The sequence below is a fragment of the Gordionus sp. m RMFG-2023 genome, chromosome 1 (genome assembly GCF_954871325.1).
Source record: "Gordionus sp. m RMFG-2023 chromosome 1, tfGorSpeb1-WG-v2, whole genome shotgun sequence".
Taxonomy (NCBI): Eukaryota; Metazoa; Nematomorpha; class Gordioida; order Chordodea; family Parachordodidae; genus Gordionus; species Gordionus sp. m RMFG-2023.
Window position 1 is genome coordinate 24,241,874 of NC_088775.1, and position 72,089 is coordinate 24,313,962.

At 26.9% G+C, this 72,089-nt stretch overlaps 3 protein-coding genes across 7 annotated transcripts; all 3 read right to left on the reverse strand.

The window, feature by feature from the left end:
* Positions 1–6,708: 6,708 nt before the first annotated feature.
* On the reverse strand, positions 6,709–41,693 carry LOC135931498 (nuclear pore complex protein Nup50-like). Of its 5 annotated transcripts, XR_010573056.1 has the most exons (8): positions 41,616–41,693; positions 41,172–41,426; positions 40,488–41,090; positions 37,043–37,408; positions 36,239–36,357; positions 17,544–17,691; positions 8,288–8,473; positions 6,714–6,991 (listed from the first exon to the last, which is right to left on the reverse strand). XR_010573056.1 is itself a non-coding variant. In XM_065468658.1 (7 exons), the coding sequence occupies exons 1-7, from the start codon at positions 41,686–41,688 to the stop codon at positions 8,403–8,405; spliced, it is 1,635 nt and encodes a 544-aa protein (XP_065324730.1). In that variant the 5' UTR covers positions 41,689–41,693; the 3' UTR covers positions 8,267–8,402. The 5 variants fall into 5 exon arrangements, 3 of the variants coding, with proteins under 3 accessions (XP_065324730.1, XP_065324729.1, XP_065324731.1); XR_010573057.1 differs by lacking the exon at positions 36,239–36,357 and having other exon boundaries at positions 6,709–6,991; XM_065468658.1 differs by lacking the exon at positions 6,714–6,991 and having other exon boundaries at positions 8,267–8,473.
* Positions 41,694–44,648: 2,955 nt separating this feature from the next.
* On the reverse strand, positions 44,649–45,571 carry LOC135923341 (ATP-dependent DNA helicase pif1-like). The gene is made up of 2 exons (XM_065458035.1): positions 44,756–45,571; positions 44,649–44,693 (listed from the first exon to the last, which is right to left on the reverse strand). Exons 1-2 carry the CDS (start codon positions 45,569–45,571, stop codon positions 44,649–44,651), a joined length of 861 nt encoding a protein of 286 aa, XP_065314107.1.
* Positions 45,572–46,085: 514 nt separating this feature from the next.
* LOC135923348 (uncharacterized) lies at positions 46,086–47,183 on the reverse strand. The gene has a single exon (XM_065458043.1). The coding sequence runs from the start codon at positions 47,181–47,183 to the stop codon at positions 46,086–46,088; it is 1,098 nt and encodes a 365-aa protein (XP_065314115.1).
* Positions 47,184–72,089: the final 24,906 nt, after the last annotated feature.

Sequence of the window (72,089 nt, forward strand, 5' to 3'; positions counted from 1 at the left end):
GTAAATATCAGGTGATTTTCAGTTAATAAAGCCATCCATATTTGTGTATGCTTATTTAAGACTAATTAGTATAGTAAAGATGTTAAAATAAAACTTAAATGAAGATGTACCATAGAAGAGTGACAATTGTCATAATCGTTATTTTTTAACTTTTTTAAAATCTTTTAAAGTAAATAGGTAAAAATATATAATGTAAAGATGTTAAAATAAAATTTCAGTGAAGATGTACCATAGAAAAGTGACAATTGTCATAATCAATATTTTTTAACTTTTCTGAATTTTTTTTAAAGTAAATAGGTAAGATTATATATTGTAAAGATGTTAAAATAAAATTTCAGTGAAGATGTACCATAGAAAAGTGACAATTGTCATAATCGTTATTTTTTAACTTTTTTTAAAGTAAATAGGTAAAAATATATATTGTAAAGATGTTAAAATAAAATTTCAGTGAAGATGTACCATAGAAAAGTTACAATTGTCATAATCGTTATTTTTGAACTTTTTTGAATTTTTTTAAAGTAAATAGGTAGAATATATATTATAAAGATGTTAAAATAAAATCTGAGTGAAGATGTACCATAGAAAAGTGACAATTGTCATAATCGTTATTTGTGAACTTTTTTGAATTTTTTTATAGTAAATAGGTAAGAATATATATTGTAAAGATGTTAAAATAAAACTTAAATAAAGATGTACCATAAAAGAGTGACAATTGTCATAATCGTTATTTTTTAACTTTTTTAAAATCTTTTAAAGTAAATAGGTAAAAATATATATTGTAAAGATGTTAAAATAAAATTTCACTGAAGATGTACCATAGAAAAGTTACAATTGTCATAATCGTTATTTTTGAACTTTTTTGAATTTTTTTAAAGTAAATAGGTAGAATATATATTATAAAGATGTTAAAATAAAATCTCAGTGAAGATGTACCATAGAAAAGTGACAATTGTCATAATCGTTATTGAACTTTTTTTAATTTTTTTAAAGTAAATAGGTAAGAATATATATTGTAAAGATGTTAAAATAAAACTTAAATGAAGATGTACCATAGAGGAGTGGCAATTGTCATAATCATTATTTTTGAACTTTTTTGAATTTTTTTAAAGTAAATAGGTAGAATATATATTATAAAGATGTTAAAATAAAATCTCAGTGAAGATGTACCATAGAAAAGTGACAATTGTCATAATCGTTATTTGTGAACTTTTTTTAATTTTTTTAAAGTAAATAGGTAAGAATATATATTGTAAAGATGTTAAAATAAAACTTAAATGAAGATGTACCATAGAGGAGTGGCAATTGTCATAATCATTATTTTTTAACTTTTCTGAATTTTTTTAAAGTAAATAGGTAAAAATTTATATTGGAAAGATGTTAAAATAAAATTTCAGTGAAGATGTACCATAGAAAAGTGACAATTGTCATAATCGTTTTTTTTGAACTTTTTTGAATTTTTTTAAAGTAAATAGGTAAAAATATATATTGTAAAGATGTTAAAATAAAATTTCAGTGAAGATGTACCATAGAAAAGTGACAGTCATAATTGTTATTTGTGAACTTTTTTGAATTTTTTTAAAGTAAATAGGTAAGAATATATATTGTAAAGATGTTAAAATAAAACTTAAATGAAGATGTACCATAGAAGAATGACAATTGTCATAATCGTTATTTAAAATATTTTCGAATTTTTAAAAGTGCTAACGGATCTCTGAAAAATTTTAACAATAGCAAGGCTAACAAACTTTTAATTTTTATTTGTTATTTAAAATTCATTAGATAAACATTAAAAAATATATGCTTCATAAAAAAAATTTTAAATACCAGATTATCGATAACTGTTTCGGATGTTTTCGTCGTAAAAATTAATGAGATAATAAAAAAAACTTGTAGGATTTGATTGCAATTATCGGGTTGAAATATTTCGTCCTATAATTGATAAAAATATAAACATCAGAATGGTTTTTTTCTGCGAAAAGAGAACTTATTTTGGATGTGTAATATTTACTTCATACATTTTGATGAAAAATAGTAAAGGTATTTCTGAAAAGTCCTTGGAAAAACTTACACAATTGGCAAATATATTGAGTGTTAAATTGCGTAACGAATTGTGTTCATTTGCCTGTGAATTCAAAGATTTAACAGCAGTTAAATAAAACGGACGATGATATAGTATGAGCAGGTGAGGAGTCTAATGAAAAGTAGAATAAGATAATAACTCAGAATGTGAAATGTGATAATAAATGTAACAATTGTTTAATATGCGTGTATGAAATTCTTAAAAGATACAACAGGCACACAAGTGCATACACTAATTTATATTTCACATATGTATACATTTTAGCTTTATCATTTACACAAGTTAATTGCGAGAGAATATTTAATAGATTATAAATTATATAAAATAGGCTGAGTGAGAAATATTATAGACGAAGAAAAATTAGGATCGTTTTAATGTTAGTATGAGAACTTTTAGTGGAGATTGAACTAAAATATATACTTGTTTATTTGGGTAAAGCTTCAAAGTTAATGAGATTTATCAACGTAAAAATTATATATTATCTTAATTCTTAAAAATCATGTAATTCAAATAAAAAAAAAATATTTAAAAAATAAATAAGTTAATAGTGTAAAAAAAACAACAAGCATTATTTATAAACTGAAAATTTTATTTTTTAAATTTTTTTAAATGGTATTTTTAAAAAAAATAGGAACGCTTTTGAAAGCAGAAAATTTGGATTCATTATTATTTTTGCATGATAATAACAAATAATATGAATTTTTTTTTTGGAAAGAGAAACTAATAAATTTTTTAAAATATAAATTAAAATAAGAATTTTTTTAAAAATTAAAATTTTATACAAAAACTTACTGGTGCCATCAAGGCGCTATAATCATTGAAATTTAAAATAATAAATATAATAAAAATAATACATATTAATGAAATAATTTAAAGAACTAAAAAATCTTGCTAAATTATTGTTACAAATTTTAAATAACATTGGGAGAGAGAAACGTAGGAGAGATTGGTCATTTATTTTCTAAAATAATAAATTAAAGAAATGTACAAAAAAATAATGGTGATAGGCCTTAAAAAATCATCTTACTTTAAAATTTAAATGGTTATGTAATTAAAAAGTGTGCTCTCCTCTCATAACCTCATCTAGTCTTCTGTTATGATTTAATCTTGACGTGGATGCTACCTATTTCAAACAGTGCATTTAAAATTTAATAATTGAATTTTCTTTTCTCTGGGCCACAGGTGAAATCATATTTTTATTCACGTCGATTTATATTCATCCATGCAAATCAAATCTAAGAAGTATTTTAATCTCATAAGCTTTTCCCATAGGGGAGACCGGGGTAAAGCGATTGACGGGGTAACAATGTTAACGCGAATAACTTTTTAACCATTGAGTATAAAGACCTTAAATTTGGTGTGAAGATGTATTTTTATATCTAATTTCTTACCTATGTTCATCTTTTAAAAAACTTACCTGGTTTTATATATTTTGTCAAAAAACTGTTTTTTACCCAAAAAATATAAAAATCATTCTCTAGTATATTTTGCTTTTAGTAAAATTTACATATCCTCAGGATTCAAAATTTGGCACACATGTTCCTTAATGTATTAGCTATAAAATAAAATTTATCTGACATCTTTAGCTATATTAGAAGTCACGCAATAACGATATTTATAATATATGTCACCTAGGGGTAAAGCTGTTATGGGTAAAACGGTTAAAATATAAAATTATTCACATTAATTTTTCATTAATTCATTTATTATAATTTTTATTGTATCAATCAAATAATGAGAAATTATAAAAGAAAAACCATATACAGAGATGTAAATATAATAAATGAAGCCATAAAATATAAAATAACAAATAATACTTCATTAAATTTGTCTGCTAAAAAATTTAACATACCTTATACAACGTTGAGAAGGAGATGTAAAATTGGTATTAAAAGTTCAGATCATCATAAACAAATATTTACAAATGAAGAAGAATCTAGATTGTGTGACTACATATTAGAAGCAAGTAGGTCATTTATGGGATTAACGCCTAAACAAGTAATTAAATTATATTGTTTGTATTATATTGTATTTCATAATTTTAATAACTCAATTTAAATATCAATATTAATTTGGTAACTTTAATAAAAATGCTCAATTGAAATTATATTGTATTTCATAATTTTAATAATGCTCAATCTAAATATCAATATTAATTTGGTAACTTTAATAAAAATGCTCAATTGAAATTATATTGTATTTCATAATTTTAATAATGCTCAATCTAAATATTATTAATTTGGTGACTTTAATAAAAATGCTCAATTGAAATTATATTGTATTTCATAATTTTAATAATGCTCAATCTAAAAATCATGTGGGGCAACAATTTCAGATTTATGATATTCCAGGAGTGTTAAAAAATGAAATACCAAGGGCAGTGACATCAAATAATATATTAAATGGATTCTTAGCATGTGGCATATTTCCTTTAAACCCAAATATATTTACACAAGATTATATCTGCTGTAATAATTCAAATGCTAACTCAAATATTGAATTTGAAAATAATGATGAAAATATTGGAGTGACTCAAAATCTTACAGTGACTCAAAATAATGATAGTGATTTATCTATATTATTGAACGAAAATGTTCCAGATGATATTGATGAACCTTATCATGATATGTTACCATCATGCTCAAAAAATTATAATAAAGTATTCAATCCTTCATCTATAATACCTATTCCAAAATTATTCAATATTTCATCGGATAAAATATCTAAAAAAAAGAATTCAGAAATATTAGCATCTACACCTTATAAAAAAAAATTATTAATTCAGAGAAAAAAAAATATATCAAAAAATAATTGTTTATGTGTTATTTGTAATAAAAACTATAAAAATAGTCGCGAGGGCGATGAATGGCTAAAATGTACAATGTGCCTTGAATGGGCACATTCTAAATGTGCTAATTATGATAATTATTTTACATGTCCTTATTGTATCGATTAGTTTTTAAATAAAAATCATAAATAAATCTTAAATTTGTAATATTTGTTAAATAAAACAATAAATATGTGTCAAATATTATTTTAACCACTTTACCCTAGTGCTTATCCATTTTACCCTGTACCCAGGGTAAAATGGCGAAAATGAGTAGTTTTACATAACTAATCATAGCTCCTAAAATATTATAGGTAGAGGGCTACACTTTTTTTTCTCTTGTAGAAGAGAGATGGGGCTACACATTGATCTATAATTTGTTGTGTTTGACTCTTGTTTAAAATTTTTATGGTAAATATGCAAAATGCCTATCGTTTTACCCCTGTCTCCCCTATAACATCCACAACAATTATTTGTACTTTGGAAAAATGTTAAAATTTTATGAAGCATATATTTTTTAATGTTTACCTGATAAATTTTAAATAAAAATTAAAAATAAAAATTATTTTTTAACCGGTCCGCTCGTAATTTTTGATATTATTTAGCTATAAGATAAAGGGGCGTAGGCTAAAAGTCAGCTCGTTTCAGCAAAAAAGTTGAAAAAATTGTTACTTTTCTATGGTATTTAACTGAAATTTTAATTTAACATGTTTACAATAAATATTTATACCTATTTGCTGTGAAAAAAATCAAAAATAAAGATTATGCCAATTGTCACTTTTCTGTGGAATCTTCACTAAAATTTTAATTTAACATGTTTACAATATATATAATTACCTATTTGCTTTGAAAATTCAAAAATAACGATTATGACAATTGTCACTTTTCTATGACATCGTCACTGAAATTTTATTTTAACATCTTTACAATATATATTTTTACCTATTTGCTTTGAAAAAATGTGAAAATGTTCACTCATAACGATTATTACAATTATGACTTTTATGTGGTATCTTCACTAAAATTTTAACTTAACATGTTTACAATATATGTTTTTACCTATTTACTTGAAAAAAATTCAAAAAAGTTAAAAAATAACGATTATGACAATTGTCACTTTTCTATGGTACATCTTCACTGAAATTTTATTTTAACATCTTTACAATATATATTTTTGCCTAATTACTTTAAAAAAATTAAAAAAAGTTAAAAAATAACGATTATGACAATTGTCACTCTTCTATGGTACATCTTCACTGATTATTTTAACATCTTTACAATATATATTTTTACCTATTTGCTTTGAAAAAATTCAAAAAAGTTCACAAGTAACGATTATGACAATTTTCACTTTTCTATGGTACATCTTCACTGAAATTATCTTAGAATATATGTGTCATCCATAAAGTATTTTTGAAGATTAGTTTATATAAAAAAATCGTTTATTTAAACTATTTATATTTTACATTCTTTTTTATACTAAAGACTTTGAAAAGGTTGCAGAAATCAAAAGCAGAAAATTTATTGATATTTAAATTAAAAAAAAATATAATCATCACATATTCAAAAATAGTTTGCTATATATATTGACAATGTAATTTATCATAAATTGATCTTTTTTTTAAAAAGTTAAAAATAAAAAATTGAACATTAGTTTGTTAAGTAAATTGATTTATAAAATATAAAATTTAATATTAGTTTATAAACAAATTGATTTAAAATAAAAAAAAGTTGTTTTTAACAAAAAGAAAGAAACAATTTTTATTACATTTGAAATATTTAAGTTACGCCATAAATGACTTAAGGATAAAAAAAAATAATTTTTTAAAGTTAATATTATTTAACATTTCACACTTTTTTTTCTTTTTTTTTTATTTGCCCTCTGTCTATAATTTAGTTGTATGTCATTCTTGCTCGTTAACCCCTTCGTTGATCTTTTGTACGTTTTATCTATTTAGTTCATAAAATCTTTCATAGTTTCGTCTTGATAAATGATAGTTATTTTGGTTGTAAAATCTTATCTTGCCTTGCTCCCTCCAAATCTTTTAAAAAAACGGTTTAGTATGTGATTCGACTTTGTCATCCTATTGTTAATTATTATCATAATTTGTTATTGAATAATTTTAGAATATATGTAATATTGAATAAGAATCGCCAATAAATCGAAATAGAATTAATTTAACGAATATCGAATTTTGAATAAGAATAATTGAAGTAGAATAAATTAATCAAATGTTGAATAATCGAAATAATATGAATTGATTGGTCGCGTTTTATTTTAATTTATTATATTATAAATATCGCGTTTTAAATAATAGCGTTTGATATAATAATTTTTATCGATATTAAATTTCAATTTTATTTATTTATTTTAAATAATTTTTTATTAATATTAAATTTCAGTTATTTTTATTATTTTTTTTTTTAAATTTTACTCCCTTGTTTTTTAAATCAAAAAATAACTCAAAATTACTGTTTTCTTTTATCTTCAATAAAAATAATGTTTTAAAGTGGTCAATGTAACTTACACATGGTTTGTCCTTAAAACATAATTTAGATTTCATTGTATTTAAAATTTTAATTTTGAAAGATTCGTCCACTTTATCATTAATTATATAATGTAAATGTTTATTTGTATTGTCTACTCTCTTGATTTTTTTAAATTTATAAGTGTCAAACTTTAATGATTTGGATTCTACTTTTTTAAAATTTTTGTGTATGGGAATTTCAACTATTTCAGTTTCATTAATTTTTTCAGTACTAAGATTTATATCATTATTTTTACAGTCATAATACTCTTTTAAAATTTCATCATGTGATCTTATGGGTATATTTATATTTTCATCATTTTTTATAATCACAAATGTTTTAAATTTTATTATATAATTTATTTCTTTTAGTTTATAAGGTTTTAATTCAATATCTAATTTTTTTATACTAAAAGATTTATAATTATAATTTCTTTTATAATAATGTGTTTCTTTATCCAATTTTCTATTTTTATAACAATTCTCATTATTAGATTTACTAAAATTTTTATTAGAACAATTTTCTTTTATTTCTGTAGCCGATTTATAATTACATAAACACTTTAATGTGCATAATGTTTTATCATAACTCGAATTTAACTCTCTTGGAAACACTGCTTTCATGACTAAATATAATTCATCTGGTAAATTACCTATTAAGCTTAGAGTATTCTCACTATCATGAAATTTTAAATAATCATCTAACTTGTCAATGGACTTTGTTTTATTATTAGTATCCCAAATTGGTCTATTCATGATTTAGAAAAAAAAATTTTTTTTTTTTTTAATTATTCTTCACTTTTTTTAAAATTAATCATATCTTACGTGTTTTAAGAATAATATAAATATTACATTCCAGAAATATTTTTTATCTAGTTGTCTATATTCCAGTAGCTAAAATCAATCGTGTCTGTGTATTTAGAATAATTTGTAAGTCATTATATCCCAATTTTAGTAATCATTTCCATTATACATGATAGCTCCGTAGTTTGATGTCTAGGTTAACAATTCTCTTCATAGTTGATTGATCCATTTGATCTAATTTATATTTTATTTTTTTTTTGAAAATAAATAAATTTAATTTAAAATCGTATATCCCTCCGCTGCCACCATGTAAAGGTTGGCAGGGATCAAGGCAGAAAATAAATGGTGTAAACGTATATTTCGTGAATTAAAAAGTTAAAAATAAAAAATTGAATATTAGTTTGTTAAGTAAATTGATTTATAAAATATAAAATTTAATATTAGTTTATAAACAAATTGATTTAAAATAAAAAAAAAGTTGTTTTTAACAAAAAGAAAGAAACAATTTTTATTACATTTGAAATATTTAAGTTACGCCATAAATGACTTAAGGATAAAAAAAAATAATTTTTTAAAGTTAATATTATTTAACACTTTACAATATATATTTTTATCTATTTACTTAATTCAAAAAAGTTAAAAAATAACGATTATGACAATTGTCACTTTTCTATGGTACATCTGAAATTTTATTTTAACATCTTTACAATATATATTTTTGCCTATTTACTTTAAAAAAATTCAAAAAAAGTTAAAAAATAACGATTATGCCAATATCACTTTTCTCTGGTACATCTTCATTGAAATTTTATTTTAACATCTTTACAATATATATTTTTACCTAATTACTTTTAAAAAGTGTTCAAAAATAACGATTATGTATGACTTAATTTAGTCGACTTAATTAATTCTTTTAGTCGACTAAATTAAGTCGTTTTAGTCGACTATAGACAATATTAGTCGTTTTAGTCGACCAAATTAGTCGACTAATTTAGTTGCTAAAGTTGTCGAATTTTTCGACTAAAACAATTAGTTAGTCGAAATTTAGTCGATTAACAACACTATGTTTTACGATACAGATATTTCCAAAAGTTCATTAAGAACAAGGTTTTTGATTAAAAAAAATTGAAAAAGATATCCAGATATTTCCGAAAAATTGACATTTTGGGTTAGTGTGAAAAAACTTAAATAATGCTAAACAAAACACTTTATATTCATTTCATTTATTTTCATATAAGATATATAATATAGTATAATACAATTATAGTGCGCACAAATTAAGCTTTCAAACGCTGCGTTGCAAGCGAAAATAATGCATTTCAAATGGCCTCGTACAAATTGTTAAAATTACCGTTTGGCGTTTAACCATTTAAAAAGCGCAAATAAGTTTGCTTTTCCATTTCTTTTTTTATTCTTCCCTTTGTAATATTATATAAAATGTAATAATAAAAATAATTTATTGAGACAATTCGTATAAAAAAATACCTAAAGACATAACAATTTCTTATTTTAGTAATAAAAAAATATAAAATGTCAGAGCTTTTATGAATCTAACCGTTATTTATCGGATATTTCATTGCTCTGTGTATTTTCTCATTGATATTCATTTGCATCTTGTATATATTTCCTCAGTTTTAATCATTATTTCGTCATCTTATTATTTTATTCGCACAATTAGCCATATCATCCCATATTCGGCGGTAGTAATCCCAGTTCACACCTTATTTTCTTAGAATCAATTTTATTGGGATCTTTAAAGCTTCATTATAAATCTAAACGACAGAGTTTGCAATTATATTATATGTTGCTTCTTGGCAGGGGTTTGAACCAAACCCCAACCAGGAAAAGAAAACCCGGGTTTTTGAGAAAAAAAATTGAAACCGAACCCGAATTTTTTTTGAACCAGGGTTAAACCGGGTTCACTTTATTGTTTAAATTAATATAAGATATTTATATAATTGTTAATACAAATATTAATAATTTACTGACATTTTATAATATTTTTAAATTTCCAATTAAATGAAGTGTTAATAAATTATAAACAACTTTATTCATTTACTCCATTTTTAAATTTATTCTCAAAGATTCCTATTGGATTGTTAATAAATTTTAAACAATTAAATTCATTTACGCCATTTATTTTTTAACTTATTCTCAAAGATCATTAATTAGAGAAAAATGAAAGTGAACAAGTAAAAATAAAAATTATTATATTGTATATTGTTAATTTAAAGAAATACGTCTAAATAAATTTTTAAAATCTATACATGACTATGCATTGTATTTTTAACTATATTTTGCCTATAAATAAAAAATTTATGTCAAGTTTTTTAATTATGATTTAAATATAAAATTTTTTTTATCAATTCAAAAATTCTTAAACCCGAGCTGAACCCGGGTTCAAAAATATTTCCCTGAACCGAACCCACCTATTTTTATTAACCTTAAACCGAACCGAACCCGGGAATGCCGGGTTTGCATCCTTGAATTTCGCGTTATTCAATGTCGAAACCTTTCATAATTTTTTTTCCGCTTCTGGATATATTTTGTTTGTTCTATAAATTATCGCATTAATTCATTTTTCTTGTACGTAGTCGTGTCATTTTACTCAATTAATTTAATTGTTTTATATCTTAAATAATTCGTGAGAAATATTACTTAAAATGTTTAATAAAAAAGAGACTGCAACGACTGGCTAAGATGACGAGGGGTTTCAGATAATGGATCTATGTCGAGGTGAAAGTTTTGGGTGTTAGATTATTATGGCTGACAATTAATTGTAGTATGCTTCTAATGTTCAATCATCTTATATAAATACTATGTTTGATGACGAAAAACAAAAATATTTGCTTTTCAAATAAAAAAATTTATCATTTTATCGAAATTAATAAAATTTCTAAAAAATAATAATATTCATGAATGGGAAAATTATAAAATATTGCATATTCATAATTATATTTCGCACTATAGTAGTAATTTTATAAAGACAAGTTTGTTTTTGTCCCTAAAAAAAGTTCTTTTAGCTTAAATATTACTAAATTATTGAATCTTTGGAAATATTTGCAGCTGAGGAGGGGGAGTGCTTAGAAATTAATAATTGTAGAATATTTTTCTTGAAAAATCATATTTATCTTATCAAAATTTTATTTCTAAATTCGGTGTTTATTAATTTATAATGTTGAAAATAGGGATATGAAAAATATAAAAACGATTAAAATGTAAAATAAAAAAACAAAAGAATTTAAAATTTCTAATAAAAAATGAGAAATGGAACTTATAAGCTCGATTTAACAAAATGGGCAAATTATTAAATGATTGTGATAATTAAAAATTTACAACAAAATATTGTTAGATTATACCTGAGATGATTGATTAGTAGCTAGTTACTTTTGAAAAACATAATCGTTACATTATTGAAATATATCGAGAACTATCTGCACAAAATGGCCAAAAATTTAAAAATCCTGAAATAATGTAGATAATTAATATTTTCAAGTAGATAGGGTTAATTTCAGGTTCTTAAAAATTAAATAAGGTTTTTGGTTTATTGGAAATTTTTCAAAACTCACGGATTCGTCAGGTTCAAATTCATACCCATGTATAAATGATGTTAAATTTATTGTGGGTTAAGAGATTCATGTAATTTCTGCATAAAGCTGATGACTCACCTGTGTCAAAAATATTTGTGACCATAAACCATAAACCTGTTTATAATTTGGATTGCACTAAGTATGATTCATCCTATAAACAAATAATTGTATACAAATTCTTCCTTTATTCTATAAAAAAAATTTTAAGATCTTTCTTTCCATTCTATTCGGATATGTTGATATCAAAATTATAGTTAGCCAATGTGAACCCTATTGTATACCAGCTAATGGTTTATTTATAAGGTAAAAGAAACTACAATTATTGTAAAGATCTAGTAATCATATTGATGGGCATCTTTTATAATAACTTAAAATTACCTCACCGACAGGAACCAACTAATAGTCGAATTTCGATATAAAATACAATAAATTTACCCAAATCAGTTCTATTAAACATGGCCCAGCGCTGAAAAGTCGAGGTTAACATATATAAAGAACCATTTGGTCCTTATCGATAAAAATTGACTAAAACTATTTTTTTTAAATCGTTGAAAATAAATTTATTTCATAATTCAAAAAAATAGTTTTTTTTATTATGAGGAGCATCTAAAATCTCGTTAGTAATCCTGAGTATCATTAAAAAATCAAAATAAGTGTTTATATGCTAAGTTCAATTCACTAAATATATAATAAATTTTCTTTTATATTTTTTTAAAAATTGTATTACAAAAATATATAACACAATATCCAATAATATAAAACAATGATTATTAAAGAAATTAATTTCCAATCCACCAAGTACTCCGTATTCAAGTTAGATTCTGATATAACTCTATGGCATCCTTTTCTGCTTTAACTCTAATCAAGAAAGTGGTAGGACTTTTTGAGCAGGAACTATCTTCGAAACTAGGTAAAACTATCAAAAGACTATTTTTGCCTTTTTTTTTGTAATTATAAAATAAAATTATCTATAGAATAATTTTTCACCCTTTTTAAACATTAAAATCGTTTATAATAAAAAAAATATAGGTTCTGGGTAGTAACGCCTCACTCTTTTTGCAGAAAATGTAATGTAACTTTTATAAAACATTTACAAATTAATTTTTTTTTCTTTAAAATATTTTAAAGCCAGCTTAAAAGAGAGAAAATTTTATCGTGTCATTTTTGAATCGATAATTTGATATAATATTATAGGAAAATAAATTGGTGATCATGCTTATTTTAAAAATAAACATATAAGTTGCAATAAAAACCGGAAATAAGCGAATTATCGGAAGAAAAAAAGTTTGTATGGACGGGGCTTATCGAGACAAAAACAAAATGTTTACATTCTTTTTCTAAAAAAAAGAAGAAATTTTGGATGGGTCAGAGCCTTTGTTGCCAGTATTAGATAATGATGCTAAGATTTTTGGAAAAATTTTAACGGAATTTGTTTTAGAATTAATAATTTGTTTAGATGCAATTTTGTGTTTTTCAAGTTTAAACTTAACCATTTTTAACATTTCATGAGAGTTATTTTCTTATTTTTTTTGAATCAAGAAAATAATTATCGTTTAATGTTAAAAGGAATAATAAAAAAGATCAGGCTTGGACTTGATCTTATTGAATATAGTACCTTAACTGGCTTTCTTTAAATAAGTATGCCAAATATGTTTTATAAATTTTATAATTTTGGGCAACAAGGAGATATAAATTAATTAGTGCTGTGAAGTAACGTCAAAAAAGTAACGTTGCGGGAACCAACATTAAAAACCTAAGATTAACATGGTATTGGTTCAAAGTATTATATTGAATTTTTTCAGGGTTGGCATGTAGGTCAATTGACCGGTCAAAGGAGTATTTGATCGGTCAAATACTCTAAAATATTAATGGCGAATAAATATTTTGATATAATTAACTAGTATGCATTAAAAGCATGTTTATCAATCTTATTAGGTTACAATTATTTAAAAAATTATTTGTATCATGAATGTTAAAAACAAAAGAATTTTTTTATTGTTAAAATATAAATATGTAATTTTTCTAAATATAGTAATATTTTTAGTTATTTTTTTTGCCTAATCATTGCCGTTTCTCGCCTTCTTTATTTTTTTCAATTCATTTTTCTTAAAAAAAATAAAAATACCCGATTTATTATAATCATAATATAATTTTTTCATTCTTATTTTTTAATAAATTTAAATTTTATTTAATATTTAGCCGATTATAAATTATATTAATTCTCATTTGTTTTACTTACACTTGCTATATTTGGTTTTTAAAATTAATTTTCATTTTAATTGTTCTGGTCAGATTTACGGAATATTATTCAATTCTGGTAAAAAGTTATATATATTATATTATATTTATAATATTAAGAAATTATTGGAATAATTGGTCGATAATTATAAAATAGTTAAGATTGATTAACTTTACAATAATCAAAATCATTTTTTGTTAAATTTTAATATATTAGGGATTATGGTCAAACCAAAGCATCATGTTTGGAAACATTTTCAAGAAGTAAGCGATGGTAAATCAGTTAAAGCGGTGCAAGATGTCCTATATCACCCACGTTGATAGAATGGTCAAACATTTATTAAGCAGCTGTACTATGTGCCCTGTTATAATTAAGGAAAAATTTTATTCAAATTCCAAAATATCAACCTCTACAAAAAATATCACAAATGTAATTTGTAATACTTCTATCTAAGTCTAACTCTAATGAAGAATTGGGTGAAATTAGTGAGAATGATTATCAAATGAACAATATTTTGTCTTGTGACTCAGGAGAATTTGATTCCATTATTTCTAATCAATCTACAAGCAAGGCGATTAAATATAAATCTCAATCTTGTATAACCGGTTTCATAGATAAAATTAATCCCAAAGAAAAAAATGAGCTGGATCAATTGTTTGCAAAGGCTGTATATGCGAGCAATTTACCTTTCCACATCACTGAAAATCCCTACATCCAAGAATTTTTTAAAAAAATACGTCCTATTTACACATTACCCAGGAGAAGGCAGCTGGCTGGATATCTTCTGGACAAAGCGTCAGGTGATATGGAGGTGAGAATTGCAGATATAATAGATAAAGCTCCTTACTTATCAATTGTATCAGATGGCTGGAGCAACATTAGAAACGAGAGTATTACTAATTTTATGGTGATGACGCCTGTTCCAGTGTTCTACAAATTTCTAAATACTGAGGAAAATCGCCATACGGCAGATTATATTGCCCAGGAATTTAAAAATGTAATTCATGAATTGAATCCGGTAAAAGTCTATTCTTTAGTTACTGATAATGCCGCTAACATGAAAGCAGCCTGGAGAATTCTAAAATCTGAATTTTTATAATCATATACAATGTTATGGTTGTGCAGCGCATACATTGCAGTTATTCTTTCACGATTTTGAACGCCTTCAGTGACCATATTTCAATAATTAAAAAAATTGTTAAATTTTTCAAGAATAAACACATACCAGCTGCAGTATTTTCCCGTAATAAGAATCTTCATGGCATACCATCTACATTAAGTACAATTAGCCAAACAAGATGGGCATCGTCAATAAAATGTATGGAGCAAATTCAAATATGCAAGAAAGCTCTAAAAGCATCAGTTGTTGAAGAAGCTGTTTGTGATATTTGTCCCATAGAAATTACCAATAATATATTAAACGAAGAATTTTGGACGAAAAATTTAAAATTTTTAGCTATACTCCAACCTTTAACTACCTCATTGTTGAAAGTGCAAGGGGATAAATGTACTTTGGCCCAAGTAAAAAACGAGATGCTTAATTTGGAAAAACACATAATACAATCATGCCATGATTCTATATTTTCTCCATCTCAAGAAAAAAAAATTAAGGTTATGTTTGAAAAGAGAAAAACTGATCTAAATACATGTGCTCACAATGCTGCTTATTTATTGGACCCCCAATATCAATGGGAGCATCTTACAATACTGAATTTGATGAAGCATGTAATATAATACAAGAATTGGGTATTTTACAAGGTGGTGATAATCAAAATATTTAGAGTAATATAGTAAATTTCAGAAGCAAAAGCGGTATATTTAATAGCCATAATATGTGAAAAGTTGTAACTTCCATAAGAAACAATCAAATTTCGGCCTCAAGTTGGTGGAATGCATTTTGCCCACCTTGCCCATTAAGAGAAGTCGCTAATATTTTACTAACATTTCCTAGTTCGACTTCTTCTTCTGAAAGAAATTGGTCGGTTTGGGGCAATATTCACACGAAAAACAGAAATAGATTAAAGGCTTCTACAGCAGGAAAATGAGTAAGAGTGTATCATAATTTAAGATTGATTAAAAATATTAAAGAAAATAATGATATTGAATATGAATCGGAACAAGACTCTGCCACGGAGGGTGAAACATTGACTATAGAATGAATTAAAAAATATTATGATATTTATTATTATACATAGATTTATTATAATATTATATAAATGCAAAATAAAGTTAATATTGGTGTAAAAAACATTTATTTTGACCGAATTGTATTTGACCGGTCAAATGCACAACCCTGAATTTTTTATATCTTCTATTTCTTGTTTTTCGCTATTGGTTTAACTATAATTGTTAATAAATTTAAAGAATAAAAAATAGTGATTTTAAAAACTTTGTTTAAATAATATATATATATATATGAAATAGTGGCGTAGCCAGGATTTATCCAATAACAAAATTTTACAGAGAATTTCATTATAGATTTTATTTATTATTAAAATACTATATATAACATCCCATTATTTAACCAGATGTGTTGAGCACTAAGCGCTCTTGTTTGTCTGATCAAAATTTTGAAATTAATTGTTGCTAAAAATAAATAAAAAATTGTTACATAAAGATGTTATTTTATAATATATTATAATTAAATATATAAACATTTTTTTTATAAAACGATCTTATATATTCTTTTTGTATAGTTTTATTTTATTATATATTGTCGGATAAAAATAAATATTATTTTTGTATATATTTAATTTTTTTAAGTAACGAGTAGCCCGTTACTTTTTTGAAAAGTCGGTAATGCGCGATATTTTTTAAAAAGGTAACGAGTAACGGTAACGCGTTTCTTTTTTGTAGTAACGTTTACAGCACTAAAATTAATCCATTAAGCTTTATATGTATAAAATTTTATGAAGGTTTCATAATAAATACTTATTAATGGACAAATCGTATCTTTTCCTTATATATTATAGAAATTTCGAGTTTTAAAAATAACTTGGCATTTTGCTAATTTTAAAAATATAAGTAAGAATTATGCAAAATATCAAATTTTAAGGGAAAATATTATCAAAGAGGGTTTAAATGCGGTTGATACAATGTCATTTTTAACAAACAGTACCGATAAATAAATGCTTCTATAAGAAGGAAAATAACAATTGAGCAATGAGCAGTTCGATATTCGCGAAAAATAGATTAAGGTGGTTTGATTGATCATGTTGAAGGGGACAAGATGATGAAGACAAGTTTATAGATTTTAATAACCATTGAAGGGGAGCCAATCCTGGAAGGGGGAGGCGAAAAAAAATGTTGATAACCATTTGTAGATATGAGGATACTATTTAAATGAGGAACTATTAACAAAACTTTAAAAAATGAGGCAATGACTAAACCCATGGATGAATCCATTAGTGAAAATGAATCACTCTTTATTAACTCCTGTACACTATCCCAAATTTCATAAATTCATATAGATAACCTGACAATGTGACCGGCGTCTTCCCTTTTGTGACGGTGGCGTTAAGCAATATGGTCCCAGACGCATTCGAGGCCCTTACAAGTAATTGAAGTTTTCGGTTTTGTTTTAGGTAACAAAAACCCAAACCAACGTCTTTGAATTGCGAGAACTGCGTGTTAGAAATAAATAATTTTAAAAATATGGTTATGATTTGATTTGCATTTAGTCAAAAACCTGGTTCATATATAGAATTTAAAATCAAACCCTATGAGAAATGCAGTCCAAAATGTCGGTGAAATATATATGTCGTAATTTTTAAAGGGATCATGACTATCCGGGATCTTCACGGGATTAAAAGGGATCCCTTTAAAATTTCAATTTTTTAAAGGATAAAGAACTATACGGTATTATCACTGGGGCAGAGATTGACCCCCAGTTGAATAAAACTTTTGATTAGCTATCGAATGATACCCTATACTAGACATATCTTATATCATAAGGCCAAAAAAAACAAAATTGAAAATTAAAAACAACGAAACTCGTGGAAAACGCTTTTAAAATAAGATTCCTCTTTATCACGATTAAAACGTGATACCGTATTATCATTCCTTAATTATCAACCCTAATTTTTTAGTTATCCCTTTAAATCCCGTGAAGATCCCGGATAGTCATGATCCCTTTAAAAATTACGACATATATAATTATAATTCACTTAAATTTTTATAAATCTTATCAATAAAAAATTTGAGTTATAGGGGTCTAATCGTGACTACTTCTCTCAAAATATATTTGATAATTTAAACTAAAACGTGTTTTTTATTTTTATAAAAGTTTTTTAATCTAAGGTTTTTGAGTAAGTTTTTCATTTAATTTTGAAACTTGATTTTTGGGTTACTCACTGAATCACGGGGAAATTTTTGATATTATTTTTTTTTATAAAATAATAAATAAATGATCATCTGCATTTTGGTGGAAATTTTTATCATAATTCATTAATTTTACAATAAAACGGAGTATATTTAAAAATTTAAAAGTGAAAATTTTCATAATTCTTTAATTTCACAATAAAAACAAGACGTGTTCTATGAAGCTATTAAGTTAGGACTATTAAATCAAATACTAAATTATTAATCAATTTTTTAGAATAAATTTTTTTGTGAGTAAGGTTGATATTTCAGAGAGGAAATAGTTATTTTTAGATTATAAATTAAAAGTAAGCACTTGTTTAATTTAGGGCATTGTTGGGTTTAAAATCTTTGAAATTGAATGACCCATAAAATTATATATAATTTAATTGATACTCAATATAATATTGTTTTCAGTTATTTAATTTTATTAAAATTGTATCACATAAATTACAAACAATAAAATAGTTAGGACTATTAAATCAAATATTAAATAATTAATCAACTTAAAAAAACAAAAAAGAAAATATAATATTTTATGTTTTAATATATTTAAAAATGTTTGAAAGATATATAATAATACTATAAAAAAAAGAACGGAGATGGTGTGACGCAGGGAAACAAAAATGAAAAAGGGACGTAAGTGTTGTCTAGGATAGCTCTTTGGCTAGAAGACTACCATTGAAACTGATATAATTAGCTTTGAGAATCGCTATGGATAATCGTTGACGAAGAAAAAAACCCTCTCGAGGTTCTTCTGAGAGTTTGCTGATTTGTGATCCTAAGTTTTTGAAAAATGCTAAGGCGAGTTTGCCGAAGGTGCCAAGAGTGGTTGATATGATTGGGATGAAGAAATGATCGTTCATTATTTCTGTGTATTTAGAAGTTTTAAGTTGTTCCTTCTGGTCAAGGATGTTGATGGCGTGGTTGGATGGGGCCAAGGGGTCAATACAGGAATAGTCCCATACCAAAAGTTAACCTCTCCTCCATGGGATTTGAGAGATCCCGTCAGGACGTTTACCGTCAGATCTAAAAAGACCCTGTGGTTCTAGAGTGGAAGGAATTTGGGCGGATTTCAGTGCATGTTGGATGATTGTATCACATTGCTTGTGTCTGATGAATCGTCCATTGCAGGAGCGACAATGTAAACTATGTCTACCCTTAGAGTCAACTGGCGAGTTGCACCCTGAGCAGATGTGAGGGTGAGTGATGGAACAATTTAGACGAATGCCGATGGCGTGGGTAAATTCATTGTTGGATAGTTGAAGCTCCCGTACCATTGAGCAGGGAAGAGAATAGGGTGCGGTCGGTAGATTGCATGCTAGATAAGAGTTTCAACGCAGCGAGCAACCACTGATGCATCCCAGTCTTTCTGTCTATAGGTTGTGGGGGGATGAGAATCAGCCTTGATCCTTGTTTTCCAAATATCCATAGCCACGATTAAGGAAAGGTCTTCTTTAGAATTATGGGCGGTGGTTATTGGCTTTGTCAAGAGACTACTCGATATGAAAGTAGTTATTGCTAAGTCATGTGGAGATCTGATGCCGAGACCAACAAATTTGGTTGGAAGAGTTACTTGGGCCCAAGCGGTTTCGTTGAATCTGATATTTACTATTTTTTCGGATAAGTCCTTTATTCCTTTTTCGTAAGTTTGGAGAGGAATAGGATATTTAAAAATTGGTGTTGACCGAAGTGCGTAAAGAATCCTTGGTAAAAAAAGAAATTTTTTAGCAAAAAAAGGACTTGTGTGATGGAAGAAGTGTAAAGATGTCCTCCAGTTTAAGGAGTATGTCAAGTGTGGAATGAAGAAAGGTGCTTATTGCCTCGTACAGGCGATCCTAGATGTGTTAATTCAACGCTTGATGTGAATTTGAAATCGTGAGTGTTGGGAGCATTAGAATTTAAATGTGAGAATTAGTTATTTTTAGATTTAAAAGTAAGCACTTGTTTAATTTGGGCATCGTTGGGTTTAAAATCGTTGAAATTGAATGATCCATAAAATTAAATATAATTTAATTGATACTTTTATATATAATATTGTTTTCAGTTATTTTAAATTGTATCGCTTAAATTATTAAAATACCAAATTAGACAATTTATAGCTAAATTGTAAAAATTAAAATATGTCTTCATTCTAACAGACCAAATAATAAAAAATAAATTTAAAATAAATAAATAAAAAAAAATAATGTTAAAAATTTCCCCGTGATTCATTGAGTTACCGATTTTTGTATCGATTATATTTTAATAAAAAGTAAAATGCTATTATTGATATTTTTTAAAAGTAGCATACTATAGTTTCTTAGTGTTGTTAAACAACTCGATTTCTGTCTATCTTTAAAATCGGTGAACTCAAAATTTTATTCTGAAAAATATTATACATACCTGAGGATTTTGCCAATAGACGAGTTATAGATACTATTTTTTAAATGTAACGTTTTTTAAAAAATTATATTAAAAAATGTTTTCTCAAGAGCTAACAAGGACCAGTCCAAATTTTAAAAAATAAATTTTGGTCCAACCCGGATGGTTTTTTTTCAAAAAACATCGGCCAGCCCAGGTTATTTTTAGGTCTGACCCGGACTCTTTTAATTTCTAGAGATAAAAATGGCGATTTAAAATATATGACCTGGCCCGTGTATTTTATTTAGGCCCGGCCCAGGTATAAAAAAATTTCTTAGGCCCGGGTATGTTTAAAAAAATTAAAATACGGCAGGTCATTGAATAAAATATTGCAGCCTAAATTATACTTTTTTTAAAAATTGGGATGTTTTTTTTATTTAGTTCCCCTTATTTATTTTAACTTTACCTAAATAAAATATTATATTTACGAATAAGATGTGATTATTTCGATTTCCATTTCAAGTTTTAAATAAGTGAATGAACGCGATCGTGAACGAAGTTTGTTTTTTTATGGAAAAAAAAGATGAACGACGTCCCATTTTTGAAGAACTTTACAATAGCCCAAATAAAATAAATGGTTTATAGTAACTCCTACAGGGAACTAATATTATTCTTACCAAATCTAAAATATGCCCAAAAAGTATAATATCATTTTAAAATCTTCAAGTTCTAATTTAAAGAGACATTTGATTGTAATATTTATTATTATATAATATAATTATAAGCAGCCGGTTAATTATAACAAATAATTCTTTGTATCATAGCAGATTCATTATAATCATACCATCGGTATTTTTAAATTACTTTTAATCCTCAATTTGTTAAAATATTAATTACTACTTTTTAGGCATGACGGTCCATTACTTGAATACAGTCGCATTAGATTAAGAAGGAAAATCGGCATGTTAGCTTGCCAATGGTTAACTAGCAAACAAACATTTCATTATTTAACAAAAACAATTCCAAACCTTCTCAACAAATTTAAAATACATAATTGCAGTGACATTATATGTCACTGCAATTATAGTTGGGTAATGGCTAAATGTCGGCTCAATCTTCAGGCGCTTGCCAGATGAAATCTGTTAACATTAAGTTGTTTTAATTTATATTAGTTTCTTCCAAATTTGAGCGGGTATATTGTGATAGTTTGGAGCTAAAAACTTGGCTTATGCGATTTTTAGCCGTCTAAAAATCAGGCTTTAACAAAAATCTTTAAATGCATTTAAGGATTTTATTCGCCCAAAATTTTGAGCAAATGTTAAACCCTGCTAAAAATAGGTTTAAATGGCTAAAAATATAGTAATTACCCAACTATACTGAAAATATAAGAATATTTTTAAAAGCATTAGGTAGTAAGTATAACAATGTTCAAATATATATATTAGATAACAAACGATTACAGGTAGAAAATAAATAGTCCAGATTTTAATTTATATATTTATTTTTAAAAAAATTATATATTGAGAAAATATCTGAGGGTGACGAGGAAGATGAATTGGTACCATTATCATTAAATGAGGGTATTTGAAAATCAAAATAGAGATAAAAAATTTATTTATCTGCCCAAACATACTCCTACGTCGCCACAATCTTAATTTAGTGGCAAGTTTTGTTGGGAAAAGAGCATAAGAAAATATATGTTTTAAAAACATATAAAAAGTGCAATAAGTGCTAAAATTTATGGAATAAGCAAAATCAATCTACAACATTTGCTATTGATTTAAAGGTAAAATTATCAAGATGACTTATAAAGCCTGTTTTACAAGATAGAATTCTAGTTTTTTAGTTTGGAAGATAAGCAATTATTAGCTTTATATTTATTAACAAGACGTACAAACAATTCTATCAAGAAGAGATGGAAAACTTCTAAAATATTCATTCAAAGAAATTTATTCTCAGAATATATTATGCTAAAAGGAGTTCTAACTGCATCCCAACTTTTTAGTTAAACAAGGATGGGAGAACATCTTTTTCCTAAATTCTGAACCTCCCATAATGATATTAATCCTAAAGTGACAAACTTCAAGAAACAGATTGATGCAGAAGATAGATAACTTATATGGTAATTTAATATAAAATTATTTATATAAAAAAAAATATACACACATCTGTAACTATATATTTATTAATCCTACCTTAATATATGTATATATTTATAATAATCTATATATTTTAATAAAAATGCTAAATAAATTTTGAATAATTTGCTTATTTATATATATTTTACATTTTTCAGGACACTAATCTATATTATATAAAAATAAATAGATTGACAAATAATGCAAATCAAATTTCAAATTTATGATATAATTTTATAAATATATCTAATAATTGCTAAATAAATTTTGAATAGTTGCTTATTTATATATATTTTACAAAATAATTTTAATTACATTTTTCAATCTTTAATAATAAAAATGCACACTAGAACATATAAGAGTATTAAATGTCTTATTTAATAAAATAATTTTAATTACATTTTTCAATCTTTAATAATAAAAATGCACACTAGAACATATAAGAGTATTAATTGTCTTATTTAATAAAATAATTTTAATTATATTTTTCAAAAATGGACACCAGAATATGGAATAATATAACTTCATTATATATAAATAAATAGATTTACAAAAAAAAACTAATCAATTTTCACATAGATATAATTTCATTAAATAAATCTAATATAATCTATCATTATTTAATGGTTGATAAACCATCTAATACTTATATAAAATTCTTATGGTCTGAATGCTGCTGGCTCCAGACCATTTATTGAGTTTCCAGTAAGGCACAACATTTTTTAGTAATCTTATCATCCCACATTCTAAAATTATAATAATATCATTAATATATATGATATAAATTATACTTATAATTTTGTATCTATTTTCAAATTTTAGTGCAAAATTAAATAAGCATAATTTAAATATATATAATTTTTAAAAAATAAAAGAAATGCATATTTAAAAAAAACCCAGTTTGCTTTTTTATTAACGCTTGCTAGTGTTGTTTAACGGCTCGTTTTTAGCAGAATTTTTAAAAGGGCTAATTCAATATTTCATCCAGAAAAATATTACGCAAGATTGAAGATTTTGATCGTGACAGGAATAAAGGTTAAGACATATATTATCGAAATCTCGAAGCTTATGCAATACTTTTTTTGGTCAAAATATTGAGTTAGCCGTTCTGAAAAATCGGCTCAAAACGGGTCGTTTAGCAACACTAACGCTTGCCATAAAAAATCCAATTTGCACTCTACCATCTAAAATGCATTAGCTTTTAAAACGGAGTGTAGCAATGCTTACTTTGTGTGCACTATTAGAATTGGTCTCTTGAATATACAATATTACTTTAAAGTATTTATTATATTTGGGTCAGTTAATTCACCTATTTATGAATTTTCAGAAACAGGTGTTATTGAAATAAAAATATCCATGCTTATGCTAATCTATAAAATATAAATAATAATTGAACAAAAATAGTGGCAAATTACAAAAATTCAAGTAAAAAGGAAACAGCTGATTAAAAAATAATCCTTTCATACCTCGTCCTAGCTATACTAATTTGTTATGTATTTAGTATTCGTGCTATTTCGTGCAAGTGTCCAAGTTACATAACTAAAATTGGTAACTAATTTTCGTGATCGAAATTTCGGAATTATATGGTATTTGTGAACTATTTTATTTATTTATTAAAATGAATACATTTGAATTTATCAAAGATATCAGGGTGCTAAATTTATTAAGGAATCCCAGAATTACCAATCACAGAATGGGATAAAAGAAAAATACAAATTAACAGGTACTAATTATTATATATTAAAGGAGATAAAGCTATTTTTCCATATCAAACAATATTCTAGCACAAAAATAAAAAAAATCTGGCAGTGCAACGTCTAAGTCATATATTAATGGTAAAATCCTTACAATCTTAGATCCTTTGATAGAGGCGGCATTACATATTAAATTTAAATGGTACAGCCTCCTGCATATTAACTGATATTACAAATTGTAATAATATCCTAATCCATTTAAATATATCTGATATCTAAACCCTCAATTCAATCTGATATCCCAACCCATTCAAATCAATGGGTATCTAAAAAAAGAAAATTAGATTTTCTAGATATTGAAAAGAAAATATTCGATATACAAATTATGTCTTATTGTCTGTTAAATCCTTAAAACCATATTATAATTAATTCAATTAAAAAAAAATTGTTTAAAATAAATTCAATTTCCTGATATTTTAATAAAATAATTATAAATTAACTTCTTTATCTGAAAATTTTAGAGAGCTTATTTTAATAATGTTATTAATGCAATAACAATTTATATTTAAAAAAAACATATATTATATAATATATGTAAATTTATATTATAAAATATTTGTATTATAATAAAATAAAAAAATTATTTTAAAAAAATCCATAAATTTTTACCTGGTAAATTGGTCAATGTTTATTATTATATAATTAATTGATTCTAAAGATTCTATTAGATCATATGTAATTATTATCAGTGTCCACATCTTTTAGTAAATTATGAATAATTACAATTTTTCAATAAATTATGATGGAGATAAGGGTCATTTCATGTCAAATCAATCACTTTTTGGCAGACCCCTTTCGATTTAGATAAAAAATCGTAGGCTGTTTATATATGTTCCCATTAGATTATAAACAAAATTTTAGCGCATTAGCAACTATATTAGCGGTAATAATCGGGGTTAAAGGTCCAAGAAACGTCTTTTTCTGCTTTTTACTGATGTTAAATAATTAGTTTTTAATTTAAAACTATATAAGATCAAATATTGAATCTAATATCAATAGCTAAGTTAATAATTGATAATTATGGTGAAAACATCAAAATTAATTTTTTTTAAAATATGGGTCATCTTATGGTCAGTTGAAAATTTGAAATTAATATTTCGAAATGAATATGATCTACGATTTTTAATTTTTTTAAGAAATATTATCCATTTATTATTTTTTTACATAATTTCTTCAATATATCGCGATTTTTATACTTTAAAAAAATAGATGGCGCTATACATAATAGTTTTAATATGTTAAAATTCATTTTTTTATTGATTAAAAATATTTTAATGTATATATATATCATACTAAATCGATTACAAAATGCATTATATATATTTATTAATTTTTAAAATCTTCATAAATTTTTCCTAATTCAGATAGTTTATAAATTTATTAAATCTTACTTCATCTAAAGGAATACAAGGCTAGCTTATGAGATTTCTTCAGGAGATAATATATATGTTCGACTGGTGTGAGTAGAAGGATTGACCAGCGAGAGAATATGAGATTTAGGCAACACTAAAATATCATCTTCAGAGGAAATTTAAATGAGGCTGAAGGTCTACAAGGGTGTAAAAATCATTTGAATCATTTTTATCGATTATATATATCCTAACCACCATTTATCATCATATACACATGTTACATATCCATTAATATTTTTAAATATAATTTTCTCATTTTAAACCGAAACTTGTTTTATATTATATTTTTTGGAATTTGAATATATTTTGGTTTTTAGCTTATTTTGATCAATGGGAATAACCCCGTGAATTTTTTGGGTCCCATGTATGGGCAGTGCAGAATTAAATCTTTTACGAAGGGTTAATTCCCCGTCGATATATTCTTAAATGGATACATATTCAAATTGAATTCCATTAATATTTTATTTAGCATAATTATATAATTCTAATGGGGTTTGGATTTGATTTTTATTTGGCCTTTGAAGACTAGCTCTGGCAACTAATCTTTTGACAGTTCCTCCGATACCGTCACATGCATTTTTGCCGTGAGCAGTGGCAAAGAAATGCCATTCGGCAGGAATATTAAAATCGTATTTATGAAGGCATATGTTCAGAAAAATTTTGCGATTCTTGTATTGAGACGCGGCTCCATCTGAAAAATATATTTTTTTTTCTAGTTTAGAATTAAATTTGGCTGTTAAGAAATTAATAAATTTTTTTTGAACATGATGGACTGCACTAGTATTATGGTTTAATGATTCGGATATAATAACAAAATTTATATTTTTTAAATTTCCTTCAGATTTATAATATGCTACAAATATAGTTGCCTGCACGTTGTTCCAATGAAATCCCTGAACTTCATCTTGTAAAATGAAGGAATAATTCTCAGAATAATCTAGAATTGTTAAAAATTCCCCATCTTTTAAATTTTCTTTGGAATTCTTCAAAAATAAACTTTGTTGTTTAGCTATAAACGAGTGACGCAGTAAAATTTGAACTTTTTCTAATATATATTCAAGGAAATCATCAACGGACTTTATAATAGTTTCAAGATTTGTTCTATCCACCGTGATCCATTGTTTAAACGTGACATATTCTATACGATTTCTCTGAAACAATTGGTATAATTGGCCTTATGAAATTCTCAGAGTTTAATCGCTTCTTTTAAAAGTAGCGCGATACCGCTATCGCTATTTGTCAAAAAAATTAGCGCGCTACCTCTACGCTAATTGTTAAAAAAAATAGCTCGCTATTAGCTACTTTTTATAAAAAAAAATTTTAAAACAACTTTTTTTAAATTTTGCATATAATGTAATTTTATAGTAAATAATATATAAAAATCAACATTTATAAATATTAAAATATAGTTAATTTTGATTATAAAAAAATTTATGGTAATTTGTTGAATTTTAATAATAAAATCATTTCAATATTATCATCCCCAAGTCTAGAGCGACGATCAGAAAGTATCAGTTTTGCCTTACTAAATAATCTCTCTGTGTTTCACCTTCATCATTATTTTCACCAAATATTCTGTATTCATATTAAATAGAATAAATCATTCATTTCGTTTTTAATAGAAATGTGTAGTGATATTTATCAAAAATGGAGTCGTAAAATCATTAGGTTGCTATTCTAAATTTTAAACCTCAGGAATTATGATGCAACTAAGTAAAAATATTTTATCAAATGAATATATTGATTTCCCGGTACTGTATATAAATTGATGGATATTAATCAATAAGAAATAAATATAGTAAAAATCTAATCATCCATATTCAATAACCATATCATATTAAATGTTAAGCTCGACACTGTGCAATAAAAACTAATGAAATAATCCATCTTTGTTGTAAATTTTATTAGTTAAATTCACTAATTTTTTTATAATTTGATATAAATTATGATATAATATTACTAAAATATGTGTGTATTTAGTTAATAAAAATTCTATATATAATGTGAAATATTAAACAACTTTTAAATAAATACTGAAAAATTTAATTAATAACTTAACTATTACTAGATTTAATTTTATTACTCTAAATATTTTAAAAATTAATTTATAATACTGAAGGCCTTCTAATTGGACCCATTATCGGTCACCATCTTGCAAACTTTATTATGAATCCTAAAAGACTTGTGGACGTCAATAATTTTATTTGCAAGTACATCGTATGTCTGGCATCCTATTATCCTTTTGAGGGCTAATGCTACTGATCTTCTTTTTAAAGTCCTAGGGTCTAGCCAATGGCCTGTGATTCCCAAATAAGCTCTAAAAATATTTAATCAGATCAATTTATAAATATAAATAAGTATTTACCTTCTGTTATGTGTCCAACTATCTGCCGTGGTACATATATGAGATATCTCTGATAATTCTACTATTAAAGCATCTTTCATCACTTTAAACTTATCTGCTATTTTATTCACAAGTGTCTGGCGACATAAAATAGTTGTACCAGGTGATAAAGTTTTAATCATCATAGTAAATGATGGATTATCAACCAAGGATATTGGCTGAACTGTATCAATTATAAAATCCACAATAACTTTATCAGTTAATTTCTGAAAAATATTAACATTTGTATTATTAATTAATTTTGTCTGAATGGAATTAGTCTTTTTGGATGTAGATTCACCTATGTCAAATTTATTTAAATGTTGTTCAATTTTCTTAAAACTATTAGCCTGAACAGTCTTATAAAATAAATATTATTATTTGATGTAAAAATGATAATTTACTTTTAGGTGTTTCTTGAGGTTATAGCTACTGGATTGATTTGAGGAAATATTTTTTTTACATTTTAAACATAAATTTGAAGCCAGTTTTTGTTTTAATATTTATCTTGAAAAATTTTTGAAATCTAGGGAATGGGAAAGTATTGCTATGAATATTATTTTCTTCCCTGGTATCTTCTTATTAATATCATTGTCTGACTCTGAATCACTTTCAACGATTTGGATATCCATATGCGATGCCATTTTAAATTATAAAAAGGTTTATAATACAAATTGAAAATATTAATTACAAATTGAAAATATATTTCAATTTCAAAATTAAATAATAAATCATAAAAATTATAATTAATTATGGTATTATATTTAAATTTTCATGCTTATACTTACATTCATTATTTTTTTAAAAGTAGCGCGCTAAAAAATTAAATAATTTTAAAAAAAGTAGCAGCTATTAGCTACCAAAAATAATAGCGCACTATGCGCTACTTTAACAACTCTGGAAATTCTATACCAGGGCATTGATCACAATTTGTTAAATAACATTTTGGCTGAGATGGATTGCAAATGATTTGCGCCAAATATAAGGATTTATATAGTAATCTTCTGCTGCAATTTCAGCTATTACATTTGTCATTAATTTCACATTCTGGTGAATGGCGCAGACACAAACAGTGTGTGTGCCACTAGCTTCAAATAAAATACAGTTTTTAGGTCTAAATTCGGCAAATTGAGAGAATCCAATTAATATATTTGGGTATTCTTCCTTAAACATCTTGAATATATCTTTAAGATTATTTAATATAAGTTTTTTTTGGACTGGTTCTTTCTCGCCTTTAACAGATACACAATCCTTTATTCCAGGCATGAGTCGACTTATTTCATCAGAACTATGAAAATCGACGAGTTTAAATGTTTTTCCGTTTAGTGTCTTTCCTGCCTTATGTTTGGGAATGAAAGAATTCCACTTTCTTTTTCCACCATTTTAGATTTTCTTGCCATGTAAGATGTTACGTTGAATTCCTCTTGAATTTTATTAACACTCCATCTTTGAGGCAAAATTGTAAGAATTTGATATTGTTGATTTTTTTGATAATTTATCAAAGTTATACTTTAATATAATAAGAATTTTCTCTTTCATTGGACTATCAATCTCGGAACCAGATATTTCTAAAACCTTACTCTTTATTGCTTTTTCAATCTTTTGAATTTTATTTTTAAGATATTTTTTCTCCATTAAACGTTTTTGGGTTATTCCATGTCAAATGAGCAAAAAAATAAAGATTTTCAGCCAACCCCTTTCTATTTCGATAAAAAGTTGTAGACTGGTTATATATGTTCCCATTAGATTATAAACAAAATTTTAGCTCATTAGCAACTATATTAGCGGAGATAATCGGGGTTAAAGGTCCAAAAAACGTCTTTTTTTGCTTTTTACTGATGTCAAATAATTAGTTTTTAATCTAAAACTAAATATGATCATTGAATCTAATATCAATAGCTAAGTTAATAATTGATAATTATGGCTAAAACATCAAAATTAATTTTTGATAAAATATGGGTCATCTTATGGTCAGTTGAAAACTTGAAATTAATATTTCGAAATGTATATGATCTCCGATTTTTAATTTTTTTAAGAAATATTATCCGTTTACTATTTTTTTAATAATTTCTTCAACAATTAGCATGGCTGGATATTTATTTAAAAAAATATTGCGATTTTTATACTTTAAAAAAATAGATGGCGCTATATATATTAGTTTTAATATGTTAAAATTCATTTTTTTTATTGATTAAAAATATTTTAATGTATAATATATCATAAAATTCGATTATATAACTTTGTAAACCTTATTCCCCTGAGATATTCGTAGGATAAAAAATTTTAATAATTTTTTTAATATTTAAATGTAAATTAAAAATAATTAAAAAATCCGAATAGCACACGAACATAAAGCAGTATTAAAGGAGTGCAGGAAAATTATTAAGAGAAAAATCGAAAATCACATTAATTACCAGACCTACCCCCAACCACCCCCCCCCCACAGACTAAGTCATACCCATCAGGATCAAGAATGTTATGAAATTGTCATTATCTTAAATTATTAAAATAACCAGAGATAAAGAAAATTTCGAAGATTTTGAAAAATTTTTTAAGCAAAAAAATAAACAAAATTATAGTTCTGATGAAATAAGCCGACTCATGCCTGGAATAAAAGATTGTGTATCTGTTAAAGGCGAGAAAGAATCAATCCAAAGACTTATATTAAATAAGCTTAAATAAATATTCAAGATGTTTAAGGAAGAATACCCAAATATATCAATTGGATTCTCTAAATTTGCCGAACTTAGACCAAAAAACTGTATTTTAGTTGGAGCTAGTGGCACACACACGGTTTGTGTCTGCGCCATTCATAATGTGAAATTAATGACAAATGTAGAAAAATTTTAAAGATGGGGAATTTTTAACAATTCTAGATTATTCTGAGAATTATTCCTTCATTTTACAAGATGAAGTTCAGGGATTTCATTCGAACAACGTGCAGGCCACTATACATCCATTTGTAGCATATTATAAATCTGCAAAATATAAATTTTGTTATTTTATCCAAATTTAATTCTAAACCAGAAAAAATAATATATTTTTCAGATGAAGCCGCGTCTCAATACAAGAATAGCAAAATTTTTCTGAACATATGCCTTCATAAATACGATTTTAATATTCCTGCCAAATGGCATTTGCCACTGCTCACGGCAAAAATGCATGTGACGGTATCGGAGGAACTGTCAAAAGATTAGTTGCCAGAAAGGCCAAATAAAAATCAAATCCTAACCCCATTAGAATTATATAATTATGCTAAAGAAAATATTAATGGAATTCAATTTGAATATGTATCCAATCAAGAATATATCAAAGAGGAATTAGCCTTTCGTAAAAGATTTAATGCACTGCTTATACATGGGACCCAAAAAATTCACGGGGTTATTCTCATTGATCAAAATAGACTAAAAACCAAAATATATTCTAATTCCAAAAAATATAATATAAAACAAGTTTCGTTTTTAAATGAGAAAATTAATTTTTAAAATATTAATGGATATATAACATGTGTATATGATGATAAATGGTGGTTAGGATATATAATCGATTAAAATGATATAAATGAAGAAGTAAAAATCCGATTTTTACACCCTTGTGGACCTTCAGCCTCATTTAAATTTCCTCTGAAAGATGATATTTAATGTTGGCTAAATCTCATATTCTCTCGCTGGTCAATCCTTCTACTCCCACCAGTCAAACATATATATTATCTCCTGAAGAAATCTCACAAGCTAGTAAGGCTTTGTATTCCTTTAGATGATGTAAGATTTAATTAATTTATAAACTATCTTAATTAGGCTAAATTTGTGAAAATTTTAAAAATTTATGATCTGAATTACAAATAAATATATATAATGGACATTGTGTATGTATGATATATATACATTAAAATATTTTTAATCAATAAAAAAAATGAATTTTAACATATTAAAACTATTATATATAGCGCCATCTATTTTTTTAAAGTATAAAAATCGCAATATTTTTTAAAATAAATATCCAGCCATGCTAATTGTTGAAGAAATTATTAAAAAAATAGTAAACGGATATTTCTTAAAAAAATTAAAAATCGGAGATCATATACATTTCGAAATATTAATTTCTAGTTTTCAACTGACCATAAGATGACCCATATTATATCAAAAATTAATTTTGATGTTTCGCCATAATCATCAATTATTAACTTAGCTATTGATATTATATTCATATTTGATCATATTTAGTATTAAATTAAAAACTAGTTATTTAACATCAGTAAAAAGCAAAAAAAGACGTTTTTTAGACCTTTAACCCCGAATATCTCCACTAATATAGTTGCTAATCCGCTAAAATTTTGTTTATAATCTAATGGGAACATATATAACCAGCCTACGATTTTTCATCGAAATCGAAAGGGGTCGGCCGAAAAGTGATTGATTTGACATGGAATGACCCTTTCTTTTAATTGGTGATTCTCCAATATTTTGGTTTCATTAATCTATTCAAAGGCATCCTGATTATGGGTTATTGGGGATAATCTTCAAAATTTTCTTTATCTCTGGTTATTTTAATAATTTAAGATAATGACAATTTCATAACATTATTGGTCTTGATGGGTATGGCTTAGTCTGGGGGAGGGGGGGGGGGTAGAAGGGAGGGGGAAGGGGGGGGTAGGCCTGGTAATTAATGTGATTTTCGATTTTCCCATTAATAATTTTCCCGCACTCCTTTATTTCTGCTTTTTTGTTCGTGTGCTAGTCGGATTTTTCAATTATTACATTGAAATATTAAAAAAATTATTAAAATTTTTTATCCTGCGAATATCTCAGGGGAATAATTTTTACAAAGTTATATAATCGAATTTTATGATATATTATACATTAAAATATTTTTAATCAATAAAAAAATGAATTTTAACATATTAAAACTATTATGTGCCACCTATTTTTTTAAAGTATAAAAATCGCAATATTTTTTTAAATAAATATCCAGCCATGCTAATTGTTGAAGAAATTATTAAAAAAACAGTAAATGGATAATATTTCTTAAAAAAATGAGATCATATACATTTCGAAAATTTTTAACTGACCATAAGATGACCCATATTTAAAAAAAAATTAATTTTGATGTTTTCGCCATAACTATCAATTATTAACTTAGCTATTGATATTAGATTCAATATTTGATCATATTTAGTTTATAATTAAAAACTAATTATTTAACATCAGTAAAAAGCAAAAAAAGACGTTTTTGGACCTTTAACCCCGATTATCTCTGCTAATATAGTTGCTAATGCGCTAAAATTTTATTTATAATCTAATGGGAACATATATAACCAGTCTACAACTTTTTATCGAAATTAAAAGGGGTCGGCAGAAAATCTTGATTTTTTTGCTCATTTGACATGGAATGACCCATAAGCCAAAGGCACCTTCCGCTGTAGAACGTGCTGTAGACAATCTTATATTATGATTGTATCACTAATGTCATATTAACATAACTTCGTCTATTAAATGGGGTCATAATATTTTTATTAAGGAGATAGGCTTCATCAGTAACAAAATAATATGGGGATATCACGTTGCTGGTTGGTAGGTAGAGGACGGCAACGTGATTTTTTGTGGTCCAAGCCTGACCTGACCCGACCCTGAATTTAAATTTTTTTTTGTGGAGCCCAACTCGAGCACACATTTTTAGATCCAACCTGACCATAGCCAGACTAAATTTTTTTATAATTTGAGTTTAAATATTAATGATCATTTTTATTTAAAAAAATGTATATATTAAAAATTTACATATAAATATATTAAAATAGAATATAAAAAATATTTAAAAAAAGAACATGAAAAATTAAAAAGGAGAATGTTAAGTGAATGCTTTGGACCAAGACTTTTTAAACAATAAATAATTGGACCGAAATATTGAGATAACAATGTTTTATTTAAGTTGATAAAAAATAAATATATATTTTTTACCTTTTTCGAAACCGTTTTGAAAAGATTCAAAGTGGCTTGCCCAAAGGAGCAGGATAATGTAGCTACGATGTGGGCAAAGTGGTTATGTAAAGTAGGAATATTTTTAGCATTTTAAGAAGGGGGTCAAGTATAATATTGGAAGGGGCAAGAGGGTCTATCTAAGAAACAATTTAAAATTATGTGTATTTATCCACATATTATCACCTTAAATAAAAATAAATTTAAGCCCCAATCAATATTATTATAAACTTGCATATTTTAATTTGTATGCATATACATAATATTCAGTTTATATATAAAAAGTAAGGTTAAAATATAATAGAATTTAAAAATTATTGTGATTATATAATAATAATTTGCATAATTTATGTCGAAAAAGATGATATAATTGTTTATACAGAGAAAAATTTTTAAAAATATGATAATGGACATATTAAAAAGACATATCAATATCAGTTATTCTGATTGTATTATTAGGATATTTGTATTTTTAATATTTATTTTTGGGTTGGGACACATCTTAAAGTCCAACCGAGTTAGAGGAAAAATTTTAAATATCAGAACTCGACCCAAGGCTCGATAAGTCAGTGAAGACCTCTTGATAGGTAACAAAGTTGTGGTATATTTAATGATTTGTATAATTTTTGAGCAAGATTTAATAAGCCATTACCATCATAGTTTTTCCTCATTTATAATATGTAAGCAACATAAGGCTTATACTAAAAAACTTTTTAAATTATAATACAAGCTACCAGATAGTGGTAGCTTATTTACCTATATATGGGTTTATTATTTAAAAAATACCATCAAAAGCACCACAACAATTTTGAAACTTATATATCACCTAGTAATCAGATCCTACTTATTTGAAATTGTCTTAAGAAGGTTTAGGCAAATGTATGCTTTTTCCAACTTTCTAAATTGCTGAACCTATCTTCAAAACTATTTTTGAAATAGCTGATTCAAAAACTATAGGCCATATTAAATATCTGTTTTCAAAAATTAAAAATTCAATATAATAATAACCTTAATGTAATGAATAGTCGTTCTGCATTAACAATTATGTAAGGTTGTTTATTTGAGTGTTTTATGGGTCAATCAAATTAAGAAGATAACAGAAGATATGTTTGGTCATCCTGCAATAATTGATGAATAATCACAATCATTTAACACATCATGAAAAGTTGATTGGGAAGCTCCAAAAGTGAATTTTTAAATAAATCTTCTATATCTTAATTTCTTGATCTTCTAATAAGTGGGTTAAATTAGTTGGAAAATATAGAGATGCTCCCATCAAAAAGATTAATTTATAAAATTTGTAATTATTTAAAATAAAAAATTGAACGCTATATAAAATTGTTTTCTTCAAAATAAAACAATTGGAATAAATCAAAATGTGAATTTCATATAAAATGTGTGGACAACCAATAATTAGTTCACTAAATTCGTAACTAATTTAATCAAGCTAGGGCGAGGTATCATAAAAAAATTCTTATCAATAAATTAATATTTTTTATTTTCAAATAAATAAAAATAAAAATAGTTTTTAAAATTGAATGCGTTCGTCAAAAATAAAAGGAACGCCATTCATTATTTTTTATAAAAAATAAGAACTTCTTCATTTACAACATTAATCAAAAGTTATATAATTTTTGTTAAATTAGCTGTCCTATTTTAAATTTTTTTAAATGAAGTCGATTTTTGGTATTTAGAATTTTTTAATATGAGGGAGGGGGAGGGGGTGGGCGTCGTCAAGCCATAATGATAACAAGTAATATTTAGATATATATTCACATTTAGCAAATTTATAAAATTTTATTGGTTTACAGCATCTTTTCTGTAAAGTTTGCATTTCAGAGTGATAAGACAATTGTCCTCTTGCCAAATGGGTTCTTCTGATTGAACATTTGGCACAATGACGTCACCTTGTTCATCAAGATTTGAGGCTTAAATAATTTCAAAATATGTTATTTCCAAACATTATCTCGTATATGGATTGATATATAAAATAAAACATTTTCCTTAAAATAATAATTATGTTACATGTTAAAAAAAGCGAGGCATTTTATATTTTGAAGGCGTGTGACAAGGAAAAATTTTGTACTCCCCAAGTCAATTTTGCGAATAATCAGATAAATCTCAACCATATATGTCTCACTAAAATAAATGTTAGGTAGGAAAAGGTGGGCACAGAGATTAACATCCTCAAAAAGCCTCATAAGTAATTTATGGAGCTTAAGCCCTGCCATTCCTTTCGGATATTAAAGCTACAATTTAAAGAACTGATATTTTACATATTATAAAGGCTAAATTTTTAATGTTACATACCATAACCATAAAAATAATAATTTAAAAATTGCCCTTTTTAGTCATTCAATTCAATCATTTAGTTAGTGTTGAAAAATGACCGAGTCTAAGGAAATGAGTTACATTTACAATTGAAAAGAATTTTTTAGGATAAAAACTTGGATAATCCTTGGATTCTAGCCACAAGGTGATTTATCAACACTAGTTTAAATATAAGGAAAAAGCTTTGAAAAATTTAACTGGTCAACCCTGTTCATATTTTTACTAATTGATTTTTCTATAAAAATATAAATAAATTGAAATGGCTATAAAAATCAAAATTACTCATAGGATGATTATCGATAGTATCAGTTCCCTCACCTTGATAACTATCATCCTGGTGAAAACCAAAAGTAAATGGTTTGTTGTCAATAGATGGCGCTAAATTGCTGGTGGTTCCATCTTTATTGTTTGTTAAATGGAATCCAATACTATTTTGAAGAGTAGAAGGTTCGTTTTTGCCAAAAAAGCTGAAAGGAGGAGGAAATTCGATTTTAGATTCTGTGGAAGGCTTTTTAGGACTATCATTTTTTGTACCACGCTCAGAGTGGTCAACATGATTGCCATCTATTTTAATGATGGACGCCTCTGGCTGGAATTTGTACGATAGTTGGTCAAGGTTATTAAAGTCTTGACTTTGAGGCGAGTTATCTATAGCATAATTAAATTGAAGTATTTGTTTTAATGATTAAATATTAGGGTTAACAATACTAATATTTTAATTAGAGAAATTTGAGATTTTGATTAAACAATATTATACATCATATTTTTTACCTGGTTATACCTAAGTTCGCATAAAAAATAGTAAAAGTTTATTGAATTTTATACGAACATGTGATTTTAAACAAGTTCGCATAAATATATAAAAATTGTATTGTGTGTATATAATAATAGGGGAAAGTGAATTTAAAAATATTATAAATGCACTTGTGCTATTTGATTAATAAATAGGATTTAATATTATTTTTGTCAGAAATTAGAAAATTATTTATATATATATATATTGAATCAGCATTTTAATCATTTGTTTATCAAAATATTATATTTAGTTTTGAAAAAAAAAATCATACTTCTTATTTTTTTTTAAAAAAAACTTATACTATTTGACACATAAATCTGAATTAATTTTAAGGCTCAAATTATCTCAAAGGACGAGGGGTATTATCTTTTTTTAAATAGAAAATTAATACTATAAAAGGAGTGGTTTATATTTTTCTTTGCTATTTTTTTTATCAATTATGAGGTATATTTCAACTGTGATCAGCATCATTTGAAGAAATCCAATATTATCTTATTGTGGTGACTTCCGATTAAAAACGGCATGTGGCTGTTTGGCACATGTTTTCCATCAATTATATCACCTCAATAGAAGATAGTCTAACAGGCATATTGTAATACTTATTCCTCTTCCTCGTGTCCTTTGCTATAAAAAGGTGGTAGGTTCTGAGCCTATTCTCAATCACATCTTCGGCAAATACTTTCTTCACTTCTTGGTGCAGATTTTTCTAATTAAATTTGGAATAAAAATATATATTACATTATTTTTAATATCTTTAAAGTATTTCTTAATATAATATAAAAATATCAACATATAGGCTCAAATGATTATAAGTTACGATGCTATCTACGACTTGAGGAACAGCATAGTGAAAATGAGGTTTTGTAATGGTAAAAATACCTACCCAATTTTAAGTTAGCTCTTGAATTACCATTTTTGGTATGAGAGGGTCAGTTTCACAAGATACAACAAAATTCTAAAAATGATTTATATGTAATGGATAACTATATCTATCGATCTAACAATAAACACCTTGATGCTAAATTTTACAGATGTCGTCAAGATGATTGCAATTCGATATCTCACACGGAACGTTTTAAGAAGGGTTCTACATAATAAAACATTGGGAAAAATACAAAAACCTAATATATTTTTTAATTGATGAAAGGGAATTCAGGACCTCAGTTAGGTCTCTAAATACTAATTAGATTTTGGTTGTGTTCTTAAAGGAAAGAATAAATTTTATGATGATATTTTACTTTAAAAATAAATGCTTTAAAAATAAATATATGTATACTAATATTATGGATCATATTTTATATGTTGATGAAATGTCAAAACTTGTAACCCGTAAATATCGATCAATCTAGCAATTTTGAAAATGAAATATAGCCATCTGTGGAGGCAACTCCTGGCTTATGATTATAAAATAATTTGTGTGAAATGTTAGGTGCCAATAATGGCTTACAAGAATCAGCATGATTTTAAAGCATAATATATTTTTTCTTCTTCCTTAGATTTATTAATCTATAATCTAGATCTCATTAATTTTTTCAATTACAAAATAAGTATTTATTTTTTTTACCTTATTTAACATCTAATGAGCATAATATTCTTCTGTAGACTGGCCTATAATAAAGCTGGAATAGACAGTACTTATGATCAATAATACGAAGACACTGTAGGATTAAATATATTTATAAGATTTTCCTGAAAAATGTATATTTTATAGAACATATTAAAAGATTATATGGCAACATTTTTTATATACATATGTACAACATATAGTTGCATTTTATCGCAATAAATTATTTTTATATTGAAATATTTTTTTAATATACAACATATATAATTAAATATATATCTTTATAAGCTATATTATATAAATCATATATAATCTCAAAAGAAATATTCTAATGAGTTTTAATTTTATGAGTATAAAATTTAATATAAATAAATGAATAGTTATTCTGGTTAATAATTTCTTATAAAAAAATAATTAATTCTATTATTCAAAATAGCAAAACGTTTTTTCTAAAAAAATTAGTTGTACAAATTTTCTTTTCAAAATATTGATATACACTTGATTAAAATGTTGAATTTCCTTTAAAAAAATTTTTATAAATTATTGCTCACATAGCGCAATTTTATTTATTATAAAAGGTGTATTTTTAAAGTATTATTTAAATATCCACTTAATTATATTTTTTTCTATTATTATATATGTTAGCAGCAATGTTTTATTTTCAACTTTAAAACATTTTTGGGTGTGTTTTTATAAATTTATGAATCTGATTTTACAAGAAATATATTCGACCATGTTTGGAATACCTACTCTATGTATTTTAGGAAATTTTTCCATAAACTTTTTCCTACAATCCAAAAAAAATCAGACTTTTAAAATTTAAAAAACACCCTCAAAAAATGATTTAAAGTTGAAAAATCTCATGTTTGTATAAATAAAATTTTTTTTTTATAGTTTATGTAAACCTTTATTTTTTACATGAACTTGTTAAAAAATTTATTTGTATAAAATATTGTATTTTATTTTATAATAACTTGTTAAAAATTCTAAGTTCGTATAAAATCCTTTTTATATGAAGTAGTGAACTATGAAATGCAAATATTGATTAAGTAAATCAATAAATACCTATTATTGACTGATTACATAAATTAACTGTAACATTAATGCCTAAATTGCTAACTGAATAAATTAATATTTTTAATCAAACAAAGCTTATGTTACAAAATATTCCCCCACCCTTCCCAATATAAATATCTAATGATTACTATAATTAAATAATTAATATTTCTAATCAAGTAAAGCTTATATCCTGCACAATACTTATCCCCACCCCCTTGAAATTTATTCACCCAATTTGTTCACAATAACATGTGTTAAATAACTATATCCATTATTAACTAAGATTATTTTCATTTGATATAAATTACTATTATTTTCATGTCTGTGATTGATATTGTCTTCATCTAAGGAAACAACATGTACATCAAAATCAAACCTTAATTTTTCAAGATAGCTTTTATATTTTTCAAATATGAGTGTAAGATCACCAGTTGGGTGTATTTGAATAACCGCAGATATCCATTTAGAGACTGAGGAGTTAAGCTTGGTGACACATGAATAATATAGAGCTTCTGACTTTACATTACTTTGATCATCCAATGAATCTTTGGGAGATGTGGATGTAAGATTACTTGGTATAAAATTTGAATTAAAGTTATTATTTAGACCATTATCATAAGGTTTAACAAAACTATTTTTAAAGTTCAAATTTTGAGAATCGTGGTTGCTTAATTGAAATGTGGGCAGTGATTTGGAAACCACTGATGTATTTGAAATGATAGGCTGTTGGGAATTGAACCTAAATGTTTGCATGATTTCACCAGGTTTATAATTTGTGACAAATTTTAAAGATTTATAAGAATCTTTTGTATCTTTAAGAGTTGCTAAATTAAAATTATTGGGGGGAATACTTATGGACATCTTACTAGGCAATGGTTTTGTAGATGCAAATGATGATGTATCTGAAAAAGCTTATAAAATAAAAAATATTTTAAATTAAAATATAGAATTATTTTTTAAGAGTATATATTTTTAAAAAATCAATTCATTACATTGTCTAGGATGTAAATTTTGAACTTTAATTGACCTTGTATCACTGGGATTAAATCCATTTGAAAATGGTTGATGTATATTATCATTTTGTTTGTGTTCATTTATATGACTATTAAAATAGGTTTTAGACAAAGTGTCAAGGCCTTTTTGGGGTGCTACATAACTAGAAGATCCACCACTTCTTCTCTTTGCAACTAAAATTTTTCTTTTGGATATTAAATCTTTGTTTTGAACATTTACAGTATCGTCATTATCTGAATAAGTTCATAAAAGAAACTTAAAACCTAGAATTTGTATAACTTTACATTCCTATTATAAATATTTAAGCTTATAATTTTAAAATAATTATTTTCTTCTACTATTTTTCATTTTTTTTTGTTATTTATTAGAATCTGATTTTCAATTGTATATAACCTAAATAATATAAAATATGGCATACTCACCACTATTTGAAGTAGGATCTTGATCCCAATTATCTTTATTGAGTTGAGTTGTGGCTTGTCTTTTGGCGGACATTTTAATTTTATTACCACGAGATATATAAAATATAAGGACATTTATTTTAATAATATTAATTTAAAAAGCAATGGATTTTGAGTCTTCATATACAGTTAATTGTACTTATAAAATTTAAAATTTATTTTTATAAGATTAAATTCTCTCTCACTATCATGATATTAGAGTTATTCATGTATCTAGAATTGTGGTTTTGTATTGGATGTTTTTCAACACGCCATCGTTGGAATTTTGTTTCGAGCCAACAGGGGTGTCACTGGCCTTTACAATATCAGAGGGCTCAACTAAAAAAAAATTTTTTTTTTTGGGGGGGGGGCTTCCTCCATACCCTCTATTTTATGGGTTTTATATGAATATATTATATTTTAATTGAAAATTGCAAACTCTGAACAATTATTCTGAATTTCATATTTTACCATTTATGAGTTATACAACTAATGAAAGTAGAACTATACAAGATATTTCTGATAATATTTTTTAATACAAAATAGTTATCCATTTATTACAATATTAAATAGTTTCCATTATGGATATAAAAAAAATTTGCGTCTAAAGAATTACAAGTGATAAAATGAGGTTAATTAACTCATATACTGCCTCAATTGATAATATTTTTAAAAACCACATAAGGCAATATAATTTTTAGCATAAAACCTATATAACGTTGTGTTACCATTTAAGACAATCTTTTATAGAATGGACTAATAAGGAAAAATTTGTAGGCCTAACTAAATTATTGATTCTTGAAGAAGAGAATATAAACTAGTAATCCATCATAAAACTATAGGGGGGTTAGAGTTTCCTCTTAGATGACATTATGGAAGCTAGATAAGAATTGAAAAAATTATTGTGAGATATTAAATTTCTATAAGATTATCTATCATTTTTAATGATATAAAATGACTAGTCAGTTAACCATTATTGCTCATCTTAATTATACAATCAAATGCCCTCAGCCGCAGGAGTAATAATCCTAAATTACATAGTGCACAAATAATAGGTGCTGGTTAATTTGCAGTCATAGCTTTAACGAAGGTAGAACCAGTATTTACATTTATTTATTTCTATGATGTATTCACAGTAAGTATCAGTTTTCATTGACATTTTATTCAGTATAATTTAACCATAATATGCAACTTAATTACAAATGGCGATATATAATTACACGTTAATGGATGGGTGTGTACATAATACATTAGGAAGTTAAACAACACCTACTTATTAGTCGTAAATATATATATATATGTATAATCATACCTATGGAAAATATAATATATAACTAGACCCGTCAAAAATGACGGGGATGAGAATTTTATTCGTTCTTTTAGGATAATTCTTTTTACCCCTCCCCCTCCTCCTTCAGGCCAATTCCAACCCATTAAGACTAAGAGAGAGGAATTGTCTTTTTTATTCAATGATTGATGAATAATATATTTTACCTTTATTTGATGATGGATGAATCAGACATTTTCCTTTTTATGAGATGTGATTTCGAAATATATATTTTAAATTACAAAAATGAAACAATATCTCTTATTAGCACCCTAAATACTAACATTATTTACCAGAGCTCCTGTTAGTCAGAATTACTGTTCACTCCCCACCGCGTGAAGGTAGGAGATGGATTTTAGGGGAGCAAAGAAATGAAAAAAAGAATAAAAATAAGAAGGAAGAAATAGAAAAAAAGAGACAAAGATATGAATTATAAGAAAATATAATAAATATTTATACTTCAAGAGTTGATGAATATCGGGTTACAACACATATGCATTTGTAGCCATTATAATATAATAAATTTTATAATATAGAAAATTTTACCCAAAAAAGGAGATTTCAATCTCTTTTCTTTGCTCAAGGTGGTTTCGTTTTTGAAGATGATGTTGTGATTTCCTTGTTCGTAGTTTGTCGTAAATAACCTGAAATAAAACGTGTAAATTGAAATTAAATAGAATATACTGTTGTTGGTGAGGAAGATGGTTTAGCGATGGTGAAGAAGTTCTCTTTTCTTTGCTCAAGGTGGTTTCGTTTTTGAAGATGATGTTGTGATTTCCTTGTTCGTAGTTTGCCGTAAATAACCTGAAATAAAACGTGTAAATTGAAGTTATAAAATAGAATATACTGTTATTGGTGAGGAAGATGGTTTAGCGATGGTGAAGAAGTTCTCTTTTCTTTGCTCAAGGTGGTTTCGTTTTTGAAGATGATGTTGTGATTTCCTTGTTCGTATTTTACCGTAAATAACCTGAAATAAAACGTGTAAATTGAAATTATAAAATAGAATATACTGTTGTTGGTGAGGAAGATGGTTTAGCGATGGTGAAGAAGTTCTTTTTTCTTTGCTCAAGGTGGTTTCGTTTTTGAAGATGATGTTGTGATTTCCTTGTTCGTAGTTTGCCGTAAATAACCTGAAATAAAACGTGTAAATTGAAATTATAAAATAGAATATACTGTTGTTGGTGAGGTAAATGGTTTAGCGATGGTGAAGAAGTTTTCTTTTTTTTGCTCAATGTAGTTTCGTTTTTGAAGATGATGTTGTGATTTTCTTGCTCGTAGTTTGCTGTAAATAACCTGAAATAAAACGTGTAAATTGAAATTATAAAATAGAATATACTGTTTTTGGTGAGGAAGATAGTTTAGCGATGGTGAAGAAGTTCTCTTTTCTTTGCTCAAGGTGGTTTAGTTTTTGAAGATGATGTAAAGTTGGTGATTTGATGGTGAATAACAAAGTTGGTGACTTTTTTAAATTTCTTACAAATTATGAATTTAAGATTTCATTATATACGATATTTTGTGTGAATGTTTTATCATTTTTTAAAATTTTTCCTTGTAATTCTGATGGCAAAATCATAATTTTCATATTATTTTGAGATTTACATCTAGTAAGAGCCACATATAGTTGTCCATGGGCAAAGACGGGCTCAGGGAGGAATAAGCCTACATCATCTAAAGTTTGTCCTTGACTTTTATTTATTGTAATCACAAAAGCGGGAATTATAGGAAACTGTCGTCTTTTTAAAGTAAATGGTAACTGAGAGTCACTTGGAGCTAGATCTATTCGTGGGAGAAAAACTCGATAACCCTTATTAGTGCCTGTCAATACCTCAGCGTATTTAAAATTAATATGTAAATGTCGTATGATTAAACGGGTACCATTACAAAGTCCTTTCTTTGGGCTCAAGTTGCGTAATAGCATAACAATTGTACCAACCTTAAGTGTTAGCTTGTGAGGTGGCATACCGGATGGAGTTTGTGAATGCAAAAATTCTAGTGGAAAATTCATTATATCATCCTTATTATCGCTTTCAATGGAATCTGCACTATAATAATGTTTGATAGGGCCTGAAATTATATTAATGATATCGTTGTTGAGGGTAAGTGCAATTTTATTTTTGGTGGTTAATATTATTTTAGTAGAAAGACTATCTATATCAGCAATTTCAGTAGAATTACCATACACACATTTTATTAATGAATCATTTTCAAGCAAATAAGGTGGGATTTTAACACTATTTGTAGGAAGATCAGAATTGCTGCGTGATAGCCCATCTCCAATTTTAAGTAACCAAGCATTGTTATCAACTTGATCTGATGAAATGCGCATATTATCAATCAAATGTATTATTTTAAAATGACTCCATAAATATGAACTTTTTATACAGGACTCTATAATATCGACTTTGGAGCCTTTAGGCACTACTGGTAAAGTCTGTCTAAAATCACCACCTAATAAAATTACTTTTCCGCCAAATGGGTGGGAATTTTTCATAATGTCTTTAAGTAATCGGTCAATGCATCGCAAAGCGTGTTTAGTCATCATTGTGGCCTCATCAATAATAATCAATTTGCTATTTTTAATATCTAGAGCTAGCGAACTATGTAAATTCATATGGGATGTAGAAGTTTCAAAGATAGGCACAGGTAATTTAAATCCGCTATGGATGGTTCTTCCCCCTTTAAAAGAATAGAGGATATGCCGGTGGTTGCAAAAGGCAATACAATTTGATTTTTTGCTCTTATATAACACATTAAGGTATTGTAAAGATACGTTTTACCTGAACCTCCAGGGCCATCCACGAAGAAATATCTTTCTGGAATATTTAATTCAATCGCTTGTATAATTAAATCAAAAGCATATTTTTGTAATCGGTTTAATTTAGATATACGCTCGATTGAATCGGCAGCTTCAACATGGGCATCATAATGTTGTTTTGGGGGGATTTTTGTAGGTGAAGGAAGATCAAAACTTTGACAGCATAAACCATGATCAAGAAAAACGTTTTCAATGTCCATTAAAGCCATGTTTATTGCAATTACTTCTGAATATTGACGCAAATAATCTTCAATCATCATAAATCGGAACCTATTCCATAGATATGCAGGATTTTCAGGCTGACAAAAAATCAGATAAAGGCAAAAGTACTCCGAAGTTGTGACGGCATTTGATATATTGATCCCTCTTCTAAGCATGATTCCCACTCTTTATCATCTGATAACAAATTTCTTTTAATAGCTGCCTCTTTAAAAGTACTCATTAAAATTCCATTAATAGTTTTTAAATAATCAAAACTTGTAGCCCCGCAAACATGAAGTAATAATAATCGAAGGAAGAGTTCACCAGAATTAGGATGAACGGAATACATTATCGAAATTACATTTAATCGTTTTTTTCTTAGTTTCCAATGGTAATTTGTAAACACATAATGATAAGGTATTTCCCCATAAAGATATTGTCTAGCATTTAGATCTGTCTTATTTAACTCAAACCATGCCGTTAAAGTAGTATGTTTATTTTCTGATCTCAATAAAGCATCTCTTTCATGTCCAGCAGTGAAATATACTGGCTGTTGTAAAGGTAAATGAATTCCTAAGCGAATAACAGCGTGCGAGCGGTCATGCATATTATTTTCTAATAATCTCCACATTGATTCACATGCACTCACATATCGCGCATTTAAATGTGATTTAATTTCGTCATGAATATTTATATTTGAAGCAACATTAATGTCAACATTAGTACAGTTATAGCCCTTATAAATATACTTAAAGATATATTTTACCGATTTAATAGATGTACAAATTTCCACGTTAATATGAGCATTGAATTTTAACATTAGATATCGATTATATGGAATAACATAACGATTATCCGTAGGTTTACCGGAAAGAATTGTAATACCATTATCTCGCCTTTTATAATATGGATACCCATCAATATTTGGTCTTGTTTCCATTTGAAAATCCTTCGGAAATTTTTTGGTACATATGCCATTTTCCATGCAAGGCGATTTGGGGTTAAATATCCCGAAAGGACCATGTATCATAAAATGGGTAACAATCTGAAAAAGTTTAGGATCGAGAATTTTATCTGGCATTTCGGCACAAACAAATTTATCTATGGCTTGAGATGTTTCAATTTTGCTATCATCGTTTAAAATAATAAGTATATGGGCATGAGGCAAACCTCTTTTTTGGAACTCGATTGTATATATAAAAGCCATAGATTTACCAAATAAATTTTTTTTATTTATATCGAACAATAATTCATTTAATTTCAATTTAAAAACACGGGCTATTAAATCTGGTCTATCTGTAGGACTTTGCCCGGGAAATAGATTTTTCTTAATTTCACGCCAATTAGGATTGCATGTAAAAGTAATAAACAAATCAGGTTTGCCAAATTTGAGCACAATGGCCATTGCATCGTGATAGCGTTCTCGCATATTTCGCCGGGAATTATATTGTTTGACTTTGTTTCCAAGTAGTCCATTAATCTAGAATATTCATCTACTCGTAATTTTGGCTGATTTTGTCTAATAAAATTTAAATTATTCGTCTCGACCTGTAAATAGGAATCAACAATATATTGTTGTGATAATTTCCCAGCAAAAAGGATTGGGTTGAATTCATTTTCACGAATTGCTAATCTAAATATTTTAAACTGTAGTAGTGAGATATTTGCCCTTGTACGCCCTGTATCTTCACCCTTTAAATCTGGTTTCCAACCAGGGTCACCAAAAGGAAATAATAGAGGATATACCATTGGATCAAGATTAGGGCTTAATATATTTATATTTATCAGATCACTACCATCAACTCGAGGATAGACCTTGATATCCCGTATAAATGGGGGTTCACCATCATCATTTGTAAAAATCATAGCTACTTCATCTATATTAGGAATGTTATATCTTCGCTTGTCACTTGAGCGATCTGCACGAATAATCATATTGATTTTTTGAACTGGACGATTTTCTTGAATAGCCCTATTTTTTTCTTCTTTCTCAATTTCTCCCAAGGTTTTAAAACTAATAGAAAATGGGTTATTCTGTCTTATTAAAATATCTAATCTTTTTAAGAGATCCTCATTGCAACCAGAATTTTCTTTCATGTGTAACCTGCCATTAACAGCCTGGGTGGTCTCAAGGACATATAGTTGTGTAAATTTAGGAGGCATCCCAGTGGAAGGATATAAATGAGATGTTCGGTTATAAATTTGCCCATGAACTCTAAAACAATATGGGCCTGGGTTTAAACTATTAGAAATCTGTGCTCCCATGGATGCGAACGCAAGTGAACTATTATAAGATCTTATATATTTCATAAAGTTTGAATGAAATTCATTGTTAGGATTAGATAAAAGGTCTTGTAAAAAAGGAATATATCGGATTGATGGTATCTTAACTTTACCCTTATGACAGCAATTCTTAAATTTGCCATCTGTGGGTTTTTCCAATAAAAAATTTAGAGAAAAGCAATAATCGCACTTAGTGTTGAGTAATCCACAATAATGTTCTTGTACTAATGATTGTTGTGCAGAAATATTTATCTAAAATAAATAAAATAAATTTGAGGCCTGCTAAAAATTATACATATAATTTAATATTTTTGTGATTATTCAGAGACCTGCAGACCGGTGTAATTGTAAAATCAATACCATCAAAAATCAATACGTTATTGATTTTTATAAATCTTTGATTCGACATTTATATATGAATCACAAAATTTTATAAACTCAATCAATAAGGTCCATTTAATTTATTTGAATTCATAATATCATTTATAAAACTTTGAATCAACAATTATATAGCACTTCACAAATTACAAATAATGAGTAAACAAATATAAAATATATAGGATATCAAGAATTGTAAAATAAATAAATTCCCTGATAAATTATATAAAAGAATAGAAAATCATATTTATCATTTTAATATATTTAAAACTATTATATCTATTTTAAATAAAATTTTTACAAATCGAAAATGGCCGCCAATATTTAAAAGCGATGAAAAAATATATAATAAATAAATATTTTATAATTTTAATGGTCGCCAATATATTTGAAGCGATGCAAACATCTTAAAAATCTATACGGTATTGATTCTACAATAGCAATATATCACTACGGTATTGAATCTATAATGATATCAATACGGTATTGAAGTTACAATGGGTATTGATTTCACAATCAATACACCGGCTCTGATGTAAACATATGCCAGGCTTAAATATTCCATGGGTAACTACGATTATGTAGCACATACTTATTTTATCTTATATTTTGCCCGTCAAGATGATAGTGAAATAAGAATTTTCTTTTTTATTAGTTGATGAAATATATTTTTTATTGTGGACATAAATTAAAATTAATAACCATATACTTCATAAATAAATAATAAATTTTGAATAGCCCCTGATGATGGATAAATCAAAAATTTTCTTATCTATCTTATGAGATGTGATTCAGAAATTTATATTTATTAAAATATTTGTTATACATAAATTAAAATTTTTAACTTGGTTTGTTTTTATTGATTTGGGTAGATTAAGATTTTGGTGAATAGTAGATTTTGGTAGTGTCTAATTTAAAAAAATTTATTTGTTAACATAAATTAAAATTTTTAACTTCGTTTGTTTCTATTGATTTGGGTAGATTAAGATTCTGTTGAATGGTACATTTCGGTAATATGATTCGTAGAATCTAATTTAAATAAATTTATTTGTTAACATAAATTAAAATTTTTAACTTGGTTTATTTTGATTGATTTTGGTAGATTAAGATTCTGCTGAATGGTACATTTCGGTAATATATATCGTGGAATCTAATTTAAAAAAAATCTATTTGATAACATAAATTAAATTTTTTAACTTCTTTTGTTTTTATTGATTTGGGTAGATTAAGAGTCCGTTGAATGGCACATTTCGGCAATATGATCCGTGGAATCTAATTTAAATAAATTTATTTATTGTCATAAATTAAAATTTTTAACTTGATTTGTTTTTATTGATATAGGATCACTGAAAAAATTATACTTAGATATTGCACCAAAGATATCTTGTGTAGGAATCTAAAAAAAATAATAAAATAGATTTTAATGGCCCACAGTAATGTTCAACTTGTTCTTGATTTTCAGTATCTTCAAGATGATTGGATGTTGAAGCAAATTGTTTATTTCCAGTATCTTCAAGATAGTTGGATGTTGTAGGAATATTTGCTCGTTCCTTTTCTTGATACGACAAAGTGCCTGTCTCTTTCTAGCTTTCTCCTTATGTTGATTTATTATTAAAATTTAAAAATATAAGAATTACTCAATTTTATAAAAATAAGTTTAGTTTAAAATATTTATTATTGTGGACATAAAATAAAATTACTAAATATATACTTCATAAACATATTTATAAAAAATAATGGAAAATATTAGAATAGCCCCTCACCTAATAAATATATATTTCGGAATCACATCTTAAAAATATAAAATTTACTCTTGTTGAAGCAATAATGCCTTCTTTAGATTTTGGTAGTATGAACGTTCCATTGTTTGGTTTTGTTGAATGGTATCTTGTGTAGGAATCTAAAAAAAATAATAAAATAGTATTTATAAAAATTTTAACTTACATTGCCTATGAGATAACATTAAAAAACTTATTTAATATTATATGTATTTATTATGTAAGTTTGTTTTTTGTACAGGAATCTAAAAAAATAGTATTTATAAAAATTTTAACTTACATTGCCTATGAGATAACCGTAAAAAACTTATTTAATATTATATGTATTTATTATGTATGTTTGTTTTTTGTGCAGGAATCTAAAAAAATAGTATTTATAAAAATTTTAACTTACATTGCCTATGAGATAACCTTAAAAAACTTATCTAATATTATATGTATTTTTTATGTAAGTTTGTTTTTTGTGCAAGAATCTAAAAAATTGTATTTATAAAAATTTTAACTTCCCTAAATCTGCGACTTAACGTGGGTAAAATAGAATAGATAAATGAATTTTCAAATATAAAATAAGATGCTCAGATAAAACGTAAGTATATGTAATGTTCAACTTGTTCTTGATTTTCAGTATCTTCAAGATTAAGATGTGTAAATTGAAAGTATATGGTTTTGCTCGCTGTGGTGTTTATTAAAAAATATAATTATTTACTGATGATTGAAGGTTTTGCTTGATGTTGTGTCTGTTAAAAAAAATATCAATTATTGTAATTATTATATTATTATATGTTTTGTAATTGTTTTTTGTATTGAAATTCTTTTTTTGAAAATGGCGGTTCGATTTGGTTTATGAATGCGTGTTTGATATGTTTAAGCTATGATGATTTTTATTGAATATATATTATAGATTTGAATTCCTTAGCTCTTGTAGGATTATCTGCAAACATTTTTTTCATACTAATGTTCCTTCCTGCCTATTGCCTCAAAATACTTCTGAAATGCTTTCCATGATTTATAGGAGATTAAATCCATTTTGCTAATATGATCTAAATTGACTTAAAATTGCTATGATAGATAGATAGATAAATTATAGATATATAGAAAGAACAATATATTTGACATCAATTAAGACAAAATATTTACATTTCAACTTAGAAATATAATGCTATTTAAAATAAAATATATTATTATAGATGGCGCTAAATATCATGGAGATTAAAACTACAATTTAACATAACTTAAATACTTCCGAATTTGTTAATATTAATTAAATATTATTAAGAATCACTTCCTATTTAAGTAGGACAAACGTCCAAATTAATAAAGAAGTTAAATATTACATAATATATTAACAAAATTATAATTGACTATTATCAGGTAAAATAATTGACTATTATCAGGTAAAATAATTGACTATATAATGTCACAGTTGTGACTGTGACTGCTATAATCATTTTGATTGGACAAATAATATTTAAAAGAAAACTATTGGCTAAATTTGATTGACATTTTTTGAGGATTATATATAATAATATATATATAATATGATAAAATATTACAATAGATTACTTCTTTACTACATTTCCCTCTACGTTAATTGAGAGATGTCTATATCTCTTCAATTATTCGTTTCGGGGGCTTATGTGTCCGCCCTCGCCTTGGGGTCTCACACTCTCTCTGATCGCTGTCAGCGATCACGCGCTTCGTCGTATCTGATATCAAACGGTCCCTTAGCTGGTCAGCATGTTTTCGTATTACACGATCTGGGGTTTTGACTAATAGGAATATAATCCCTTTCTATCCCGAATCACCCTTTCTCTCTAACCCTTAGTGGTTTCATTCCTTACCCACACATGCTGACCAACGTAAAATTTCCTAAAATTGGAATGTATATCACGTTCTTGATTTTGTTTATCATTGGCTTTATCAATCTCCTTTCCCACCTCTGGTCTAGCCCAACTAGTTCTTATTTGACGACCGAACATAATCTTCGCTGGTGACCTACCCGTCGAACTATGTTCTCCCAGCCTATCCGCTGCTACCTTTTGAGTCATCGCCTCATGCGGGTCATTAATTGATTCTCGACTGGCATAATACCTCCCTTTTAAGGTTCGAATGGTTCGTTCCGCCTGCCCATTTGTCTTCGGGTGGTATGGCGTTGAGCGAATGTGGCAAATGTTGTTTTCTTCACAAAATCGCTTAAATTCTATTGAAATAAATTGAGGTCCATTATCCCTTACAATGCTTTTAGGTACCCCAAAGGTAGCAAACCACTTCTTTAATCTCATTATAATCTCCTTCGCTGATGTGTTTCTCATCAGGTCTACCTCAGCCCATTTTGAGTATGAATCTACTCCCACTAGCCAATATAAAGAGTCAACCGGTCCCGCAAAATCTAGATGTATACGCTCCTGTGGCTTTTTAGTACAATTCCATGAGTATAGTGGTAACTCCATTACGCTCGGTCGATTTTTCTGACATCCAATACACATCTTTATATACCGTTCTATGTCCTCTTCGCATTTCGGCCACCAACAATACAACCGAAAAATAGATTTCATCGCGTTCATTTCCGGATGTCCCCGATGTACTGTTACCAACACTGAATTCCTAAGTTTCGTAGGGATTATCAATCTATCATTTCGTTCAACTATTCCCCTGTCTACTGTTAATTCCTCTCGTTGGGTGTGAAAGATTACTAGCTCCGATTAAAGCCTCTCCACCCTTGCTCAATATGTTGTGCCACTCGCTTTAGTATTGGATCTTTAATTGAATTCTTGCGCAGGTTTCCCTCTGAGACCTGCATATCCTCTAAGTTTACATTCCGATTCGCCAATGCATGCTTGGTATCCCGATTAGGTATGATATCGTGGAGCGGTAGCCTAGATAAGGCGTCTGCTATAACATTCTCACGACCAGATCTATATTCCACGCTAAAATCGTAAGCGGCCATCTTCCAAGCCCAACGTGTCAGACGATTATTCGATATCTTTAGCAGATCCCTCTTTTCCCCGAACAACCCTTCCAAGGGTTTATGGTCTGTCCGAATATAAATTTTCGACCGTAGATAAAGTTGTGGAATTTTTCTATTCCAAATAACAATAAACTCGCTTCTTTATCGATAGGCGCATAATGTTTCTCCGACTGTAACAACGTCCGAGAGGCGAATGCTATTGGGTTTCCCCATTTTGTGAAACCTTATGAAGTAAAACAGCCCCCAGTCCTGTATTTGACGCGTCACACTCCATAACCAACGGCAATTTAGCATTATACGGCGTTAAGGTTTTTTCTGCTGATAACAATGACTTAACTTTATCGAAAGCCTCCTGCTCTACATTAGTCCAACACCATGGTACTTTTACACTAGTCAATCGATGTAACACAGCTGCTTCACTATGAAGATTGGGAATGAACTGTTCATGATACGTGACAAGCCCAAGTAATGAATGTAAGACATTTTTGGGGTTAGGTGCGGCCTGGATTGCTTTAACTTTCTCTTTGCTTGGAGGTATCCCATTTTGGTCGATAACGATACCTAAAAACGAAACAGATTTCCGTAGAAATTGGACTTTTTCAAATTTAGCTTTGAGGCCTGCTTCCTGCAGCCTATCGAGTACTATTTTTAAATTAGCCAGATGTTCGGCGTCATTATTGCAGGAGATAATTACATCGTCCAAATACACTCCAGTCATCGGGCAATCTTTCAAAACATTGTCCATGTAACGCTGGAAAATAGTTGGTGCGCACGAAAGCCCAAACGGCATTCTTCGGCAGCGTCTACATGACAGGATTTTCACTGGATGCAAACTCCCTTCAAAAACCTTTGCCTACCCTTCTAAAAATCTACGCCGCCTTCGGCGGCCGTTTCTTTTTATTATTATTTTCACCTTTATAATTATATTGATACTCTTTTAAGAGAATTTATAAGGATAACTTAAATTAATCTATCTCTACAACCAACTATCATTATTTTGTGATTATAAAGAATTTATTTTTTAGATAATAAATTCAATTAAAACCTCCATTAGTTACAATGAATTAATTATTATGGCATTGTGAGTTTGCTGATATATCTAACCCTTTTAAATTACATTTAAAAGGATAGCAGAAAGTTTTATTTGGAAAACAATGTGTATGATTGTTTGCAATATATAGATTTGGTCGATAATTGTATTATAATAATTCTATAATAAAAGTATTAATTTTTACAGCAATAAATTTTGTCCTATTTTATCTCAAAATTTAATAGATAACCCCTCAAAAAATTTATCCTACCCCCATTAAAGCAGCTTACCCCCTACCCTTTCAAAAAAATAGGATGCAAACTGTTCCTACCCCTCCCGCTCATGTAGACGCTGTCATTCGGTATCGAAAATATCCTTTATGTGTTGAGATGACCAAATATTCTTGGGACTCTGGCTCAACGGCCATTTGTAGATAAGCGTCCTTTTAATCTATCATCGTAAAACGGTCCCCCCCCCCCCCCAATTCTTAACTATTAAGTCATCCAGCGTAGGAATAACGTGATGATCATATAATAGATGGGGATTTAAACTGAAATCTGCGCAAATACGAATCTTGCCATTGTTTTTCTTGACATTTACTGTTGGGTTGCCCATGGCACCCTAGTTATAGAGGAATCGTTGGGCTCCAAAATCTCCACAGCCACAAGGCGATCCAGTTCTAGTTCAACCGCTCTGAGTAACGGAAATGGCACTCGACGAGCTGGAAACGATTTTGGAACAGCCGTATCTTTTAATTGGAGTCGCACCGCGAAATTACGTATTAACCCCGGTTTGCCGTCAAAAACAGCTTTAAACTGTTTAGCTAACAAATGCCCCATTGAGTCTTCCGTTAGTGACATCCTCGATCCGTGTGAGCATCGATTGTATTAGAAAGGCCCATCGGGGCTTCGGCCCGCGGGGGCACCGATTGTATTCGAGTGGCCCGTCGGGGCATAGTTGGTTTGGTGGCAACTTGATGTTATTGTTTTTCTATTCGTTTTGAGAACCTGTTGTATGCTTATCTGTCTCGGGTGACTCAAACCCAAATGCTAATCCATGGCAACCCAAACAGAGGTAGGTCATTTGACTTTATTATAATAACTGATAAATTGCGAATTTCCTTCCCCACTTGCACACGAACCATGGCTTCACCCATAAGATCCAAAGGCTTATCTCCATAGGCTGCTAATTGGTTTGTGGAAGATGTTAGTGGTTTGCCAATTTTCTCCCAAATATTCAATCCTATAATAGAGGCTTGTGCTCCTGTATCATAAACAAAAGTGACACTAAGTCCATTTATTTTGGCTGTGATCTTTGCCCTTTTATTTAATCCCCTTGTCCAGAGATTATTAATTGAATCACTTGACTGAAAATGTGGTTTCACTGAGTTTAAATTGCGATATACAGGCTTACTACGGCAACATGCTGCGAAATGTCCGGTTCTTTGGCACTTAAAACATGTTTTGTCTTTAGCTGGGGCATAAATATCTTTCATGCCAGCTAGCACAATTCTTACATTTATTATCTTAAAACTTGTTATTAGGATTCCTATAATTATTGTCTCTCTTAACACACTCTTGTGAATTAGGCATTTTATGTTTGCAATCTTGCGGTCTGAGACAATATACCAAGTCTTTCTTGATAGTCATTTCGTTTTGAGCATTTTCTGTTGCCGTGGCCATATCTAGCACGAACTGGAACGTCAGGGGCTTTTTGTTCACATCCAATGTTAAAGGATATTTAGTCCTAAGTTCAACTTCAAGACCTGGTAGATCTATACTCGCAACTAATTGATCTCTTAACCGGCCGTCAACTTCTGACGGCGTAAAACAACACGCTTTCGCAGTTATTTTGATTTTATTAGCGAACTCTCCAATTGGTTCATTCTCATTCCTAATTAACCTTATGAAGTCTAATCTACTACCGAAAATGGTTTTATTCTTCTCAAAAATATGTAGCGAGACACTCCTTATCTTATCAAATTTAGCCGTTAGAATGGTTTCTGGAAATAAATATTGTTCGAGAATGTCAATGCCCTCAGCGCCAAAACTCACCATGAACAGGACTTTATTTTCTTGATCGGTCGGTGTCCAGTTCTTTAGTCTTAACGTTGCATCCCAAAATTGGAACCAACGTTGTATAGACCCATTAATTTGATATTTTTCTAACTTATAAATTATACTAGTATTTTTGGACTGAGGCATAATTTATAAAATTAATAACTATTTTCTTACTTGTTTTAATTAGAATATTAGAATTTTCGTCGTCGCCACTTTAACGAAGGTAGATTTATTTATTTCCATAATGTATTCACAATAAGTTTTAGTTTTCATTGACATTTTATTCAGTATAATTTAACCATAAAATGCAACTTAATTACAAATGGCGATATATAATTACACGTTAATGGATGGGTGTGTACATAATAAATTAGGAAGTTAAACAACACCTATTTATTAATCGTAAATATATATATATAATTATATCTAACTGGCAAATATAATATATAATATGATAAAATATTACAATAGATTACTTCTTTACTACAATAACCATGAAACTCACAATGTAAACACATATCAGAATTTATTACGTTAGATTAATTGATAATACAAAAACATTAAAAATCTTTAGAAGGAATAATTATGCAAATATATTGAAGCCTTGAGTTATTTACACCGTAGGGTTCCTTTTTTGGAAACGAATTATTTAGTAACTAGAAAATAAGGACCAGAGTGATTTGATGAAAGCAATTAAGATTTGATATATTATTGTCGCAGCACCTCTAGTTGGTATATTATATCTTAAAATAATGATATTAAAATATTAACATATTAAAAATATAACTCAAAACTGTTTTTGACTAAGAAAAAAGTAGCTTTCATAGAAACACATAAAAGAAGGAAAATATATCATTGATTTTTTGTTAAAAATAAATAGATGGCGTTAAAGAATTTAATTGGTACTTATATTTATTATCAAAAGCATTGATTAGTAAAGTTTATTAAAATATTAACAGTAATATATTCTATAACTGTCAAATATGTCTGTAAAAGTGGCTTTTTAATATTTTGTAAGCAATTCTATATAATAGAGGATTATCAACTAAATGTCTCATACTTTTTCTAAAGAAATTTTTAATACTTGTTTGGACCTTGGGAATATTTTTATGAAGAAGTATGGTTTTAAAAATGGATTGGTGATTTTGAACTCGGCTAATTACAATATTAAATTTGCTCATTTTCAATTAATAAATAATTTTATTTATTTAATTAGAGTTATAAAATAATTTAAATAACAAACATCAATTAAGCTTCAACTGTTAATGCTAAATTAATATTTAGACATTATGATTGATATTCCATATTTAATACAGGATTTGATTGCAAGCTGACATAGCGAAAATATAATTTATATGTATTAGTCTAATCTAATAATTAAAATAGCAATCATTTAATAAAAATTTAGATAGCGTTATCAATTTTTAAATAATAAAATCAAATCTTTATATAATACTTAATAGAATTATAAAGAAATCGTTCAGGGGGCTATCAAAAAAATTTATTTTTAACTCAGGGGGAGGGAGCCATTAAAATAATTTTTTTTGCTTCAGTGGGCTATTCAAATTTTTTAGGAGGCTCAAGCCCCTGCGCTTACTCCCCCCCCCCCCCCCAATGACGCTACTTAAGGTTTACTCGCATTATAATTTATCAATTAACATCCAGATTTATGAGTTGTCAGTAACGGTATATCTGACTCACCATATTTAATCTTGGTGGAAATCGGGTTTTCATCGTTAGGACTAAGAATTACCTCTTGCCACTTTTCTTAATACTTCTTTGTCTTGTCGAAATAGTGGCGAAAAAAATTTTTTTCTTATAATTTTAACTATTAATTTGTGACCTATGATTTCTCCAATCTACATTATTATTATGTGCTTTTGCTTATATTTTTGACTTAATCTTGAATTTTAGTTTAATCTTAGTAAATTAACATTTACAGAAATAGGATATATTATGTAATAAAATAGGCTTATTGATGAATATTGGTATTTGATAGATGTGATAATCCATAAAGTATAGCGTTTTTAAATTAATCACCAGCCATTTATCTTGTTCAACTACATATATTTCGCATTAAGCTTTGTATTTAAAAAAATCGATTCGGACTGGTTCTGTTTTAAAAATAAATTTAAGAAACAGGCCAGACATCCTTAATAAAAAATTGGAACCAGCCGGTTACAAATGTCTGGGCTGACGAAAGCTAAATCCCGATCAAAAAAGGTCGGATATAATTTCTCACTTGCACACCTCTAATTTTAATATTGTTATGCAGTTTCCTCTCTTTTCTCTTCTTGTTTAAATGTTACCCTAATATTGTATTTTTTTATTTTTAATTCTAAAAATTTCACGAATAGAAGAAACTTATGTGTATAAAAATTGATTTTAAAATAAAAACACTTGCAGGTCTATGATTAATAAAAATAAAATTTAGAACCAAATCTATTAATTTTTTTCTCCTATAAATTTATAAAAACCAGTGCTGAAAATTGTTGGGTTTGGGCGAATAATGTATAAATGTGAGTATCATTTATTTTTTTTGAAATTATTTTTGACTTTCATAACAAATGAGGTATTGTATTATATAGCATATATTTACCTGTTAAGTAGTTGTGATTTTTTTATTATTTATAATTCTCTTTTAAACTACTTGCTTTGTTTAGGTAGACATTCAAAATTTATATTGTTTTTCTTTGTTTTACTTGTTTTTGTTTTGGTAATGACATTCAAAATTTAAATTGTTTTTCTTTTTTTTTAAACTACACTAATTCTAAATGTGAATGACATTATAAGTTACAAATTTTATTATAAAAAGATCGAATTTCATTTTATATTTTCAGTGAAAAATTAAATTGATTCGTTAATAAACAAAAAAATAATTCTAGTAATTTCCGCAATTTTTTAGAAGTCAACATGGTGGCAGTCCGCTACATATTCGAGGAAATCGTAAATAAATAAATTTTAAGTAGATTCGAAGACATTTTTACGGATACTCAGACCTGGGACATCGAAAAAGCTGTATCCTTCACAAGAAAACTACCAGACGAAGTATATATTTAGCTCAAATCGATATTTTCACCTACGACTTCATCAATCTATCGATATTGATTGAAAAATTCAGGTTAATATACCCAAGGAAATCTACAAGTTCGAACATATTATTATTTAACGCAGCTGTACAAAGTAATAATGAAAGTTACATCAATTGGGTAAGTAGATTATGCATTTTAAAAAATGAGTGTTTGCTAGATGATAGTAGAGTTATTGAAAAAGTAAAAATTTTGTCAATTAGCAAAAATATTAGGCAGAAAATTACGTTAAAAGAAAACATTACATTAGCAGAAGTTCTTACTTTAAGAGATGATTTTGAGGAGTTAGAATTAAAAGAAAATTTTATTGCTAAAGTTGAAAATATTTTTTTAAACGAAAAAACTGAAAATGAAACAACCGTGAAACATTTAGAAAGGTAAAGAGGTAGGAAAATTGAAGAAAACAAACAGCTGGTTAGATATGGAGACCACGAAGAAAGACATAATTTACGAACTAATTAAGATTACAGACAAGAATGGACAACAAGAAGTAATGACTTTCAAAGAAATAATTATCAAGAAAATAATTACAACCCTAGATATCAGAACTATAATGCGATTTATAACAGCAACCTCAGGGCAAACTACCCAGAATCGTACAATAATTTTTCAAGATTTGATAATAGAACTAGTTATAATCTATAATAACCATAGATTTAATAATGATTATAATTACTGATATAACTGACATTATAACGATTCAAGATTTATTCAAAGACATAACAATAATCATAATATTGGAAATCAAGGAAGAAATCAAGTATGTATTTGTAGATATCATAACAACGATAATAGTCAATCACGATACACAAACAAAGTAAACACTGTAAATATAAAAGAGATAAAAGATGATGATAATAATAAATTAGAGAAAAAAGAATATAATTTATATAATTTGGACATAAACAATATGGATGCCGATAATGATAACACAGCTAATGATGTATATAAAGATACAGTATATTTGAATGATATGCCAATATTAATGCAGATAGATATTGGTTCTAGGTTCAGCACCCTACCGATTCATATTGCAAGAAGGATTGGAATTAAAATCTTAAATAAATCGGACACAAAATTAACTGGATACGGTGGAAAAATAATAAAAGTGTTAGATACTGTACAAGTCAAGGCAAAATTCGAAGACAAAACTCAAATCTTAATTGCTTATGTGGTCCAAAGTGGCAAGATTGCACTTTTGGGAAGGACCTGGATAACCGTTTTTAAAAATATATTAGATAATTGTGAATCTAATCGAGGAAGATTATGATATTACTATACAAGAAGTAATTACACAAACGAGCACAGAAGAGATGGTACAAATTATAGATGGTGAAATAATTGATGATAAATTATGGGACACACCAATAAATTTTAATAGAATAGTTAAGGAAACTAGTATTGATAAAGTGAATGAATTAAATCGAAATATATCGTCAAATATAAATATCGTGATGGGTGACAAAGTTTGGTATAAAACTTTCAAGGAAAGCATTTGTGGACAAAGGTACGGTAACACGTAAAGGTGGGAATTTATCATATGTAATAGATACTGAAGAAAGAAAGAAAGAAAGAAAGAAAGAAAGAAAGAAGAAAAAAAGTCATAGATTAAAAAAAGGTCAACGAATATTATATCTCTTAATAATGGTAAAACAGATTTGAAAACAAATGTTAATAATACAATACCTTATACTTTAAATTTTAGGGGAAGAAGTGATGATGAATCAGTACGAAATCAAAGTACACAAAGATCAGAATAAAAAGATTTTTAAAAAAATATATAATAAATAATAAAATATTTTTTTTATTATAAAGAATTTTTAAATTTAAAATAAACTTTCAATAGCTATACTATATAAACAAGATTTTTTTGTGGATGAAAACTAATGAATTATACTAGTGATGACTAACGATAACTATTAAGATCAACAAAGGACAAACGAACAATAAATGATGAAGAAACTGGTAAGCAAGACAAACAAAAAGATGCTAAACAGAGGGCGAAAACTTTTTTAAAAAAAGAGTGAAATGTTAAGTAGTTGTGATTTTTTTATTATTTATAATTCTCCTTTAAATTACTTGTTTTGTGATAAAGGCTGGACCTCCATCAGATACTATCATATCAGGTAAACCAAACCGGGCATATGATTCTCGTAATTTTTTAACAACAATTTTTGTGGTATAACCATGCACATCTGCATATTCTATCCATTTTGAATAAGAATCTACCACTAAAAAATATGATCTTTTGTCTAGATCGAAGAAATCGATGTGGAGATGTTCCCACGGTTTCTTTGATCTGGACCAAATCTGCCCTACTTCTTTACGGGGCATAGCGGCACAGGTATTACATGGAACACATTTCCTTGTAATTTTTTCAATATCATGGCTCATACCAGGCCACCATACATATTCACGAGCCCCAAATTTCATTCCTTCCTTCCTTCCTTTCTTCCTTTCTAATTTTCCCAGGGAGACTTGTTAGGGGAATCAAAATTTTAAGCCCGCCCTGGATCAAAATTATTTTCTGGTCCGGAATTTTTTATTTGGCTATTTTGAATAATTGTTATTTTATAATTAAAAAAAAATTAAAGGAAAATTGAAAATATGAGCTGTAAATTAACATTAAACCGCTCCATTTTATGTTTCCTTCCAATAAAAAATTTATTTCTAAAATATTGGCCCTGCCCGCTTTCAAAAAAACTTATTTTTATTATTTTGAGGTTATCCTTGCTGAATCATTCCGGCCTTTGGTTTGAATCGGTTGGTCTTTGATTTCTCTGCTACATTATTTTTATTTATATACTGCGTCTTATTCATATAAAAAATAAACATTTTCATCTTTTGTTTAAATGTTTAAAAAAGTTAAGATATGATAATTTTACCCAAATGGAGATAACTCGAACCTTCGTTGTATATATATCGTATTGCGATATGGAATCCATGTGGATTCTGAATCTCTCTATTTTAAAGCTTTTACTGATGTAAATTTATAAATTTTAAAAATCTGAATTGACCAAAAATGTGTTTCAGCATATATAGGTATACCTTGAATTTAAGATGATTTACCCTGAAACTTTGAAACATCCGTAATATATATTGATTTTTATGTAAATTTGCATATAATTTAATAAATAAACTAAAATGTATGGCGGAATTGTCTAAAATTAATAGGGTAGATACTCTACACATGCTGGAATATTAAATCTGATTTTTAAAATTTAAATTTTGCCTTCGGTAAATAATTTAAATTAAGATATTCTACCCTATTGATTCTATAACCCATTATGACATGTATATCAAATTTAATCAAAATGGAATGGGGTTCAGCCGAAAATCGTGTATTTTTGTCGAGATGATTTATTCATTTGATATTACATATAGCCGTGGCCCGAACTTTCGTAAGAGAAGTGGAAAATTTTGAGTGACCTCCCACAAATTCTATTGGAGGACTTTAGATCATCTTATTGCGCTTGGCCGGGAAACATTTTTTAAATATGATTTTGGTTTTAAGTTTCTTTTTTTAATTAAAATATTTTATTTTTCCTGAAAATGTTCAATCATATTGTATATTTTTTTTTTTGGTTTTAGGGAAATAGGGAAGGAGGGGGTAGAAGAGGAGTGTGGGGGTTAATATTTCACAAGTATTTATGATTATATATAAAAAGTTTTAAATTTTCCCAAGGAGGATGCCCCCACGCCCTTCAACATAGGCTGCGCTTATGAATTATGTTTGCTAGTTTTTGTAGCTAAGATTTTCCTAACGGGAGATCTTCTGATTTTGAAGGTCTTTGTCCGGTTTAAATTTTTATAAAAATAGTTTTGGTTTAAGACCTACTAAATCTCATAGTCATTATTTTATAAATCATCAACTTATACTTATTTTTAGATTAGTATTGTTTATAATTACATTATCGTATTCTCAAGAATATTGACATTTACTGATCAATAAAATTTTTCACTAAATGATCCAGCTAAAAAATATAAATGATTTAACTTTTATTTTAACTTTATTTAATATATTATTGATTTTACTACACATTCAAATGAAAGTTATTTGATTAAAAGCAATCTTTAAACCTTTTACTTGTTAACAACAAAAACATGGCCACCTACCCCAGATCTCTCCTATCACTACACATCTCTGATATTTAATTGGCGACTTAATTTTTTTAGCAATGATTACCTTCTTTATCAGACTCAAGTAGGAACCCTGAATAAGTTGATTTAAGTCCAACTTAAGGAAATCGTTGTCACAACCGCTGATTGATTTAAATTTCTATTAATCTATTTCATATGACCTATTTGACAAGTTATTAATAAAAATTCTTAATTTTTATTAGAAATTATTTATAATATAATATATATGTGGCAATGTGTTTTTTCCAACAATATGTTATATTTTAACTTTAAAATATTTTTTGAGCATGCTTTTTTAAATCTAAAAATCTGATTTTTCCGGAAATGTATATCAGCATGTTTGGAATACTTATCTTATGAATTGTAGACAATTTTGTCGTTAACCTTTTTGAGTCATTTATAATTTCTATAAAAAATCTATGGAAAAACGAATATTTTTATATTGAGTTTAAAGGTTCATAGCAAAAACGTCTGAAATTTATAGGTAGGTATTCCAAACACGATGGAATACATTTCCGGGGAAACAAGATTATTGAATTTAAGAAAACGACTTTAAAAAATGATTTAAAGTTGAAAAAATAACAAAATGCAGGAAAAGACATTAACATATATATATTTGCTCTAGACCTTATCTCCCAAATCTTTAATTGATTCTAATTCTTATTTTACCCTTTAATCCTACTCATACTTCAGTTATTTATTTTAATCTTTAATAAATTTCACCCAATTAAAATTTCTTTCAAATGAACATTTCTTAAGTAGAGCCCTTATCGAATACGTCATTGTGTCGTCTAAAGGATGCGCGTAGGCATGGGGGGGGGGTATTTAGGGGGTTCACACCCCCTCTTTACATGAAAAAATGAATTTTTAAAAATTTTTTTATTTTAATTTACTAAATTGATAATATAAATGCTTAAAATTTTAAAAGCAACTATTTTTATGTTTTTAATTTATAAATAATGGTATTTGATTATTAATATATTTTTTAAATAAATTTTATAATATTTTGCAAAAACTTGTCTAGTTTGTCATATTCCTTTTAAAAAAATCTCTTTATCATATTAAGAAACAATCATTAATTTTCAACAAGTTAAGCACAGATATGCCACAAGTCTATTTGACAACCTTTTTATGTGGCTATTAAATATAAAAGTAGTGTTGCTTAACGGCTCGATATGAGCCAATTTTTTAAAAAGGCGAACTCAACATTTTAGGCAGAAAAATGTTGCCTAAATATTGAGATTTTGATAGTCCAAACCTTTGTCTCAGCTATGACCTCAATCTTCAGGCTTGAGTAATATTTTTTTGAATAAAATAGTGAGTTGACGTTTTTAAAAATAGGCTCAAATCAAGTCGTTTAACAACCCTATATAAAAGTATCACTGCTATAACCACATCAAGTTTCAAATTTTAAAATAATGATAGGATTTTTTATAATGATAATAATAGTAAAACCTATTTTAGGTATTTCGTTTATTTAATTTTTTAAATTGCTCTTGTGCTTATGGAATCTTCGTTTACTTCTATATTTATTAAAAAACTAAGAAGAAAAAGTAACATACATGAAGATTATAGAATCATAAGATTCAAAAATATTTTGAATCGGGAAAGAGAAACCTTGATGTATTCAGACCAAATTGATTTTTGATAATTTAAAATTCGATATTTAAGATTCAGCTTAAAACTCGCCTTATTTCGCTTATAACTGGTTTTTATTTATTGCTGAAAAAAAATAATCAAGCATTATAATTTTCCTTCTAGCATGATGCCAATTTTGGCGATTTTTTTTATTTTGCCAAAAATGTTTTCCTTAAACTATCTACCAAACGGGTTGATGTAATAAAGAAGTATGAAATACGCAAATTATTAACATAAATTTCCGAGATGATTCTAGATTTGACTAACTTTACGCTTAAGAAACGATATCATAGTTGGTTTTTGGTTCATAATTCTGTTACTTTTTTAATGGCTGGCGATATTGATTAAAGAATTAATAAACTAAATATTAATGCAAACCAGATAGTTTGAACTTCTATATTTCTGGAATGATGCTAATTTTGACTATTTTTTATTATTTACCAATTATTCTTTTCTTCTTTAAAACAACTATCAAAGAGAATAAAGCAAATAGGTTTCAGTATTCGTGTTTTCAAAACTTGGTTCACTTCACGCTTTAGAGCGTGATTTCATGTTATTCATTTTGTTTATAACTCAGTTTCTTTTCGTGGTTCTCATCGGCAAAGTTAGGCCCGGCCCGAACGGTCTAATTCTATTTAAAATAATCGAGTTCGGGCTGGGCCTAATATTTTTAAAACAATTCGGGCCTGGTTGGGTCGGACTTTGAAATTTTTTTAAATATATCTAAATTTATCAATTTATATTGAATTTTTTATGTAAAATAAAAATTTTTGATTTTATTTATTGAAACTAAACGCCATATAACATATGTCTTTTATTTTGAGTAATTATAAAAATTAATTTCTATATTTAAATAAATTCGGGCTGAGCCGGACCGGTAAATTTTTTTAAAAAAAATTTAGGGTTCGGGCCAGGTCGGACTTGAAAAATTAGGCCCGATGCAGATCACTAGTTCTCATATTTAAGTGAGGAGGGATTGAAGGTACTAGTCAGGTATTATATTAGCGCACGTTAAACATATAGTTTTTAATACTTTCCATTTTAACACGATGTTTATTTTCTTTTTTTTAATACTGTTTATCAAACGGATTAAATTAATATACAATTATGTCTAAACATTTATAAAATTTACTGAATAAATGCTTTCAGTCACTTTTTAATCTTAAGGTTGTCCAATTACTATTAATTTTTTCCTTTATATTGGCTACTATACTGGTTAGAGGTAGACATTAATAATACACAAAAAATTGCCATATTTTAGAATTAGGGATTATTCAGCCAACTTTAACAGAGATTATATAAAGGCTATCAAAAAATCAATAATATATAAGAATTTTCTATAGTAGGAAGCCGGGCAAAGGCAGGGCAAAACAGGGTTTGGGGGTGTAACCCCCCAAAAAATTTTAAACCACCCTCCCCTTATTGGAAAATCGTGGCTACGCCACTTACTACATCCACTTTTGTTATTTATATCTTACTATACGATTTTTATAAACCTTCCCTTCAGCTCCAGTTTGGAACAGGTAGTATAAAAGGGTATGATTTTAAAATATTCAAACAGGAGAAAGTAAAAACCCCTCTCCGAGTTTGAAAATGTTGTGAAAAAATTATCCGTACATGGCTTATAGGCCTCTTATTTTTTTTTTCTTTAAATTTTTCCAAAAAATTACTTTATATAAATTACATTTATATTATAAACATAATTAATTTTAAGATGATATCATTTTAAAGGGTCAATGATTGATAATTTGATTCTAAGATTATAATCAATTAATATAATGATATGATAATACTAATAAAACATATTCTTATATTTTTTATATTTTGAATAAAATATTCAAAATTAATTCAAAATCGATGGAAATTTTTGGCCTATTTCTCTGTTTCAAAGGGCTAAATTCTCAGCCGTTAAAAGCATAAAAATTTTCAATTTTTTCAAGAAATTATAAGAATAATAAATAAAAAGAAAACACCCCCTAGTGAGATTTTGTTTCGCTTTTAATATTATAAGATAAATCATCATTAACAAAAAATTTGGAAGGAAAAAGAGTAAAAATCAAGATTTTATTTCGATAAATCTTAAATTTGCCTATCAATTAATATTTTTATTGGGATAATCTTATAAATAAAAAACTTGTTATTTGATTGTTTCACAAATCGATTTGCGGACATTAGAAACAAATTTATTATGAACAAATAATTCATTTTCTTTTAATTAATTTCTTGTGTTATCCTTATTTTCATTTTCTATCCCTTCTCCTTTTAGCATAAAATTTTAATTTTTACCAATCAATAGAGAAATTGGATGTATAATAAGAGGTTTTTAGCCTTTTATATTTTATTATTTTCTTTTTTAAAATAATATTAAAAATTTTATTTTTTTTTACCAATAATTAAAAATAAATTATTATAAAATATTAGAAATTTAAAAAAAAATAAAATTATATTATATTTTTTCTAATTAACTTCTTTTCACAAAAAATATACAAAACTTTTCTCAAATTTTTTTTTTAAAAAACCACATTCAATCAATTTCAAAAAGTATTTAATAAAATAAACATTGTATTTTATTTTTAAAGATTAAAATAGGGAGAGATTATTGGAAAAATTCCTGATTCCCCTGCCATTTGTTTTAAGTATTTAGCTCTCTATAATTGGAACCTTCCGAACTCTTTAAACTTTAAAATAAGTATAGAAGGAAAAATTTATTTTTGATATATACAACCAACCCTTATATATTTTGGAGATTTGTAAATAATTTTGCATAAGGGTTTCTATTTATTTATCATAAAACCACGAGATAGAGAGTAACATATACAATTAATAATATAAGAATATATATGTTCGCATCATTGTATGTTTTCCGACAATGTGTTATTTTTTCAACTATAAATCCTTTTTTGAAGCGCGTTTTTAAAAAAATTAAAAATCTAATTTTACCGGAAATGTATGCCATCATGTTTGGAATACCTTACCTATGAATTTCAGACAATTTTCCCATGAACTTTTAAACTTAATATAATATATATTAAAGTTTCCATATTTTTTTTTATATAAATTATAAATGACTCAAAGGTTTACAGCAAAATTTTCTACAATTCACAAGGTAGGTATCAAACATGATAGAAAAAATTTCCGGTAAAAAATTTTTAAATTTTAAAAAAACGTGCTCAAAAAAATGATTTAAAGTTGTAAAAATAAGACATTGCTGGAAAAACATATTAACGTTAACACATATATTATGTGGATCCATAGTAATTACAATAATATCCCTTCCTTTAATACTTGATGCATTGGAGTTCCCTGCACTGTTAGGCATCATTCAAAAAGATATAGTGTGTTCAAGACATCTGTATAATCAAAATTATTTTGATGGAAAGTTGTCCCTATATACCTTCCCCTATCCATATCCTACTCCCCTCCCATCTCCCTAAGAGAAAGGAAATCCCCAAACTTTAGCAAAAAAAATAAAGAGAGTACAAATTAAAATATTCCCCTACCTGCTCTCCACCTTTCCTACTCTCCTCCGATCTTGTGTCATATCTCTCTCTACTATGGTAGTAGTCTTTGCTGGGCAGGCTTTGCCCTTTTAAATGTTAATTAAAATTTAATAAAAATTATATACTAGGATTAGGATCGCTTCTACAAGATTTCATAGATTTATTACACTGACCTAATTTTGCGGTTTGACCCAATCCATTGTCAGTGCCCTCTAACATGGGGGGGGGAATCACGAATAAACTAAGTTGAATATCGGGGGGGGGGGGGTAGGTAATAAGAAATTTATTTATAACTGAGTCATTATAATTTCAGTCATCTAAGATATAAGGAGACGGCTTTATATTATAAAAAAAGAAAGCGATTCCTAAACGAGGAACACTATACAGGTAACTTATTATTATCATATAAGGGTATTCTTATTTCCTATTAGGAATCTTGTTACATTTGGTTTGGATTTCTAACGAAATTATAATCAAGTTAAATCTTATGATTCTAATAATGTTTATGATTTATATTCATTTCGATTTAGATTAGCCCCATTCTAGAGGTCTGCAAAAGTAGGCCCGGCCCGTACCCGCCCCAAATTCGGCCCGGCTCGAACATATTTTTTAAGAAAATTCGGGCCGGGCATAAATTTTTTTTAAAAATATATCTAAATTTATCAATTTTATGTTGAATTTTTTATGTAAAATATAAAATATGTGATTTTATTTATAGAAAGTAGACGCCATATAACATATATTGTTTATTTTGAGTAATTATAAGAATTAATTTCTATATCTAAATAAATTCGGGCCGGGGAAAATTAGGCCCGATGCAGATCACTACCCCATTCACCTTACTCATAAAATCTCATATTCTATGCAGTATAATATGGTATTTTTATCCAATGTATCTTTGTCTAGAGACCATTATGCCCATATTGTCGTTCAATATGACTCTATACTATAAAAAGTATATATCTTTCATCAAACTATTTTTGTAAATATAACTACCTTAGTTCCCCGAATAACGGATACTATGTGACCCTTTAAAATTAATTTATAGCCAGAAAAGCCAATATAAACCGGGAAGAGGACACACTAATTAAAAATTAATTAGCAAATTATTATGTGCTAATTTTAATAACTTAAAAAATAATTTGATAATTATCATTATATTAAATTATATAAATAATAAAATGTAATCATATTTTCTCAAAGTATTAAAAGGTTACAATAAAAATTTTGAAACAATGTTTGCCCTTTTATTATGTACACGATATTATAGCGGGGACTTGATGATTTGTAAAATTAATTAACTCCCTAATAAATTTTTTAAAATTGTAATCAATGTGAAATTCAGGTGAAAGACCTAAAATAAGTATTTAATATTTTTTGGTTTTTGAAATATAATATAAAATAAAAAGAACTAAAAAAGAAAAGAATAGAAAAAGAGAAAAGAAATAGAAATGTTATTAACAATGAAATATGAAAGTTAACGCTTTTTTTATATAAAAGTCTCATTACAAACTATTTTAAGCAAGTTTAAAAAAAGGGCATATTATATAATATTACAAACAAAAAGTATTAAATAAGCGGAGATAATTATTGGGGGAAATTTAAAAAAAATAGCATATAAATGTAGATTGTCGTCTAAGGTGACATAATATAATTTATAAATTTTTTTAAAAAAAATTATATATTTACACACTAATATTATATACTTAAAATCACTCACAGGTGAGAATAACAGGAACGAATATCGATTAATTTTCAAAAATAATTAATACAAATATATATATTATAGTTTAACAAAAATGCAATAAAATAGATCAAACTAATCATGCATCTTAATTTTTTTTAAACTGTGGAATAAATAATTAGGTTTATATTGGAATGGGGGCATCTGAAAATAATATAAAATAAAGTATTCATTTTGTAAATATTAATATTATATATTTGGAATTATTTGAATAAAATATAACCTAACATCTATAGCTATCTACAGCTAGCCAACCCGGACTTTAAGTTATATTTAAAGTTATCTATAGGCAGTTTTATAGTCATATTTTTTTAAATAAAAATTCACGGTTATAATAAAACTATCAGGTTTTACCCAAAATTCGGCCCGACATACATATCCGACCCGGCCTAGGGTGAAACGTAAACTAGCATAATTTTAAAATCTGAGCGGAGTCAGGCTTAAAAATAAATGAATTTTAAATAATAACCGAAATATTTATGCTGGCCCTAAAAATTTTAAGTTTTAATATATTTTCAAAGTAGTTTAATGTGCCTCTAGCATAGTTGTTACTTTTCAAATATCTAGCATGGCCTAAAATGTATACATAACATTTTTTAAGAAGCAATTAAGATAATTTTTGTTATAATCATGCAAGGTGTGCAATGCCAAAATGTGAAAATTCAAATAACTGAACCAAACATTTTTTTTATTCAGTTTGATATTTATTATTTATAGTTAAAATATATCATTAAATGATAATAAAATATTATTGGTAGTAAAACATTTTCAAAGTATTTATACCACCGAGGCATAGATATACTAAAAAAAGTCTGTTTATGAATAACACCTTTCTATTGTTAAAATACAGTTCTGTTATAACAGGGCCGGGCCTTAAATAAAATACCAGGCCTTGCAAATGATATCTATGAAGGTTTCTGATAGCCATAAAATAAGTACATAATTTTAAAAAAAATGTTAGAAGGGGCAACAACATGGTTCCCGAATATTACATTTACACATTACACAATTATTTTAGGAAATACAATAAGGTGCCATCATCAAAAAATATCTCACAAATATTTGTCACTTGTATATACATTTAATGATTATCATCACCTTCATCTCAAATTTCAACTAAATATTTCGTGTTATATTTACTAAACAATTAAAATAAATATATACAACCGTTATAAAACACCACTATTAATGTATTATGACTAATAAAAAAAATTGAAAATTATTGTCAATATATTTTATTTAAAAATTGAAATTATCCTTTAATAAAAGTATTGTAAGTCTGGCCGAACCAAACCATTCGACTCATTTAAAGGATTCAATCGGTCTTGATTTGACTTGAATAATGATGTAAGTCGGGATTTAACGGCGGGTCGGTTGAGCTTGCCCTTCTAATTAACAAAAGGATACTTAACAGCTCCAAATAAACTTTCAATATTCCCTTTGAACCAAGAATCCTCAATCAAATTTCTTGAAAGAAGAATTATATATAAACTTGACATGACCCT

Bases quoted from the DNA above. Each gene is read 5' to 3' on its own strand.
- LOC135923348 (XM_065458043.1), bottom strand. From the start codon at position 47,183: ATGGCTTTTATATATACAATCGAGTTCCAAAAAAGAGGTTTGCCTCAT.
- LOC135931498 (XM_065468657.1), bottom strand. From the start codon at position 41,688: ATGTCCGCCAAAAGACAAGCCACAACTCAACTCAATAAAGATAATTGG. The intron at 37,409-40,487 runs GTAATTTATATC...ATTATGCTATAG, and splicing joins TCACAGACATGAAAATAATA to ATAACTCGCCTCAAAGTCAA. The intron at 36,358-37,042 runs GTAATTTTGATT...AAATTATTTAAG, and splicing joins TATCGATAATCATCCTATGA to CCTCAAATCTTGATGAACAA.
- LOC135923341 (XM_065458035.1), bottom strand. From the start codon at position 45,571: ATGAATTTACATAGTTCGCTAGCTCTAGATATTAAAAATAGCAAATTG. The intron at 44,694-44,755 runs GTTTTTCTCCCA...TACTTTAAAAAG, and splicing joins GCACTAATAAGGGTTATCGA to ACGACAGTTTCCTATAATTC.